Genomic DNA, 72,089 nt, shown 5'->3' on the forward strand with positions numbered 1-72,089 from the left:
CAAAATTTTCACTGAAACCATGATTTCTAGAGTCATATTAACAAGATGGGCTTAGGAGGTACCTATCAGACTCGAATGTCTATTTAGCCTTAATTATATAACTAAGCATACATCAATAGGTCATGACAAGGACCTAGCTTGGGTCAAGTGTAAGGTTTCACTTGGATACAGAACTACTAAAATACATGAGTTTACTATACAAAGAATCTCGTTATAAATTGTTTTCAGAACACCCTCAACAACCGAATTACGTTACAAATCGATATGAGATAAACTTAGTTAGAAAACTCGCGACATATAGCCATTCTAAGAACTCATTATCGTCTCACCTTTAAACAATTTGTTGAGAAGTTTCTTCTTCATAGACCTATGGGTGCACTCATACCAACACTAATGCACCGGATCCCATCAAAACTCCTCAGCCAGATGTGTTCGGACAAACATGATTCTAAGATGAGTAAAGCTTAACGCCCGTATGAAACCTACTCCTACCTACTGCCATAACTCCATCTCGGGAGCGTTAGCAGAAACACTAACAATAGTACAGTAATGTGCAAAATTTATATGCATAAATATAAATTGTAAGGATGCACTTAAGATAATCATTTTCACTAATGAAGTCGTTTTTCGTCAGGAAACAGAGCTATGTCTTCACCTAGAGACAACAGACCAACTAGCAAGGCGCCAATACTGCAGATAGACGCTGCTACCTTTCAGGCTGCAGTCACAACAGCTGTGGCAGCCGTCATGGCGCAATTCAATGCTAACAACGTCAGCAGGGGTGGAAGCGGTACTAAAAATACAAATTGTGGTAACAATCAAGAACACCAATGGGTACTTACCAACGAAAATACTATTGGATTAATGTCTAAGTCCATAACTATAATTGGTAAGACTTGACCCGACCCGGCATGGTCCATTTGGGTTGCATGGCATCATGCACTTGGATAGACTATAATGAGAGAAATAAGACACTTATGGTTGTTAATATATTATAAGTTCTAGTATATTAATAATAAGAATAATAAGATTATTTAATTAGTATTGATCAAGAATTAATCTAGGATTAATTAAGTGATCAAAAGAAGACTAATTAAATATATGGGTTGATTGTGTAAATCATCCATACTTATATAGTGGGCTAATGCTCCATGGATTATCTAGTTGGGCCAAAACCCATATGATGCTCCATGGATGCTCCATGGTGTATTTGAACCCATGGATCCAAGGAAATGGAAAGTCATGACAATTAGGGTTTACCCTAATTGTAACACTATATAAAGATATTATTCTTCCCAAAATCGGCCACTAGATTATTCTAGAGAGGGCTAGCCGATTTTATGAAGTGTAGATTTCTCTCTAAGTTATTCCAAGTGCTTATGGTGTTGTGTGAACCATTTGAGGTGTCACACTTGGGGCACTAGGCACTCAAGCTTCATGAAGACAAGCACTATCAAAGAGGTATGTATTCTATCTTGTTATATCCATTATTTTGTATGCTAGATTAGGATAATACCTTGGATGTTCATATTTGCATGTATAATAGAGAAAACATAGATCCAAGGTATTTAGGGTTGCATGTACACTTAGGAGTGTTAGAATGCTCATAACCCAACAGTGGTATCAGAGCCTAGGCTTGTTTTCTTGTTATACCTGCAATAGAAGCTGAAAAATCGAGTTTTGATGTTGTCAGCCCAGCTGACTCGCCGAGTCCATGAAGGGACTCGACGAGTCCAAGGCAAAATGCATCCAACTCGCCGAGTTGTGTTCATGCACTCGACGAGTTGGACCCCAGACAGCATATCTTCGAGGTTTTTGGCTAGAAATGGACTAGGAACATTACCCTAAGTTGTTTTGAACTTTTAAACTTGTTTTTTAATGTGGTAATGTTCATGCTAATCCATTTTCAAAGATAATTGTCAATAGATTCATGTTTTGTATTAGTTTAAAGGTTAGACTAATTACATGAAAAAGTTTGATTTGAATTATCTTGTTCTTATGAGTTGCTTAGATTAATAGAAAAGTTGAGTGAAAAAGTTGTTTTCAATCCAAATTAATCTAAGAGTTGATTCTAAAATGTGTTTTTGTAACTTGTCCTCAAGTTATATGAAAAGTCACATTTAAGTTTCATAAAAACTCATAAAAGTTGGCAATGGTTACAAAAGATGAAGAGTCTTGTCCTTAAGTTATGGAGGTTCAAGAGTCACTTCATTAATAAATAAATAAATAAAATATGTAACCTTAATTAATTCCATAAGTTATAAAATAAAGAAAAGATTAATTCTTTATTAGTTTAAAGTCTTCCATAATTTGTCCACAAGTTATGGAACTTGAAGAGTTTTTGGATTAAAACTACTTTAAATACATAAGTTATGGAATTAATTAGTTTTGAATAGTTTCAAAACTCGCCCTCAAGTTTTGGAATTTGTAAAGTTTTCTCTTATGAATACTTTAATTCCAAGTTAGCCCTTAGAATTTTAAAAGTTAAAATTCAACCCTTATACTTTATAATATTATAAGTTAATAATATATATATATATATATATATATATATATATATATATATATATATATATATATATATATATATATATATGTATAAGAGTAAAGTCGGTCTTACCGCTAGTACGCCTCATTCACGAAGCCGGTCTATAAGGTGGGTATAAGGTTGTTGCCTATAAAATGGCAACTTAATGGGTGTCCACTCTCACCCACCACTTGCTTGACTGGTGGAGGGTCGTTAGCCGAACGGGTTTGACATAACTTTAATTCTCCCTTCATTAAAAGTATTAATGATAAATACTAAGTAACTAAACTCTAAATAATACCCAATCTTAGTTACTTAGTAAAATGTGAATAAGGTGCTAATCCATGAAATTACACTTTGCACTTTGTTTAAGTCGGTTAGTGGAGCGTGTGTGGTTAACCGACACACTAACTCGTATTTAACAAGGTAGGCAAAGGGTAACTTAATGTTTATCATAGTATCGATGGAGCGTGTGTGGTTAACCGGCACATCGATTGAGGGGTAAACACTTAAGGGTACCAAGTAATTTGCATGGTTACTTCACACCTTGTTTTGTGATCCTCGGCATCCCAGTCACAAAACCTGAAGGGCACACTCGAGATTGAAACATGCCATTGAACAGTTCAATGAATCTCAAAAGATCTAGGAGTTTCAAAACCAATTAAAACCTAATAATATATTTCGTTTATCTTGGTGGAAATTGGTGAATCGTCATTCACCTACCTTCAAATTGTTTTATAGCTTGGATTACGGCATACCTCTTCTAAGTTATAAAATAATTTGTTGGGTCCTAGCCTTAATATTTCATATTGGGTGTCATATTAAGGACTTTAAGATCAACTATCTTGAATATCTCCCAAAAGATGTCTGGTTTAGACATTTATGATCTTCCCAAATCTCTTGAAACAAGCTTTCCTAAATGAAGATGATGTCCCATGGATATCATACTTCTTTCTCCTCCTCCAATTATTCTCCCTAACCCACAAGTTCTTGAAAAGTTTAAGGTCACTCAAGCCCTAATGGCAAGGCAAGGTCTAGGTGTGATCACATCTTGGAGATGTAGTCACATATTGACAAGCCGGGAGAGAAGGGTGTCAAAGTCTTGAGAAAGTTGGTGGTTCAATCACTTTCTAAGTCACATAGTGAGTTCCTTTGGGACACCTATGAAATAGACTATGACAAGACCCTTAATGATCTTATCTATTGTTAAGATCAACTTCCTGAAACTTTATGGACATTGACAATGGTGACACTGGAAATACAGAAAAAGCATTCTCTTCCCAATGGAAAGGGATCGGCCATAGTCAACTCGGTTGAACAAATGGTAAAGAGAAAAGCTAAGTCTGTGATAGTCCCGTGTACCATTATCAAAGGGTCCATCTGTTTATATTGCCAAAGGAAGGGTCATTAGTTGCGAAGCTGCCAAATTTACCTAAGGATGTTAAAGTCAATAAGTTTGACTCTACTTCAGGTAAAGTCCACTATCTAACTCTGTTAAGTTTCTATTCTGAGATTCCTGATACATGATGTGACTGGGTCACATGTTAATGTTTTAAGAATCAAAGAAAAGTGAAAGAACTTAAAGAAAGAATATGCTGAATTTGATCGCATAGATGGATTTCTATCGCGTAGTTTGAAAAAAAAAATCGGATTCTTGAGCTACTTCTTAGGAGTTATGAGATATTGCTAAGGAATAGATAACAACAAGTTTTCATATGGATTGTAAGGATAAGTTTTTCCGCATAGTTTTAAAATAAAAGAAAATTTTTGATTTTATTTATTTTAAAAATATCCTTACAATGGCATTTGAGGAAAAATTGTTGCTTATATGATTCCATTAATAGCAAGAGTGGAAATATGAAATTGATTCCTTCATTTGTGGTAATGTCTAAATTTACCAAATAAGGAAAGATTCTCATCACCCAAGTCTCAATTGGACCGGAACTTGAAATCATGCGAGTTGTATAGCATGATGAATGAGAACTTTCAAGTATTGGAAAAATTAAGACTAGTTACTTATTCACATGGATGTGTGAGTCAAGTAATGGACTAAGGGATCGAGTACATAGTCATGTGCACTGATTAAGTCCACCACAAAAAATCTAAGGCTATTCGTCATAGTTTACTAAAGCTCAGTAAATATGATTATACTTACAAGCTTAAGTGTAACTCTGAGACATTGGAAATGGTTTCAATGCATAGCAGAGCGGATAAGAAGAATCAAATTAGGCAGAAGGATAAAAGTTTCTCAAATCTGAAAAGATGGGAGAGTACTTTAGTATCAGCTTTGTGACTATCTTAATGATTAAGAAACCATATCAAAATTTGTTCTCTAAGGAAGTCTTAGTGCATTCTTATGACTAAGAAGAAGGGATCTTGAATTGTTGAAATGGTTAAATCAAGAAGATGAGTCATACTTCGTTCCAATACAAGTCTTAGAGTCATACTCCAAGATTGTAATTTGAGTGACATGTCTTAAAGAAGGTTTAAAACACTTGACAAATGTAAGAGTAAAAGTTTTCTACTCTTATTTGAAATTGGTAAGTTGTGATGTTTTGGATAAAACAAAGACCAACTTCGGCCAATTGTGTGAAGTGTTTGTCTTGATTAGAATCCACACTATCTCTTGGATGTTTTACAAGGAAGTCTTATAGGTCAAGAGGACAGTGGGAGTCTTAAAGGTCTTGAAATTCTCAAGAACTAATCAAGAATGAAACCTGAAGTTCTTCACTAGCACACGACTTGAGGTTTATAACCTATCGTGTTGACATATTCTGTGCCCATTCTAGTTAAAGTTGGCTTTGCATATAAGTTCTTAGAGTTCTCAATGTGCTGCACAACAACTTGGAAGCAATGGTAGGCCCTTGAGCTGCCAGGTGGCAAGAAATTAAGATTGAGTTCAATCCATATGGTTTTGGATTTGTCTTTATCCTTGTCTTGTGATTATGGTTTTGACAAATTCATATGGGTAGGAACTCATACACCAATAAATCTAAGTGTCATAACGTTTCTCTCTGATTCATGAAAAATGATGGTGAGGAAACACTTCCACTAAGTAGATTTTAGCTAGATAGCAATTGGGATATTTGCATTCTCAAAGTCATTAGTGGAGCGTGTGTGGTTTACCGGTACACTAACTTGGACTTGTGAGAAATGGCAAAGGTCAAAACGATCAAGACTATGATTACGGCATCCCTTTTCATAGTTCTTAAAATTGTTTTGACACACCCATGAGCTATCTAAGGGAAGGTGTATGTTTTTGATAAAGTCTTATCAAAACAATCTAGTATCAGAAATCTGAACTTTGGTAACAAAGTCAATAAAGTATTGATTTCTAGAAGTCGAGCTTTCTGAGTACATGTCAAAGCTAGTGGGAGCATAAGTGTTATGCTAATAATCATCATGTTAGTGGGAGCATGATAATTACGATAAGTATTGCAAGCTAGCAATGTTAATTATAGAAAACAAAAGGTTTCAATTGGGAAAAAGTTGTTTTGCTATAATTAAGGGAGAGGAAATTATACTTCATCTCAAATCTATAAGCTTAGATCGTGAGGTTTTAATCATTTAGTCAACGATATATATGAATTTCATGTTGGAATGGCTCAACATAAGGAAATTCTGTATATGGGTCCATTATTTGCGTTCTTAAATTCGATTAAGATTACGGCATCCCTTTTCATAATCTGAATTATGAGAACTTGGAAAATTGAAATGGAAATGTTATAGAAAAAGACTGGTTTAGTCTTTATGTGAGACATCATGAATCGTGTCCCATATGCTTCGGATATAGGATCGATTACATGTGCTATATTCATCCTTTCTAAAATTTTCCAAATGCCTAGGGCATTCAGAAGGGAAAAGGTTTAGAAATGGATATGACTAAAAGGATTAAACAATTGTCGAGGACAATCTAAGGTTTTCCAAAGATTGGTTGCTCAAGGACAGTTGGAAGTATAGTAATAATTCTGGAAGGACCATATTGACACAATCTGTAAGGAGGCAACTCTTGTTCAGAAGTGATAGTCGAAATGGAATCTGGAAATGTTTCAAATTTAGAAATTATTCTATCTGTGTAAGATTAAGGAAACTTAATGCAAGAAAGATGGTTCCAAGGACTTGATCTCCTTTGGAATGCTCTGTAATGATTGTTGTTAAGTCTTTCTGACTTTGTGCATAATCATTACAAGAGGATCGATGCATATAAGTTTAGAATCTAACAGATTTCAGTAAATGACATGAATTTGGAATTTTTGCATTTGCAGTAAGGATTTGGGAGTGTGAAAAGAGAATCATTGAAGTTATGTTCAATTGATCTAGTTCACAAAGCAAAGATCATAGACAAACATAGTATGCATACTTGGTGTATGACATGACTAGTGTTTAGAAAACATAGTGTACATGCTTGGAGCATGGGAAAACTATTGTTTTAAATTCAAGAATAATGTTGATAGCTGAAACAGTATACAATGAATAATGTGTAATCATATGGTGATAAATAAAAAGTGTTTTATTTATATTCATAAGTTCTGAGACCATATTGGATTCAATTATTATTGTGTTTCACTTTGCATGTTTTAACTTCCCGAATAAACTAGGTTATTCTTCCGGAATGACTAAGTTATTCAAACCATCCACAGTCGGTCATATGTTGGAAGTAGATATGAATTAAGACTGTCATGGGTTGGCTTGTAGAGGTCTAAGATGTTGGACAAAGGGCTACAACACTCATGAGTGCTCATAAGTTCTGAGTATTGGATTCAACCCGCGCTCATTGGAATCACTTCATGGATTTTATCACGAGTGATCATGAGACGATAATATCTTATATTCTTCAAACCTAGAGATATGAATTGTTACTATGAGTTGATAGTACATTGATTACACGAAACGCATTGGTAACTCGATGTTATAAAACGTGTCTTTGTGTATGATTCAACAAGTAGTAGAACAAGCCATATGAGTCGAAGTTTATCCATTCCTTTTACCTTTGGGATGAAAGCAATATCTGTGGGCCCCTCGATGATTTGATGATGACAAATGGAAGTGCTCGGCCGGGCCAGGACTGATTTGATTTGTTCAATTAGTCAGTCGTCATAAATCGGAAATCGGGAAACAACAAATGGACAGAGAGAATGATTATAATCCATGTCTCAGTCTATATGATATCTAGAATGGAGGAATATATGATCCCTTATCTAATGGACAAGTCATTGACAAGATCAGAGTTCATCTACAAGGTCAGAGTTCGACAAAAGCTTTTGAGAGCTACGATTGCCAGTTGGTTCCTAAAGTCATACGCAATAATAGTTTTAGACTTATCCAAGTGGGAGACTGTTGGATTAATGTCTAAGTCCATAACTATAATTGGTAAGACTTGACCCGACCCGGCATGGTCCATTTGGGTTGCATGGCATCATGCACTTGGATAGACTATAATGAGAGAAATAAGATACTTATGGTTATTAATATATTATAAGTTCTAGTATATTAATAATAAGATTATTTAATTAGTATTGATCAAGAATTAATCTAGGATTAATTAAGTGATCAAAAGAAGACTAATTAAATATATGGGTTGATTGTGTAAATCATCCATACTTATATAGTGGGCTAATGCTCCATGGATTATCTAGTTGGGCCAAAACCCATATGATGCTCCATGGATGCTCCATGGTGTATTTGAACCCATGGATCCAAGGAAATGGAAAGTCATGACAATTAGGGTTTACCCTAATTGTAACACTATATAAAGATATTATTCTTCCCAAAATCGGCCACTAGATTATTCTAGAGAGGGCTAGCCGATTTTATGAAGTGTAGATTTCTCTCTAAGTTATTCCAAGTGCTTATGGTGTTGTGTGAACCATTTGAGGTGTCACACTTGGGGCACTAGGCACTCAAGCTTCATGAAGACAAGCACTATCAAAGAGGTATGTATTCTATCTTGTTATATCCATTATTTTGTATGCTAGATTAGGATAATACCTTGGATGTTCATATTTGCATGTATAATAGAGAAAACATAGATCCAAGGTATTTAGGGTTGCATGTACACTTAGGAGTGTTAGAATGCTCATAACCCAACAAATACCTCAGGCCATGAACCTACGAACAAGAAGAGAAAGTTTTGGAACATGAAAGAGCGCCACCAATTTCAAGGATACACTAAAAGACAACAACCTATGGCCGCCCCTACCATTACAACAGCAGTCACGACACATGCCTCGATACTAGCCACGGGGTCTGCCACCCAAACGCCGGCCAGACCATATGAGGGATCACTCCTACAGTGCAACCAATGTGGCTTTCATCACTATGGGGCTTGCCGGGAGTTACACTGTAAAAAATGCAACAGGAAAGGGCATATCATCCGTTTCTGTAAGGCCCCGACCCAGCACCTCCTTCCAATCACCTGCACCAAGGTAGGCCCTGTATGCTACTTATGCTGTGAAACGGGACACTTCAAGAGAGAATGTCCAACTGAGAAGAATGATGAAGGGACAGGAGGAGTGTGATGAACGCACCAACAGGAGCAGCAAGGGAACCATGTTAGGACTTTTGTAATGTTCCCAACGACAAAACGTTTAAGTACTATATGTTTGTAACGAATTTGGTACGCTTACTAAAGTAACTTTCCTTCAAAAAAAATATAGTTAAAATATTCTCTCTCATACAAATCAAACCAAAGACATTCATATATGACCTTAGGATCATTACCTGTAAGTTGTGATGACCTTGTCCATATATCGGGGTTAATTAAAATCAAAATACTAAAGTCTTGAGACAAATAATTCCATCCTGACTCCTATTCCATGTCTAGTATTAAGGGTTGAGTGGGGTCACCCACTCGACGATTTCACCAATATCAACTTACATACGATGTTCATATACCGCTCGATCGTAAGGATACCTGTCAGGGATCATGATATCAAGTATCATTACTAGCTACCGAAAACACACCCACTACCAGTGCTAGACACTGTGGTATGAATCATCTACCATAATCATAACATCAAACAAAATGGAACACACAGAAAAGAAATACAAAACACTCTATCACTCTAGTGATCTCTTCTTATGAATATAACTTATCTCATGTTATCTAAAAAGATATTGTTGTCGTTATCCAATTTTGATTGATATAGCCCTCATATTCCTGATTTAACAACTACAAAAAGGGCCATTCCCCCCCCCCCCCCCCCCCCCCCCCCCGCGAATATCGAAACCTTCGTCTCTCATAAACATCCAGCACGGACCTTTGGGTCATGTCTCGCTATGGAACTCCAAAACACACACCAGAGGAGTGTTATACTTCCCAAAGCCTTATCACAAGTATTTACAGGAGACCTTTCGGGAATGTCATGCATACAACAGACAAGGTTCATACAAGGAAGCTTGGGATGGATACAACCAGGTGCGAATATTGCCATGAACTTCGGGCCAAGGTTGCCCAGAAGGACGAGTGAATGTCCTACCATCCAAAAAGGCCTAGTCACGTAAACCAAACCCACATGCTTCCTACCGAGCTACAAGAACTATCAGGTCAAACCTATCGAACCACTTAACAATGAAATTGAAGAACGAAGCTTCTCACCCTGGAAGGCTCTGGTCTTATTCTTCAAATAGAAAGGCAAATTGCTCATAATTCCGTCGACTTCAGAGGCCCCGACAATATCTCCAGTAGAAACCTTTACTATCTACCTCGTATAGAAGAATAGGCCGACCAACCGCAAGGAACGAGGTACCCGTCAGGAATTAGACCTGAGATCTGAATACCACCAGTCGCGAGTGTTGGAGAAGGATGTCCGAGGACAATCCTCTAAATTTGATACGGACACTGCAAGTCCGTAGTGATATCCCTCGGATAGGACTAACCCGCTCGCAGTATTCATGAACTTAATGAATAGGAAATGCCATTCTTACTAAGATCAGTTCGTCATTGTCATTGTAAATAACTTTCTTATCTACCCTCGTAGTAAGAAGGAAACCAAGGAGAGCAGCTACAACAAACCACGGAAGCAATAAGATCAGAGAAGTATTACCCAAAGTTCTCTGGACACGAGTTTTGGAATTGAGGAGTCCAATTTCTAAGACACGTCATTATCAAGGTGGAAATTCATAAGCACCCTTTCAAATGATCAAAACCATTGAGAAACAGTCCGCACCAAAGACGATAGCTAGAATACACCAAAATCCTGGGTCTCGCTGACCTACCGTCTTAGTTTGTTTGGAACTTCTCGAAAAATGCAGACCCCCTCCCAACTTTGACCCTAAAGGGGGCAATCCTTGACGGGAAGAGAAGCAAGAGAGAGAAACCATTAGGACTCCAGTATAACCGACCAAATTCCTCAAGAAACACTCACTCTGGGAAGGCTTAGTACGCTTCGAAAAGCATGGAAAGCCAATACCCCAGATAATTATGCCTTTCGAGATTCTGGTCAGAATCATCCCTGTAACTCGCTACTTCAATCTACTCCCACGAGCTTGGTAAAGTACACTCTACCCAACACGTCCCAAACTTACAAGAAGTATCTATCCGATGAGACTCTTGCAATTCCCTTCGACGAGATATAGTTCCACAAGAGCCTCACCTTCTTGGAAGAACCATAGTGACCATGGACCGAGGTCAAGCGGATGAAACAACACCGCTTCCCATTAGTGAAAGTTCACTGGAATGATAACCAAGGACCTGGAGTCACTTGGGAGCGCGAGAATTAGTCGATTAGGAAGTATCCCCACTTCTTGAATTCAAATTTCGGGACGAAATTCCCTCTAACGGGGGGATGATGTGACAACCGTCAATTTCCGATCAAGTCAAAGTCAACCGAAGTCAACAAGTCAAACTGTTCGACTCAATTTGCCCGTGGGTACTAGAATTTACATTATGAAATTTCTACACAACTCTCTATTCTAATAAGAGATCATAAATCAAAAAGTGCGAACATCTAGATCTCCTTAACCTAAAACTGTGGTACGTGGCGAGCCAAACCGATAAAACAATGTTGCATACTCATTGAGAGTGTGTAAGATCCTTAAACAATGCTTAACAGGGTTTACGAACCTTGCATTGCGAAGCCGGACACTCACAAATGCCACACGTGAAACCTCTCTCAAATATCTCTTTGTATGAGAAATCTCTCCAAGAATGTCAAATCTCTCCCTAATCTTTCCAAGTATGTGAAATCTCTCTCAAATATCTCTCTGTATGAGAAATCTCTCCAAGAATGTCAAATCTCTCCTAAATCTCTCCAAGTATGTAAAACCTCTCTCAAATATCTCTCTGTATGAGAAATCTCTCCAAGAATGTCAAATCTCTCCCAAATCTCTCCAAGTATGTGAAATCTCTCGCAAATATCTCTTTGTATGAGAAATCTCTCCAAGAATGTCAAATCTCTCCCAAATCTCTCCAAGTATGTGAAATCTCTCCCAAATCTCTCTCAAAAGTTCCTGTAACTTTATAGAATCATTCGGGTCATTCCGACCCTTAACCGGGTCAAAAACGGCTCAAAACGGAGTGAAAACGAGTAAAATAGGCTTTAGGAACCGAAAACCTTCTTAGGAATCAAAACCAAGAAGAGAGGCCTCTTGGGCCGAAACTCGCGAGGACCGAGCCTCTGCTCTCGGTCTCCCCTCTCGGTCTCTGTCTCTGCTCGCATCTCGGGTCCATGCCGCCTCTCTGTCTCTGCTCGCATCACGGTTCCATGCCGCCTCTCTGTCTCTGCTCGCATCTCGGTTCCTCCCGCCTCTCTGTCTCCTTCTCACCTCTCGGTCTCTGCTCTCTCTTCCCTTCTCGGCTCTTCTTTCCCACCTCTCGGTCTCTGCTCTCTCTCTCTTCTCTTCTCTCGGCTTCTTCTCCTCTCTCGGTTTCTGCCCTCTCTCCTCTCGGTTCTAGTATCAGAAGACCGAAACTCGGCCAGATTTCGGAATTTTGTCACTTTTAGCCCATTTTTGATATTTTTAACATTTTAAGCCCGTTTTTCGTGATTTTAATGCGGGATTTTCTCCATAAATTATATTTTCACATAATAAACCCTAAATATTCATAATTTAAACATATTTTCATGAAAATCGTTATCTAAATAATAAAAATCTAATGGGGGATTTATTTAAGGTGGAGTGTTGACCTTGCCTTATCTTATGTCACAAGCAACCACCCCACACCCACTCTATGACCAGCCACACCTCCCCACCTTACCTAGGTCACTTCAATGTCCCTTACACTCAATTTCCACCTATTCCCACGTCTTTAGAGCTGGAAACAAAACATCCTCTCTCCTCATTTCTCTCATTTGCTCTCATTTCACCAAGTATCAAACACCACTTTTCTCTCAAACTTTTTCTCTACCAAATTCCAAATTCAAGGCTGATTTTCAAGTGTTCTTCCACTCTTAGTAAGTATAATTCATCCTCCTTATGATTATTGCACTTCATTCTACTCAAATCATTGATTGCTTACCCAAACTCCATAACTATGATGTTAGATCTTCGAATCTTCAACTGATTCTTCAAGTGTTCTTGGGTTGAACACTTCTCTTCTTCAACACTTATCTACTGAAATCACTCAAGGTGAGTTTATACCCCTACGTTTTCATGTTTTCTCAAGCTTTTAGGGGGGAATACAAGTTAAAACACCAAGAACATAACTAAAATTTTCTAACAGCCTTCATCAGAAAAATTCAACTCCATTCACGGACTTTTTTGGGCAACTTAAATGTTTTTGTTTTCAAAACTGTATAAGGTGAAAATAGTTCAAGTTCTTAGCTTTAAAATGACTACTTGCACATCTCCATAAGATTTTTCTACAATTTATGGTGATTTTTACAATACTGCCTATCATTTCAAACAACAATCCGGACCAGTCTGTGATTATGGACTTTTTAACCTAAGTTTGAGGTCATTAAAAGTCGTGATAAAAATTAGGAGTAAACTAGACACATTTTGGGAACTCTCGGAATTTACGGATCTAATTTTTGACTTCGTGTGATTTTTCTATGATTTTTCCAAAACAGTGCAGAATGGCTAAAGTTAGCCAACAGCATATAAATATAATCACACTTTGTATTATGTTGAGCAAAGTGTATAATCATAAGTTCTAATTATTGAATGTGTTTCTTTGTTAGTTTATCATCATGAACTGAAACTAAGTCATTCATAGTAAATATTATACATTCATTTTAGAACACGTATAATAAACTATAAAAAGTATAGTTTAATGGATTCATAACATTAATGCATTTCCATAAAAGAGTTCTTACATATTACAAATGTTTTAGATAAACTATAATAGGTATAGTTTATGATACATCACACAACACACTCGTACAAAAAGGGTACGTTCATACAGAAAAGATTTACATTCACACATATTTCACGTAAACTTGTTAACCTAAATTGTGAGACATTCTCTTCCCGTACGTCCGAGTGCGGGATATAATTCCTGGTAGTTATAATCAGAATCTCCTGGAGGGAGAACGTGATACTTGTATATAGATCTATATTGGGTTTGAAACCCCACACCTTGCTGCTAGCTACAGTGGGACCTGCAGGTCTACGGGTGACAAATGTCATTTTAGTTTTGCGATGCTTGAGAAACGTCGTGGCAAGTTCATTTAGTCATAGTATGATTATAGCGACTCACATAGGGATACAACAATCCATAAAGTTTACGGGATTTTATTTATAAAACCTAAATGGGTTTTATGTCGATTTAAAATCACTTTTTATCTCAATGAGTATAGATATTACGGTACACTTTCGGTTTTGGTAATTTATGACTACACATCATTTGAAACCACATTTATACCTTTAAGTATGGCCAATACTTGTTATTTCTCGGTCCTCGGAATTAGGACTACATATACATAAAGTATTAACAAACGTAAGAATTGACGGGGATTTCCTTTAATTCAAGCGCGTTTATGTCGATTTAAACACATATCATTTTCTATCAGTAAGAGAGGTTACTTATACATTTTGGTCTTTGGTTATAAGACTACATTACACAGATTTTAAAGAAAATATCGGATTTTCTAGATACATATTCTAACGCTTTTACAAGGAAAACGGTTTACTTCTCTGACGAAATCTCTTATGAACTCACCAACCTTTGTGTTGACACCTTTTTTTCAAAACTACTTGTATTCTCAGGAATTCAGTGAAACAGGAAATCAACAACGTTTTGAGGATGGGACGATAATTCATCAAACAGTTCATTTTGTATCATAATGTAATTGATGTGAATCATGTAAACATATACTTTGATGTAACTTTTTCAATTATATTTGTGATGGTTGTATTTACTTTGAGCACTATTATACTCGTTGTTGTGATACTCTACATGAAGTCCTCCACCCCCAGACGTTTCCGCCATCATTGGTTTGGGGGTGTGACACACTCCTTTCGGTGTGGCTACCTTCCTGGTTTTGAGACTTGGGACCACCTCCTGAACTACCAGGGTTCGTTTGTGACATGGGTGTTGTAATTGCTGCAGTTAAAATTGTCTGAAGTGTTACCAGATCGATGTGAAGAGAAGGTGGTGGCGGAGGAGGGTTGTTGTTGTTATTCTTTGAGCTTGGTCTTTTTCTTGGAGGCATCTTGATCTAAAAAGATCGGAAAGAGAGGATGGTAAGTCCTCTAAATTGAATCAAGAGATATGAAACAAGGGATATCTCTTTACGACAGGCATAGAATTCTATTAAGCGATAAAGCAGGAAAGAGTTATCAAAGCAGATAAATTATCGCTAAAGGAATGGTTGAGGAGCAACGTTGGGATAAGGATTTCTATAACGGATTCGGCTCGAGAAATACTCCCATAGTATTTCTTGTGTCGCTGCAACATCGGCTCATTGTTTGGGTACTGGGTAAGTTTTAGGCATGCCGCACACCACAGTCACTCCCAAGCACATGTTGGCCGTGTCTCGAATGAATATAGTTGGCCAGGCTATATTGATCCTAGACACGACTACATAATTGCCCTGGTTTAACCGCAACGTACAACACCCATTTACTTATGTTATGTTCTACTTGTAGTTACGGATTTCGATGCTTGGGTATACTTTGTATGCTTTTGAAAATACTTATATTTTGGGGTATACTTTTAGTTCATAGCACTTAGGCCCTTTAGTGTTTATAGTCTTATACCATGTAAGGTTTGGTATACTAGCTCACTATAAACAAGGTCTCTGATACCAATCTGTCACAACCCGAAAACCTAAGGCGGAAACATTTCTGGGGCGGACTCCACATTGAGTATCAAATCCAATGTACATAGTAAGCAATGTAAACAACCATTACATTACATATTCGAATTTACATTTGTTCAAAAGTAAAGTGTTACAGGTGTTATACATATATCATATGAACAAAAGTTAAGACGAGTCTTATGTATGCTCCGTCTTCTCCAAAAGGATCGTTGGGTACCTGTCTAATATGGACCTGAGAATACAAGCAGTTTGAAAATTAGCATAAAGCTGGTGAGTTCATAAGATGTTAGTTTTCTGAAAATGTACAAGATCCCTTTGGTTTTCCAAAAAAGTTTGTTATCCAAGAAAATCCCATATTTTCTTATTTGTAGAGTTTGATTAACTGTTTTATTACACGAATCTGGTTATGTACAATTGCTATCCCATGAAAATCCTATATTTTCCTAAAAGTAAGTTTAGTTATTGAATCCCAATGTAATGTTCGATTATCTATCATACTTGTCATATTAGCTAGGTATTCTGATATCCTAATTGTGTTACGCTTGAATGTACCTAGATGCGTGCCTTCGTATTCGTATTCTTATTCTTAATCATATTAATACTCGTATTTTATATTTGTATTCATATTCATATTTGTGTTCCTATTCATATTCGTATTCGTATTCGCATTCGTATTCCTAGTCCTATTCTTAATCCTATCCGTATTCGTAGTCGTATTCACATTCGCATTCGCATTCGTATTCATATTCCTACTCCTAATCCTAATACTATTCATGTTCGTATTCGAATTCGCATTCATATTCGCATTCGTATTCTCAGTCGTATTCGTATTCCTACTCCTAATCCTAATACTATTCATATTCGTATTCGTATTCTCATTCGTTTTAGTATTCGCATTCGTATTCGCAGTTGTATTCGTATTCCTACTCCTAATCCTAATACTATTCGTATTCATATTCGTATTCGCATTCGTATTCGTATTCGTATTCGTATTCGCATTCGTATTCGCAGTCGTATTCGTATTCCTACTCCTAATCCTAATACTATTCGTATTCGTATTCGTATTCGCATTTGTATTCGTATCTGTATTTGCATTCGCATTCGCAGTTGTATTCATATTCCTACTCCTACTCCTACTCCTAATCCTAATACTATTCGTATTCGTATTCGTATTCGCATTCGTATTCGTATTCCTAGTTATACTTTCGTATTCGTTATGTTCCTAGTTGCACTTTCGTATTCGTTATGCTCCTAGTTGTACTTTCGTATTCGTATTCGTAGTAGTTCTAATTGATTATTAGTATGAATTATTCGTAGATTATGAAATATAGATTGTAACACTTTATCAAGTAATCTATGATTAGTTTGAATGCTAACTTCGTAATTCGAACTATTTGATTAACACAGTTTTCGACGTTAAAAACATACAGAATATAGAAATTTGAACTGAAAACAATAAGTTTGAGTACAAGATTTCCTTGTACTTTTGCTTGTATTCCCCCCTGAAAACAGTTGAAAAACATTTGAAAAAGGTTAGGGGTATGAACTCACCGGTCGAGAAGCATGTCGGATTGGCTGCTAAGTATCGGTTTGGGGCTTGATAACGCGTGAGGTTCCTATGTAATATGAAATGATATACAAATGTATCTAATTAGACTTTAAATCACTAATTAGATATGATTATACACTCCAAGACGTGAAAACACTTCGAATCAAGTGTTCGGAGTGACCCGACTAACATCTAAGGACGTGTAGGACCTAGATATGAAGTTTACTCTTCAAGAGTAAACTCCTTGAGGAGTTCACGGTCCATTGACTATATCCCCATGAGTTTACGGCCGTAAACTCATGGGTGGTGGGTTCTTGGATGCCAAATGGTCATACAATGCACACGGGAAGGTTCTAGGATAGATTCCATGGCTTAGGAAGTGATTGGGACCCTAAATGACCTTGGATAAGAGTTTACGGTCTATGAAGATGTTCTTCGGGAGTTTACTACTTTAAACACGAGTTTACTACCTTAAACACGAGTTTACTACCTTAAACACGAGTTTACTACCTTAAACACGAGTTTACTACCTTAAACATGAGTTTACTACCTTAAACACGAGTTTACTACCTTAAACACGAGTTTACTACCTTAAACACGAGTTTACTACCTTAAACACGTGTTTGTCCATGATTCATGAGTTTTAGTGGTTGAAAGCTAAGCATACTAAGTTCTAGACCCATTTCTAAGCCATACAAGGTGTTAAGTTCTACACATTTAACACCCATAGAATGAGTTTAAGGTCTAAGGAGATGAGTTTACAGTCTAAGAATGTTCTTGGACCGTAAACTCAAGCTTGTCCCATTTGAATAAGTTTTGGTGCATTTCTTGAAGGATTATAAGGTTCTATACTCTCATGAAAGCTTGTTGGAGGTGTTTAGGGGCAAACTAACACCTTAAGTTGAGTTTACTCCCTAAGAATTGGTGTTTACGGTCCAAGCATGTGCTTGGGTCGTAAACTCATGTTTATGTCCCACTTGAAGAGTTAAATGTGTTCTAAGTCCATGCAAACAAGTCCTTAGGTTATATCTAGGCTCCAAATGAGTTTTCGAAGGGTTTTATGGCTCAAAACCCCTCATTACAAGTATTCACGGCCTAAGGAGGTTCTAGGACCATAAACACATGTTTATGGTCCTATTCCTCATATTTGTCATGAATTTGAAGGCCAAAGGTGTTATACTAGAAGCTAGGATAGTTACCTTGACGATTTGGAGCTTATTTGGATGATTTTGGCTTGATTTCGATTTCTAGAGAGAGAAAGTAGAGACAGAGTGCAAAGGCTTCAAATGAGGCTCTCTCAAGTTTATATATGCTGAAATTTTGGGACACGGTGGAATTCTACCCGATATTATCGTCAAGCGAGGCTTTTGGTCGTACCCGATTTAATTATTTTTATAACTTGGCGGAATAAAACAATTATTTTTCAAATTAATAAATTGAAGCGTTTCCATGGATTTCTAACGTATTTGGACAATTATTAAGTCATTTTAACAAAATCAAATAAATGACTTAATTTTTTAAACGAACGGAAACAATTCAAGACGAATAATTTTTAACGACGGAAAGGGTTACGACAATAGAACGAACTTCGGGTTGTCACAATATGTATAAGAGTAAAGTCAGTCTTATCATTAGTAGACCCCATTCATGAAGCCGGTCTATAAGGGGGTACAAGGTTACTGCCTATAAAATGGCAGTTTAATGGGTGTCCACTCGCACCCATTGCTTCCTTGACTGGTGGAGGGTCGTCAGCCGAACGGGTTTGACAGGACATTTAAATTCTCATTAAGAGTATAATGAAATACTAAGTAAGTAAACACTTACAAATTCTCAATCTTAGTTACTTAGGAAAGTGTGAATTTGGTGCTAACCAATGAAATTGCACTTTGCATCTTATTAAGTCGTTAATGGAGCTTGTGTGGTTAACTGACACACTAATCTGGTACTGAAAGTGCGTGACAAAGGGTGGCTTGATGTTAATCATAGATCAATGGAGTGTGTGTGGTTAACCAACACATTGATTAGGTGGTTGTAACATTGGGTGTACCAAGCTAATTTGCATGGTTATTCACACCTTGTTTCTGATCCTAGGCATCCCAGTCAAAAACTTGAAGGGCACAGTCGAGATTTAAACATGCTATTGAAAAGTTCAATGAATCTCAACGGATCTAGGAATTTTAATCCATTTAAAACTTAATTATCAATTTCGTTTTTTGTAACGCTCGTAGATCAGCGCTAGTCAATTTAGAGACAATGAGCGTCAAAAATGACTTTTTTAAGGAAGATTATTTAGAAGGAGTAATCTTAACTAAGTTGTATTATATGTCACAAGGTTTCCGTGCATATAAAGAATGCCGAAATCCGAGTTATAACAAAGAAGTTATGACGTGTCAACATTTTGCGACAGAACCGACACGACACAGCGCGACGTAAATAGTGAATTTACGCTAGAGCGATATTTGGCATTAATGATCAAAATGAAAGTCGCAGAGTACGTTAAACCGAGAGCGTGCATAAAAAAAACGTCTAAATCTGACTTCGTATGAGGAAGTTATGATTTTTCGAAGTTTCAGCATTAGTAGTATGCAACCCGAAGTTCGAATATGAGATCGAGTGATTTCTAGACAAAACGACCTAAATGAAAATCGAATATCTCATCAATAGTAGTCCAACGGTAAAAAGATAGACGAAAACGGACGTCAGACGAAGAAGTTATGAGTTTATAACGGAGTTTTCCTGTTCCGGCTTCTACTAAAAATAATATAATAAAAATTAAAGTCACAATTAGCCAATGAAGTCTAAATGAAAGTTGTAGATCTTGTTTTTACCTATGTGTGGAAAAAAAAGAACGTTGAAAACGGAGTTCGTATGCGAAAGTTATGAATTTCTGAAGTTCGGGGCGCGAAACCTTAAAACTGTCAGAGTTCACGACGTGAACTCAGTATTTATGACTTCTGGAGCCTGACAGACGCAAGTTTCGATGACGCACCTGATGACTATTGAACTCACGACATCAATATTTGAGATTCACGACATGAATCAAGAAAAATGGCCCTATAAATAGAATTCAAGGGACAACCGAGTTTGGTTGCTCAATCTCTTCTCTCCCACACTCGATACCCTCTTTAAGCCCTATTTTAACCCTCCCCCCCCCCCCCCGGTAGCCCTGGTATCATCCTGAGACCCAAAGCAAGTCCTGAAGCCCAATGATCCCAAGAAGAAAAGAGATACCTAGCCGAAGCTCTGCCCACGAGAAGCCCGGTGTGCGAAGTGATCCGGGTTTCACCGAAGAAGTACTACACTTATAGCCGTAGTGTTGTCCGATCATCTTCTGATCAAGTGAGTGTATAGTCCCTTTCATAAACACGCTTTTAATACAAGTATTGTTTGAACGTATTAAGTATATGTTTGGTGTGAGTGTGTGGTTACTTTCTTCTAACACATAGATATGAAGTATTTGCTATGAAATACGTGTTATGTGTTTATATATTGTTGTTTACTTGAGATGGATATTGAATGAATGTTTTATACAGGTTTTTAAATAGTTTTACATTGTATATGTAATTTATATCTACAAATATGTTAGGTAGAACATGTGTAGATGAAATAGTTGGTGTATGATGAAATAATGTGATAAGAGATAAGTAAACATGATAGATAGGTAATGAATTACGAGTCCAGGCGATGTTGTGGCTAATCTAACCCCTATTATGAATTACGAGTCCTGGCGATGTTGTGGCTGCATATTCATGCGATGATAGTATAACCCTTATTATGAATTGCGAGTCCAGGTGATGTTGTGGTTGCGTATTCATGCGATGATACCCTAACCCTTACTAGACACATGTTGAGGGAGTGATCCCCGAATTAGTATTGTCTATGCGATGTAGGCTATGATCCTTAGGAAAAGTTCTAAGGAACAAACATATAAGGAAATAAGATTTAAGGAGATGAGAGGTAAATATGATATAGGAGATGACCATTAGGATAATATCTTTAGGGAAGATTAAACGAAGATAATGGGGATGGGTAATTGGGTTGATTGTTTGATGATTGAATATAATAAATATATTATTGTGGGTTGAAAATGTTATATCCTCACCAGGCTCCCAATCCTGACCCACTCAGTATAAGTTGGTGGACTTGACGAGAGATTTTGGATTATAGCTCATTAGTTATAAATAACTGTTGTAAGGTCTATTTTATACTGTTTATGCTTTTGGTTTGTATTGGAACATGACATCCCGAGATTTTTTTATTTAATGAATATACATATCTTTAAAGAAATGCTTTGATAAATTCTTATCATATTTTGTTTTGGGAACAAATTCCGCAACTATTTTCATTAACATATTACTCTAATTTTATAAAACAAAGCATAAACAAATCGGTCTTTTTTGGCCGTGAAATTGGGGATGTCACAGTTGGTATCAGAGCAGTAGTTTAAGCGAACTTGGAATTTGTAGAATTTCTAGATTTAAACTTAGAATGTTAAGCGATGATTGTGAGATGAGTGTCTACCATATTTTAGACATGAGCACTAGTATATTTTAGGAAAGATGCTCAAAATCCTTTTATGTGCTAAATGTTATATGTTTGCCTTATATGCTATTGTTTGTTTGGATCTATGGTCTGTTGCCGACCGGATCTAGAAATTTTATGTGCTCAGGGTCCTAACGTTTAATTACGATATTAGAACTGGCATGTAATTTTTCAGAGTAATAAGGAGGATTATGTTGGATAAGGTGTCTAAGTCCATAACTTATTTGGTATATACTTGACCCGACTGGCATGGTCCATTTAGGTTGCATCTCATCCAAACTATTATGGATAATTTTATGAGAGTTATACACATATGTTTATTAATATATTATGGGTTATAATATATTAATATGAAGTTACGTTATTTACTTAGTTTTAGTCTTAAATTAATTATGAATTAATTATGAATTAATTTAGAGATTAAAAGGAATACTAATTAGATTATGGGCTATTTGTTTTATATAGTGTGGGCTAATACTCATTTGTTAATGGGCTAGGCTTATGTGGAAGTTCATGGATGATCCATGGAGCTTTTAACCCATGGATCCTTGGAAATGAAAAGACATGGGTTATTAGGGTTTCACCCTAACCATGCACACTATATAAGCATGCTTATGGAGCATGAAATGGAGCCTAAGAGAAAACTAGTGAACTAGTGTGTGTGTGCATGTGTGTGGCCGATTTTATACAAGGTGTATACTCTCTCAAAGTTTTCCAAGAGTTTGTGGTGTTTTTGATTCCATTTGAGGCATTCACACTATTGGTGCTTGGCCCTCAAACTCCTTAGAACTAAACTCACCAAAAGGTATGTAATCTCTTCTAACTCTTTTATGTTGAAATGTTCCCCATGCCATGTTAGATAGGTTATAAACCTTGGAAAATTATTATTTTGCATGTATTTAGACAAACATAGATCCAAGGTTTATTAGGGTTGCATGCACACTTAGGAAGTGTTGGATGCTCAAAACCCAACAGATTACACATCTAAACCTTCCTCTATCTATATTCTCGTCCCGGTACACCGAACGTCTGCTTGGGTGTACAAAACGTTGTGGTGAAGACTTGAAGACAATTAAGTAAATGTAGGAAATGAAAGGCTTGTGATAGTAAATGACACTTATGTGAAGATATCTTAAGAGTGGTATCATCCTTTAGAATATGTCTGATAAAATAACAAAACGTTTAGAGGAGTACGGTACGTCTGAAGTACACCTTCGATTGGCAGGATGATGGAACGATTGGTGTAATTCTTGAAGTTGTCCCATAATCTGTAATTTCCATCACTAATTGAGTTGAAGCATGATTGATGATAGAAGATACGCATGGAAGAAATCCTAGTAGAGTCTAGGAAAAATTTTATGATTAATTGGACACATTCGTATGTGTTAAATTCTTTGGTGATTTTAGGACTTGGGAACTGTGAGACAATACTTGGGACGAGTATGAGTAGGTATGAATAGTAGTAGAGATCTATAGTACTGGAAGCACAAGACTCCTGCTTGGATCAGGGAAAGTCACTAGGTTACCAAGAAGCTTGTAATTGAGTTCGTTTTTATTGAAGTATGTCGTTACCATTGTTTCGGTAATGACTAAGGATATGATTGTTATTCCGACCCTAGTGGTCATATCAGATTGAGTCCGACTGCGATGAGTTTTTTACGTGGTTCAGAGAACCAAGTTTGATGTAACATCTAACTCAAGACAGAAGATTGAGTTCAATGCGATCAATAGTATCGTGCTCGTTGTTAAAGAAGTTAGTAGCTAGAAATACTACATGCTAAAATGTGATTATGTCACATTAGAACATGAAGGAAGATATATTCCATTCTGGAATTTGACACTAAGAGACCTGAGTCTAAGCGTTACATCATACGATGAGAGGTCATTAGAACATGACCCATCGATCTGTTACAATAGATAAAGGAAATTATTTATCCTAAGAAGAAGAAGGAGTCCTCAATAAGGATTTATTTTGTAACTCGAAGGTTATGAATGAAAGTACAACATGGTATGAATAGTAGATCCAGGATTGAGCATCAAGGTTATTACTTACGATGGAGAGATAACGTATGACGTCATTGTCCTAAGGGGGAGATAATTGTAACGTCCGTAGATCAGGGCTAGTCAATTTAGAGACAATGAGCGTTAAAAATGACTTTTTGATGGAAGATTATTTAGAAGGAGTAATCTTAACTAAGTTGTAGTATATGTCACAAGGTTTCTGTGCATATAAAGAATGCCGAAATCCGAGTTATAACGAAGAAATTATGACCTGTCAAAGTTTCGCGACAGAAGCGACACGACACAGCGCGACGTAAATAGTGAATTTACGCTAGAGCAATATTTGGACTTAGCGATCTAAATTAAAGTCGTAGAATACGTTAAACCGAGAGCGTGCATAAAAAGAACGTCTAAATCTGACTTCGTATGAGGAAGTTATGATTTTTCGAAGTTTCTGCATTAACAGTATGCAACCCGAAGTTCGAATATGAGATCGAGTGATTTCTAGCCAAAACGATCTAAACAAGAATCGCATATCTCATCAATAGTAGTCCAATGGTAAAAAGATAGACGAAAACGGACGTCAAATGAAGAAGTTATGAGTTTATAACAGAGTTTTCCTGTCCCGGTCTACTAAAATAATATAATAAAAATTAAAGTCAAAATTAGCTGATGAAGTCTAAGTGAAAGTTGTAGGTCTTGTTTTTACCTACGCGTGGAAAAAAAAGAACGTCGAAAACGGAGTTCGTATGCGAAAGTTATGAATTTCTAATGTTCGGGGCGCGAAACCCTAAAACTGTCAAAGTTCACGACGTGAACTTAGTATTTATGACTTCTGGAGCCTGACAGACGTAAGTTGCGATGATGCACCTGATGACTAATGAACTCACGACGTTAATATTTGAGTTTACGATGTGAATCCAGAAAAATGGCCCTATAAATAGAATTCAAGGGGTAGCTGAGTTTGTTTGCTCAATCTCTTCTCTCCCACTCCCGATACCTTCTTTAAGCCCTATTTTAACCCCCCGTAGGCCTGGTATCATCTCGAGACCCGAAGCAAGTCCCAAAGCCCGATGATCCCAAGAAGAAAAGAGTTTCCGAGTCGAAGCGCTGCCGGTGAGAAGCCCGGTGTGCGAAGTGATCCCGGTTTCACCGAAGAAGTACTAGTCTTAGAGCCGTAGTTTTGTCCAATCATCTTCTGATCAAGTGAGTGTATAGTCCCTTTCATAAACACGATTTTAATACAAGTATTGTTTGAATGTATTAAGTATATGTTTGGTGTGAGTGTGTGGTTACTTTCTTCTAACACGTAGATATGAAGTATTTGCTATGAAATACGTGTTATGTGTTTATATATTGTTGTTTACTTGAGATGGATGTTGAATGAATGTTTTATACAAGTTTTTAAATAGTTTTACACTGTATATGTAATTATATCTACAAATATGTTAGGTAGAACATGGGTAAATGAAATAGTTGGTGTGTGATGAAATAATGTGATAAGAGATAGGTGAAGATAATTAGGTGATGATAGATAGGTAATGAATTACAAGTACATGCGATGTTGTGGCTGCGTATTCATGCGATGATAGTCTAACCGTTATTATGATTTACGAGTCCAGGCGATGTTGTGGCTGCGTATTCATGCGATGATAGTCTAACCCTTATTATGATTTACGAGTCCAGGCGATGTTGTGGCTGCGTATTCATACGATGATAGTCTAACCCTTATTATGAATTACAAGTTCAGGCGATGTTGTGGCTGTGTATTCATGCGATGATAGTATAACCCTTATTATGAATTATGAGTCCAGGCGATGTTGTGGCTGCGTATTCATGCGATGATACCCTAACCCTTACTAGACACATATTGAGGGAGTGATCCCCGAATTAGTATTATCTATGAAATGTAGGAGATGATCCTTAGGAAAAGTTCTTAGGAACAATCATATAAGGAAATAAGATGTAAGGAGATGAGAGGTAAATATGATATAGGAGATGACCCTTAGGATAATATCTTTATGGAAGATTAAATGAAGATAATGGGGTTGGGTAATTGGGTTGATTGTTTGATGATTGAATATAATAAATATATTATTGTGGGTTGAAAACCCTATATAATCACCAGGCTCCAAAGCCTGACCCACTCAATTTTCATTGCATTACAGGCAATGGCACAAGAACATAAGTTGGTGGACTTGACGAGAGATTTTGGATTATAGATCAGTAGTTATAAATAGCTATTGTAAGGTTTATTTTATATTGTTTATGATTTTGGTCTGTATCGGAACATGACATCCTGAGATTTTGTTATTTAATGAAAATACATTTCTTTAAAGAAATTCTTTGATAAATTCTAATCATATTTTGTTTTGGGAACAAATTCCGCAACTGTTTTCTTTAAAAGATTACTCTGATTTTATAAAACAAAACATAAACAAATCGGTCTTTTCTGGCCGTGAAATTAGGGATGTCACATTTTTCATGGTGGAAATTGGTAAATCGTCATTTACCTACTTTCAAATATTTTGCAATAGGATTACAACATCCCTCTTATGAACTGTAAATTATTATGTTGGGTCCTAGCCTTAATATTTCATTTGGGTGTTATATTAAGGACTTACATCAACTAACTTGAATTTCTCCCATTGTAGATGTCTAGTTCAGATAACTATGGTCTTCCTAAATTTTTGGAACAAGCTTTCCTCTCGAAGATGATATCCCACATGGCGATCAAGGTGAAATATTAATCCCTTTATCGTGCATTAGTGGAAATGGATATCATAATTCACTTCCTCCACCTCCTCCAACTATTCTCCCTAACCCACAAGTTCAAAGACTTGAAAAGTTCAACATCATTCAAGCCCTATTGGATGGCAAACATAAGGATGGAAAGTTTGTGTGTGCACATGTCTTGGATATGAAGTCACACATTGACAGGCTGAGAATTTGGGTGTCATGTTCCCAAGGAAGTTGGCTATTGACTTGGTTCTTCAGTCACTTCCCGAGTCATATATTGAGTTTGTTAAAGACTACTATGTGACAAATCACGACATGACCCTTATTGATCTTACTTATTTGTTTATTGATGCTGAATCAACAATGATTTGGCGTAATGGTCAAACAAATTTGACTGGAAGATCTACCTCTCAAGTTGACATTGGAATCGAAGTTGCCCTGACTACCTAAGAACTTTAGTCAGATTGTATGGTTCTGCTTTAAGTAAGTCCACTATCTAACTCTATTAAGTTCCTAATTATCGATTCTTAATACATGATGTGACAAGGTTGCATTTTGATGTTTTCTAGGATCATGCAAAAGGAAGGAAGCTTAAAGGAAGAGTATGTTGAATATGGTCGCGAAGATGGATTTCAATCACATGGTTCTATGATCGGATTTTTGAGTTGTTGCTTAAGATTATGATAGATTGCTTAATAATTTGTAATAACCTAGTTTTCATTTGTAATTGCATTATAAGGAAAAGGTTTTCTGCAGTTTATAAATAAATAAAATTTTGTTTATTTTATTATATCTCCTTGCAATGACATTTGTGAAAATTGATGTTTGTATGTTTCTATGTTATCAATATGAATTTGATTCTTTCGTTTGTGGTAGTGTCATAATTTACCAAATAAGGAAAGATTCTCACTACCCAAGTTTCAGTTGGATAGAAACTTAGAAACATGCAACTTGTATTGTGTGATGAATGAGAATTTTCATCTTTGGGAAATTAAGACTGATTCCTTGTTCACATGTATATGTGAGTCAAGTGAAGGACTAAGGGATCAGGTACACTAGGTGTGCGCTGGTCAGGTCCACCACAGATAATGATTAGACTATTCGTTATGATTTACTAAATTTTAGTAAATATGGTTATGCTTACAAGTTTAAGTATAATTCTAAATCATTGAAAAAGTTTCAATGTATGGCAAAACGAATGAGAATAATCAAATTAGGCAGAAAGATAGAAGTTTCTCAAATCTGAAAAGATTGGAGAGTACTTGAGTATTGTGTTTTATGATAATCTTAATGACTATGAAAATCATATCACAATTGATCCTCTAAGGACATCTTTGTGCATTTGTATGGCTAAGAAGAGGAATCGTGAATTGTTGAAATGGTTAATCTAGAAGATGAGTCATACTTCGTTCCAAAAACAAGTCTTAGATTCATACTCTAAGATTGTGCTTTGAGTGACACTAAATTAAGAAGGTTTATAATACTCATTAAATGTAGAGTAAAATGTTTCTTACTCTTGTACATTTGAAATTGGTAAGTTGTGATGTTTTGGATAAAACAAAGACTAGCTAAGACCAATTGTGTGAAGTGTTTGTCTTTATAAGACTCCGCACTAACTCTTGAATATTTGTTTGTCAAGGAATGGTTCATGATAAGAGAATCTTATATGTAAAGAGGTCAGTGGGAGTCTTAAAGATCTTTACGAGTTTCAAGAACTAATCAAGAATAAACCTATTGTTAATCACTAGCACATGACTTGAGGTTGTAACCTATCGTGTTGACATATTCTTATTTTGGTGCCCATTCCAGTTGAAGTTGACTATGCATGTGAGTTTTATGAATTCTCATTTGTTTGCATAACAACCTGGAAGCAATGGTAGGCCCTTGTGCTACCAAGTGGCAAGAAATTAAGATTAAACAAGTTCATTCCATATGGGTTTGGATTTGTCACTAACCTTGTCTTGTGATAATGGTTATGACAAATTCACATGGATAGGAACACATACACCAAAAAATATAAGTGTCATAAGGTTTCTCTCCAATTCATGAAAATGAATGTGAGGAAACGCTTTCACTAAGTAGATTTTAAGGAGATAGAATTATGATATTTGCATTCTCCAATTCAATTATGATTATGGCATCCCTCTTCATAATTTGAAATTGTGAGAAATGGAAAAGGGTCTAAACATTTGAGACTTATTGTTGTAAGTTCTAAAATTGTTAAGACACACATGTGAGCTATCTAAGGAAATGTGTATGAATTTGAGTAGCCTAGATAAACTCTTATCGAAGCATCTCGTGTCAGAAATCTGAACTTTGGTAAGAAAGTAAATAAGTATTGATTTCTAGAAGTCAAGCTGATTTTTAGCACATGTCAAAGCTAGTGGGATCATAAGTGTTATGCTAATAAAGATAATAATTATTATGCTAGTGGGGGCATAATTATTATGGTAAGTATTGCAAGTTAGCTATGTTAATTATAGAAAAAAAAAGGTTTCAAATCGCAAAGTTGCAAAGTTTGAAAAGTTGTTTTGCTATAATTAAGGGAGAGGAAATTATACACCATTTCAAAATATAAAAGCTTAGATTGAGATTTTAATCAAATATAGTCAAATATATATGAATGTTATGTTGGAATGGTTCAACATAAGGAAATTCTATATATATATATATATATATATATATATATATATATATATATATATATATATATATATATATATATATATATATATATATATATATGGAAATGTTAATTGCTTCTCAAAATTCATTTATGATTACAGCATCCCTCTTCATAGTTCGAATTATAAGAACACGGTAAATAGAAATATTATAGAACAAGACTGATCAAGTATCATGTCTTTATGTTAGACATTACGAATCACATTCCATATGCTTCAGCTATAGGATCGATTGCATATGCTTTAATATTCTCCTGTTCTAAATTTTCCAAATGCCTAGGGCATTAAGAGGGAAAAAGGAATAGAACTGGGTATAACTAAAGTGGTTAAACAACTGTTAAGGACAATCTAAGGTTCACCAGGGATTGGTCGCTTAAGGAAAGTTGGAAGTATAATAATGGATGGAACGTATTGACACTATTATGAATAGACATGATTCTATTAATAATGAGTTGCCATATGGCAAGATATGGAATGTTTATATATTGGGAGTTGGAGATTAAGAATATGTGAAAAAGTTAGAAACTTTTATGCAAGAAGGATGTTCAAAGGAATGTACCTTGAGTTTCAAACTTCGCTTCCTTGGAGTTGTTTTGTTATCAATCTCAAGTGGAAAGTTTTGTAATATCGTTGGTCAAGTCTCTATGACTTTTGGTACCATGACATTACAAAGGCTGCATTGCATGATATTTTAGTAGTGACAAGAATTTGGAATTCTTACACTTGCAATAATGTGTTGTATATTGATTCTTCAAATAGCTTGAATGTTGTAGACAATCTAGGGAATGATGTGTTGTATATTGATTTTTCAAATAGCTTGGATAAAGCATCTTTGTGGCATTGTCGTCTTGGGCATGTCAGCAAGAAGCGTATAGACCAACTACAACAGGTTGGAGTCTTGGAAACATTTGACCTAAAGTCAGATGAGAGTTGCAAGTCTTGTTTACTTGGAAAAGTGACAAAGTCACCCTTCACTGGCACTTGTGAGAGGGGTGAAGATTTGTTGGACCTCATACACATAGATGTGTGTGGACCCTTCAAAACTGCCACAAGGGATGCTAATCACTATTATGTGACTTTTACTGATGATTACAACAGATATGGATATATCTACTTAATCAAGAATAAGTCAGAAACCTTTGAAATGTTCAAAGAGTTCTAGCAGGAAGTTGAGAATCAATTGGGCAGGATCATCAAGATGCTCCCATCCGATTGGGGAGGAGAGTATCTTAGCATTGAGTTCCTTTACTATCATAAGGAATGTGGTATTGCCTCACAATTGACACCTCCTAGAACACCACAGCTGAATGGTGTGGCTGAGAGGCGCAATCGAAACTTATTGGATGTGGTTCGTTCCATGATGAGTCGAGCTTCGTTACTAATCTCATTATGGGGGTATTCCTTAGAGACTGCCGCCCATATCCTTAATCTAGTCCCTACTAAAAAGGTTGCCAAAACACCTCATGAGATGTGGACCGGGAAAGTTCCCAATTTGAACCACATCAAGATTTGGAGTTGCAAAGCTTTCGTGAGGCGTGAGACTCATGACATGCTTGAACCTTGAAGTGAGAGGTGTATTTTCATCGGCTACCCACAGAGATCCTTTGGTTACCTCTTCTACAAACCTAGTGATAATGTGGTCTTTGTAGCAAGAAGAGGAGTCTTTCGTGAGAGAGAATTTATAAGCCAAGGGGGCAGTGGGAGGCAAATTGACCTTAAAGAGCTTTAAGAGTCAAGTGGTGAAGGAACCTCAAATTCTATCGGAAACCCTGAGGAGGAAACTCCTGTTGAGCCGATAGATAAGTCTGAACCTCCAAGGCGTTCCACTAGAGTGAGGAATACACCTGAATTTAATTATGGTTATCATATCACTACTGAAGGTGATACATTTATCAGTGATAATACACTGATAGATTTGCATGAACCTAATAATTATAAGGAAGCCATGGTAGGCCCTGAGTCTGCAAAATGGAAGGAGGCTATGGACAGCGAGATTCAATCCATGTATGACAATCAAGTTTGGAACTTGGTTGACAATGTACCAGGTCGTAAGACAGCTGGGTGCAAGTGGATCTTCGAGAAGAAGACCAACATGGATGGGAAAGTACACACTTACAAAGCACAGCTAGTAATGAAGGGCTTTACTCAAACTCCGGGGGTTGACTATGATGAGACCTTCTCACCAGTAGCAAAGATTAAGTCTATTAGGGTGTTGTTGGTCATAACTGCATTTCATGATGATGAAATATTGCAAATAGATGTCAAAACCGCTTTCCTTAATGGAAAGTTGGTTGAGGATGTTTACATGCCTCAACCAGAGGGTTTTGTCGATGCAAAATATCCTAATAAAGTATGTAAGCTTGAGAAATATATTTATGGATTAAAGCAAGCATCTCGCAGAAGGAATCTTTGCTTTGATGAGAAAGTTAAAGAGCCTGGCTTTTCGAGGAGCGAGGATGACTCATGTGTATATGTTAGGGTTAGTGAGAGCATAGTTAGCTTTTTGGTGTTGTATGTGGATGACTTACTACTCATAGGAAATTACATCCCAACCTTGCAGGAGGTTAAGTCCTTGCTTAGGAAGTGTTTCGCTATGAAGGACCTCGGAGAAGCTGCCTATATTCTAGGAATAAGGATATTGAGAGACAGGAGTAAGAGACTAATTGCACTTAGTCAAAGTACCTACTTGGATAAGGTGCTGAAGAGGTTCAACATGCAAGAATCCAAGAAAGGGGAATTACCTATCCAGAGTAATGCCAAGTTGAGTAAGACTCAGAGTCCTGGTAAAGTGGTTGAGATAGCAGAGATGAGTCATAGACCATATGCTTCCATTGTGGGCTCCATCATGTATGCTATGACTTATACTCACCCTGATGTGGCCTTTTCTCTGAGCATGGTCAGTAGATATCAAGGGAACCCTGGCAAGGCTCACTGGACTATGGTAAAGAACATTCTCAAGTATCTATGGAGGACTAAGGACTGGGTCCTTACCCTTGGTGGCAATGATGACTTGAGAGTGGAAGGATATAGCGATGCTATCTTTCAGACTGATAGGGATAATTTCTGCTCTCAGTCAGAATGGGTCTTTATCCTAAATGGAGGGGCAATTACTTGGAAAAGTTCCAAGTAGGAGACAGTAGCTGATTCTACTTGTGAATCATAGTACATAGTAGCAAGTGAAGCAGCAAAGGAGGCGATATGGCTAAAGAACTTCATTGGAGACCTTGGAGTTGTACCAGCTATAAAGGAGCCGATGGAAATTTTCTGTGATAGCAAAAGTACGGTTGCTTTAGCTAAGGAACCAAGAGATCACGGACGATCTAGGCACATCGACAGAAAATACCATTTAATCAGACATCGAATAGCATAAGGACTCCTCGTGGAAAAGAGGGTATCATCGGATGAGAACCCAGCAGATCCCCTCACGAAGGGACTAAGTAGGGTTAAGCGTCTACAACATGTAAGGTGCATAGAGCTAAAAGATGATATTAGCGTTTAATAATTAGATAGTTTTCTGAAACTTGTAAATTGTAATTGATATTTGATGATTAAATAAAAGTTGTTATTTATTTATGAGTAAAGTGTTATTATCCTATGTTAATCATTTACTATGGTTTCAATTTTGCATGTTTTGGCTTCCTGAATAAATATGTTATTATTCGAACTCTCCATAGTCAGACATACTTTGGAAGTAGGTATTGATTTAAGAGTGTCATGAATTTGGCTTGTATGATTTGTCTAATGTGCATTAGACATAGCAATGGTTGCTACAACATTCATGAGTACTCATAAAGTCTGAGTATTGGATTCAACCCACACTCACTTGCATCACTTCATGGAATTTATCTCGAGTGATCGTGAGACGGTAATATCATATATATTAATCTTCAAACCTAGAGATATGAGTTGTTGACTATGAGTTGGTTATCCATTCATTGTACAAAAATGCATTGGTAACTCGATGTTATAAAACGTGCTTTTGTGCATAATTCAACAAGTAGTCAATACAAGCATATGAGTCGAAGTTTATCTGTTCCTTCTAGAAATAGAAGTGATATCTGGGCCGCTCGATGATTTGGTTTTGACTTATGTATTGGGCCCGGTCAGAACCTAATTGATGTGTTCAATTTAGTTCTATGTCGAAACAAATCAGAGATTGAGAAACAAATGCTAGACAATAAGTAAGACCATGTTCCATGTGTTTGTCCGGCTGATGTCTTGAGAGTAGAGGATTATATGATCACTTATCTTAAACAGCGTATCATTGTCATCTTAGTTCCGAGAGACTTTGAAAGAGCTAAGATTGCTAGTCAGATTCTGAAGTCATATCTGCAATATAGTTATTAGACTTATCCAAGTGGGAGACTGTTGGATATAGTGTCTAAGTCCATAACTGTAATTGGTATGTACTTGACCCGACTTGGCATGGTCCATTTGGGTTACATGGCATTGCAATAATTGGATAAAAAAAATGAGAGAAAGGACACTTATGGTTATTAATATATTATAAGTTCTAATATATATTAATAATAGTATTATTTAAGTAGTGTTGATCAAGAATTAACTTAGAGTTAATTTGGTTGTCAATATGAGACTAATTAAATATATAGGGTTGATTATGTCAATCATCTATTCCTTTATAGTGGGCTAATGATCCATGGTTTATGAAGTTGGGTTATAACCCATTAGGAGCTCCATGGATAGTCCATGGGAGTTACAAACCCATGGATCATTAGAAATGAAGAGTCATGACAATTAAGGGCATTCATGTGTAAACCCTAATTGTGACAACACTATAAAATGGACCCTATGGCTAGCATAATCGGACACTAGTTGATTCTAAGAGGGCATAACCAATTTTGAGAGATAGTGACATTCTCTCAAGTTATTCCAAGTCTTGTGGTGTTGTGTGAAGGATTTGAGGCACAACATTTGGGGTGCTAGGCTCACAAAGTCATCAAGGAATCCAAGCAACAAGAAAGGTATGTACTTCTACTAGTTTTTATATTACATGTTCCCCATGCCATGCTAGTTTGGAAATAAACCTTGGAAAATCAAATTTGCATGTATTTTAGAGAAAACATAGATCCAAGGTTTATAGGGTTGCATGTACACCATAGGAGTGTTAGAATGCTTAAAACCCATCAAAAAAACTGCCTTGGTCTTTTGTATCTAATGGGATAGACCAACATCTGCTTCAGTTCCGTAGAAAGATTGAGGTTTGCAACCCATAAATTCCTTGTAGGAGCAGTGTCTTGGGTTGTTTTGGTGAGTTGTTGGAGTGCCACTTCCACTATTCCCAGTGTTTCCATTTTGGGCTGCCTCGTATGCTACCAAGGTTGTAGCAATTCCTTGTGCAAGCATGTTTTGCATCATGGTGGGGTCTATTTAGAATGTTGGCTTTACATTTGTTGCATCAGTAGTTTCTTCATTGTTTGGAGTTTCAACTGAGGTTTGTGGGACTTTCCTCTGGTTGCCTCGCAGAGTTGACGGTGGACGAACTCGTGGTTCCTTCCATAGAGGCATTTTCCTAAATGTTTAGCAAAGACACACTTAAGTTGTTTATACTACTTTATCATAAACAAGCATGTAGGAATTGTATTGCATGATAGTGTATTAGTATAATTTGTTCATATAATCGGTAGATTTACAAATCATAGAGTGTGATTGATTCCTGAAATCCTATCGATTTCCAAATGACAGGGGAAATGTGATTGATTTGGAAATCCTCAAGATTTCCAACTGATAGGGAACATGTCGGGTTGTGCGACTAAGTTCATGGATCACATATAAACTGAATATGTAGCACAATTACAATGATAAACAAAACAACATTTGTATTCCATCATTAAGTTTGAATACAGGTTTCTTGTAGATAATAATAGTACAATAGTTCCCTTAAACAGGTAAGCACATAACAAAAAACTGGATAGCTTGGTCGTCTATAATCCATGACCAATCTTCTGTCTGAAAGATTGTCTAATGATCTCCTGAGAATGCATGTTGGGCCTTTATGGATTTGGCCCATATTTGGCTTGGAGTGTCTTTGGGATTTTGGGGTAGTTTGGATGTGGGCCTTGGTATGTTAGGCCCATTAAGGGAAAGGTAAAGAAGCCTTTTTAATGTTGAAGTCGGGACTTAGGATTTTGACTCTTGGGTTAGGTTAATGACTTAATTGCTAATCAGGGTTCTGTTATTTGTGATTTAGCGAGAGGATTTTACAATTCAACAGCCCGAGTGTGGTTTGTTTATCTTCATACGGAGGTGAGTTTCCTAGACTGTACTCGTGGGTCGAAGGCACCAATGTCGACCTACTGAATTTATGTTTAGAGGTTGATGGTTGTCGTTGTGACAATTTCCTGCTATGTTTGTATATGATATGAGTATTTTTATATGTATTTATAAATACCATATCTTAATATTTTAGCCTTTATTATTATTATTTAGAACTAAAATGTACTATTAACATTTAAATTTATATTTTATAGGAATAATGTTGCTAGAGCGGAAAAGAAGTAATAGAAGACGGAAGTTGCGATTAAAAGGAAAAAAGGAAGAAGATAGCTGAAGGCAGCCCACTACACCCAGCATAGTGGGACTTACGCACCGCGTAATGACGAGATGCAGACTATGCCCAACATAGATACCCATATACCTAGCGTACTAGGCTTGGTGTCCGGAGTCCTGATCACGATGCGTTTCTGAGTATGCCCTGCATACACCAACTTACGCCCAGCGTACGTGATTCGGTTCCAACTCTTATAAAAAGGGATTTTTGGCCAACCAGAACAGAGAACTAATATCATTGATCCTTAGTCAACAAGTAACTTAAATTTGGCCATTTGAGGGTCTAGAAGACGGTCGGAAGGTCGTTAAGTTGACAAGAGCGAAGATCTAAGGGATTGGAGAGTGTATTCATGTTGGTAATCATGTGTATGTTATTGTGATCATGTTTAGCATTCCGTTGTGATGCCACTATGTGTTTACTTTCTGATTTAGGTGTAAAAAACCTTTTACTTTGCGTTTATGATTGAATGAACCTTTGAATTTATGGTTTAATTGCTATTTGGATTATTTAGTCTTATTTAATTTATTTTGTCAAGTTTGATTGAAGATCCATATGTGTTAAATGTTTTTGTTTTTTTTCATGTTGCTGAATGAATAGAGTTTAGATAGCCATCTAGTTGTGTTAATTTGAATCACAGTTGTCCAACGACCATTGGTGATTATGACTGGAGTTTTAACTAAAACCTAGAGTTAGGAAATAAAGTAATGAACTTTAATGTGTGTGTAGAAGAATTGTAATGAGTAATCAAATGTAAATCAGAATAATTCAAGTAATGATCTAGAATGAACACACGATGCAAATATGATCTGGTTTCAGCTTCAATTACTTTCAAAGAACTTGAGTACAACACAGATAACAGAATTGGGAAAACTCTCTTACCTACACTCAAGTTCAGACCCTATTTATAGGATACTGAAAGTACAAAAAATACTAAGGACTAAACATTACGTTTCGACTAAACAAGTACCTTAGTAAATACATACGAAATTATAAAACAAACACTTCGACTCTTTTACAATATTTCGACCTTAACAATCTCCCCCTTTGTAAACGAGTCGAACTACTCAACTTGTGAGAATATGAGTAGCGAAGTGCATCATCCTTCGAATCTCTGAGTACCAAGTTAAAACTTTCTTTAACTCATCCTTATTTCCTTCATTATTCTTCGAATAATTATTCTTACGAATAATAAAGTTCGTATACTAAGTTGTATTATACCGTTCCACTCTGCTTACTTGAAACAAAAACCTTTTAGCTTTACCATTCTTATCTTTTCCTATAAAGACTAACCCAAAAGGTTTTAAGCAAATTTCTCCATCAATGTATTTCTTCAGCTCAGCTTGAGTTTTCGACAATTCCATCGCAACCTTCACTTCTCTTCCCATTCCTGAAGCTAAATCTTCATCATTTAACGCTAGACAATCATAATAATTTTCTATGAAAATCTTATTATGTGCTAGACCAAGTTTGAAAACATATTTATCATTTCCTTTGAGTTGAGAAGCCTCCATATCCTTAAGGATCAAAGCTACTTCAATCAAGTCGTTCAGGTTCATCAAAGGAAAATCAGCACTAGAAAAATCACATCTTTGATTATTTACACAAATAACATGATATCTAAAGTTTTGAATCATGCCTTCGAACAAAACGTCCTTCGTTATGCCCATAAGTTTCTTGATCTTTATAAATGACCAAACCTCATCTGGCTCATTCCTAAGAACTATATGAAATCTGATCTTCATGTAAATGAAGTCATCTTCGTTGTCAAACTTTTCAACCATATTGTATTGAGCCATGATGACCATCATCTCATTTATAGGAAAATCCAGTTGGCTCATGTCAGTGTTAGCAATCGAATAGCTTTCCTTTGGCTTATTCTAAAAATCATACATTGGATTGAATGCTACATTGGATTCAAATGCTTTCATAGTTATAGAGCTTTTCTGGATCTCCCTTATCCATACCAGGAGGATCACTTGCTCTTAGCCTCATTATGCTTTGTATTTGTCTCTGCTTTTCTATTTCTGCTTCTATCTCAGACTTCTTCTCTTCCTTGGACTTTTCAACATCAATACTTTTCCCTTTATCATCATTTGAAGGATTTGGTTTAGATGAGCTTGAACTCCCTCCTTCTGTAGAATAACCAATAACAATTCCCTTAATAGGTCTTGTTGTTGTTTTGATTGCTTCTGTTATGACCTTCGTAACAATAGGAGTTGAGACTTGAGTTGAAACAATTTTAGATGGAATTCCCGAAGTTACAACTTTCACTTTATCAACAGCCTTTGTGACATTCGAAACTTTGCTTTTGCCTTCATTGATTTTCTTTTATCCCCCTTGCACCCCTGTGATAGCATGTGGGGCATTCAAAGACAGCATTTGAGCAAATTTCGTTATATGAGCTACAACCTTCTGAATGACTTTATCAAGAACATTCAATTTATGAGTAAGAAACTCGAGAGTTAAAAACGACTGTTGGGCTGGCTTCAAAACAATACTTTTGAGCTCACCAAGCAACTCCTTCAGCTTAGCAAATTGTTCTTTATTTTACGAGGCCTTAGCTTCGACAGTTGGTACTGTGGCTTAAAAAGTTTGAATGAAATTCGTCACTACCCCAGCAATAATATCCACCTTCTCTTGAAGGGAATTATAACAATCATTAACTTCATGAATTTCCTAAGAAACTTCCTTCTTCAGTTCTTCAAACTTGAGGTTAACATCTTCATCAACCTTTTTAACGTCTTGCACAAACATCACATGATGTTCTTTTGCGACGTTGCGAAGTTCTTTGATTTCTGGATCAATCAAATATCCTTGAGCTTTCATCAGTCACTCATTGTTCTCATCATTCGTATATAACTTCATTTGCAACCGAAGCTCAATAGCTTTTAACATGACGTCTACCTCGATCCCAGAAACCGAAATCTTGGCTCCTGAATCAACTTGTGATTGCAAAATCCAATTAAGTTTTAGATTTAGGATCTTGAATTCTTTTCCTGACATCAACATGTGATCAGGAACATCCTCCTCCCCATAATCCAAATGAATATCATCAAACGTTCCTCTGAAACCTCCTCCATCTGTTTCATCATCAGAATTTGGCTCAGGTGGATCAGTGGATTGTGACTGAAAAAGAGTTGTCATAGTTTGTTTAAGTATGTTGTCAAATGTGGGTGATGTAGTGATAGTTTGAGTTTGAGTGAAGAATGGACGTAAGGAAGTATCTATAGTCGAAGAAACTATAGAGGAAGTGATAAGAGAAATAGCTTCAGAAACAAGATTCGTATTATCGAAATTCACAATGACTTCGACACCCGTATCAGATACGTTTGTACAAAAGTCTGAAATGGGTACTGCCTCAGAAACTGACTAGGTAACACCAATTTCGAGTGGAATAGAAATAGTGGAGAAAATGGTGGTGGTTGGTGAAGCTAATGAATAAATGATGGGAGTAGATACCTTTGGAGATGATGATCCCAAAGGAGTATCGGGTACAATCTCGCTTTTTGATGACTCGTCACAAATCACCAGTTTTTGTTTCTTGCTCTTCTTATAAATGTGCTTTACTACATCCTCAACTCTTCTGTTTTTCGACTCTGGAGAGGCAGGAACTGGTATTTCACGAATCTTTAACCCCTTTCGGTTTAACTGAGCCTTTCGTACGAATGAATATGAATCATTAAATGACTCCCTCAATCTTTTCAAAATACCGGATTTTGAATGTACTAATTCCTTTGATGATTTAGTAATAATTACCTGCTTCTCTATCACATCTTTCTTCGAACCCTTTACTTTATTAATATCATTTTTCTTTGGAAAGTTAGGCTTTTTAGGGCTTTCAGAAACAAGAGCAGCACCATCATGTTGGGTTTTGAGCGTTCTAACACTCCTATGGTGTACATGCAACCTTATAAACCTTGGATCTATGTTTTCTCTATTATACATGCAAATAAGAACTTTCCAAGGCTTTAATCCTAACTAGCATAATATGAGGCAACTATACTACAAAGAGTAGTTAGATGACATACCTTTTGGTGTAGCTTGATGTCTTCAAGCTTTAAGAGATTAGCCCCAATAGTGTGGAAGCCTCAAGTGGAATCACAAATCACCAAAACACCTTGGAAGACTTTTGAGAATAAGAATACTTTGGTTCTCTCTAGTGAAATCGGCTAGCCCTCTTAGTGTACCCACACTAGTACCCATTTCACCAACCAATGACATCTTTATATAGTATCGAGACTAGGGTTAAACCCATGACCTTTCATTTCATATGATCCATGGGTTAAACACTCCATGAACTATCCATGAAAGCTTAGCCCAACCTAAATGAACTTGGACCATTCCATATATATATAAGAGTCCAAATTTAATTAGTTCATTTTGATCACTTAATTAATTATAAATTAATTCTTGATCAATACTAATTAAATAATATGATTATATATTAATATATTAGAACTTATAATATATTAATATAAATCATAAATATACTATTCTCAAAAGACTATCCATATAAATTGTGTCGGTGAAGTGCAACCCAAATGGACCATGCTGGGTCAGGTCAAGTACATACCAAATATTGTTATGGACTTAGACATTAATCCAACAGTCTCCCACTTGAATAAGTCTAAAACTATTATTGAGTATGTCTTGAAAACCTAACTGGCAATCATAGCTCTTAAAGTCGTTGTCGAACTCTGGTCATTGTCAATGACTTGTCCATTAGATAAGGGATAATATATTCCTTCATTCTAGATATCATATGGACTGAGACATGGATTATAATCATTCTCTCAGTCCATTTGTTGTTTCCCGATTTCCGATTCATGACGACTGACTGATTGAACAAATCAAATCAGTTCTGGCTTGGCCAAGCACTCACATGTGTCATCATTAAATCATTGAGGGGCCCACAGATATCGTTTTTATCCCGAAGTTAAAAGGAATGGATAAAATTCGACTCATATGGCTTGTTCTGCTACTTGTTGAATCATACATGAAGGCACGTTTTATAACATCGAGTTACCAATGCATTTTCGTGCAATCAATGTACTATCAACTCATAGTAACAACTCATATCTCTAGGTTTGAAGAATATAAGATATTATCGTCTCATGATCAATCGTGATAAAATCCAAGAAGTGATTCAAACGAGCGCGAGTTGAATCCAATACTCATAACTTATGAGCACTCATGAGTGTTGTAGCACAACTTTGTCCACCAACTTAGACCTTTACAAGCCAACCCATGACAGTCTTGATTCATATCTACTTCCAACATATAACCGACTGTGGATGGTTTGAATAACTTAGTCATTCCGGAAGAATAACCTAGTTATTATGGAAGTCAAAACATGCAAAGTGAGACACAAGATTAAATTAATCTAATATGGTATCAAAACCGATGAATATAAATAAAACACTTTCTATTTATCACCATACGGATTACTCATTATTCATTGTTTCGGTTTTGTCAACTTTATACTTGAATTAAAACACTAGTTATCCCATGCTCCAAGCATGTACACTATGTTTATTCTAAACAATAGTTTTGCCATATACCAAGTATGAACTCTATGTTTGTCTATGATCCTTAGTTTTGTGAAATAAACCAATTGACCAAACTTTCAATGATTCTAATTTCACACTCCCAAATCGAAATATGTTAGATTTTTAAACTTAAATGCACTACCCTCTTCTAATGAATGTGTACAAAGTCACAAAGACTTGTCAACAACCATTATAGGGTATTCCAATGAAGACCTTCTCCATGGACACAAAGCCTTATGTTCAAAGTATGAATTGGTTTGAACATGCTTCTTGCACTAAGTTTTTTCTAATCTTACACAAATTGCTTCCATCTATGGAGACAACTCTATATTCCCATTTTGACTACCACTTCTGAACAAGAGTTGCCTCTTTTCAGACTATGTCAATATGGTCCTTCCAATATTAACAGTATACTTCCAACTATCCTTAAGAAACCAATCTTTGGTAAACCTTAGATTGTCCTCGACAATTGCTTAATCACTTTAGTCATATCCAATTCTAGACATTTTCCTCCTTAATTCCCCAAGGCATTTGGAAAATACAGAAAGGATAAATATTATAGCACATGTAATCGATCTTGTACCCAAAGTAAATGGGACACGATTCATGATGTTTCACATAAAGACATGGTTCTAGACCAGTCTCTTGTCATAATAATTTTTTGTTTGCCATAATCTCAAATTTAGACTATGAAAACGGATGTCGTAATCATAATCGAATTTTAAGAACGCAATATATAGAATTTTTCTTAAGTTTAACCAATCCAACATGAAATTCATATACATATATATATATATATATATATATATATATATATATATATATATTCTTGACTAAAGGTGATTAAAACCTCAATATAAGCTCTTTAGAATGATTATAAACTCAATCTAAGATTTTTAGAATTGAAATGAAGTATAATTTCATTTTCTATAATTAACATTGCTAACTTGCAATTCTTATTATCATGCTCCCACTAACATGATGATTATCAGCATAACACTTATGCTCCCACTAGCTTTGACATGTACCTAGAAATCAACTACGCTTCTAGAAATCAATACTTTATTGACTTTCTTACCAAAGTTCAGATTTATGATACTAGATTGCCTTGATAAGACTTTATCAAAATCATACACCTCTCTTAGATAGCTCACAAGTGTGTCTAAACAATTTCAGAATTATGAAAACGGATTTCATAATCATAGTCTCAATTGTTTAGACTTTTTTCCATTTCTCATAAGTCAATGTTAGTGTGTCAGTTAACCATGCACGCTCCACTAAAGACTTTGAGAACTGCAAATATCCCAATTGCTATCTACTTAAAATATATTTAGTGAAAGAATTTCCTCACCATCATTTTCATGAATCGGAGAAAAACCTTATGACACTTAGATATTTATGGTGTATGATTTCCTACCCATATGAATTTGTCAAAACCATAATCACAAGACGAGGTTAGTGACAAATCCAAACTCATATGCATTGAACTTGTGCAATCTTAAGTTCTTGCCACATGGCAGCACAAGGGCCTGCCATAGTTTCCAAGTAGCTGTGCAACCAATTGAGAACTCTCATAACTACTATACAAAGTTAACTTGAATAGGCACAGAAATGTCAACACGATAGGTTATACACCTCAAGTCGTGTGCTAGTGAAGAATTTCAAGTTTTATTCTTGATTAGGTCTTGAAACTTTCAAGAGCTTTAGGACTCCCACTGTCCTCTTGACATATAAGACTCACTTGCCAAATATACAAGAGATAGTGCAGATTCTTTATCAAGACAAACACTTCACACAATTAGTCTAAGTTGATCTCTGTTTTATCCAAAACATCACAACTTACCAATTTCAAATGTACAAGAGTAGATAACCTTTTACTCTTACATTTGACTAGTGCTAATAAACCTTCTTTAAGATATGTCACTCAAGTTACAATCTTGGAGTATGACTCTAAGAATTGTTTTGGAACGAAGTATGACTCATCTTTTTGATTTAACCATTTCAATAATTCATGACTCCTCTTCTTAGTCATAAAAATGTACTAAGATGACCTTAGAGGATCAATTGTGGTATGGTATCTTAATCATTAAGATGATCATAAACACGATACTAAAGTAGTCTCCCATCTTTTCAGATTTGAGAAACTTTTATCTTTCTGCCAAATTTAATTCTTTGCATTCGTTCTGCCATACATTGAAGTATTTTTCAATGTTTCAGAATTATACTTAAACTTGTAAGTATAACCATATTTACTAAGCTTTAGTAAATCATGACGAATATTCTTTGTGGTGGACCTGAACAGAACACACCCAAGTGTACCCGATCCATTTGTCCTTCCCTTGAATAATATATACATGTGAACAAGCAATTAGCCTTAATTTTCCAAAGATGAAAATTCTCATTCATCATACTATATAACTTGCATGATTCCAAGTTTCGGTCTAATTTAAACTTGGGTGATGAGAATCTTTCCTTATTTGGTAAAATTAGACACTACCACAAACGAAAGAATCAAATCAATTTCCAATATTTCTATCAATGGAATCTTATAAGAAACAATTTTTCCGCAAATGTCATTGTAAGGATACTTAAAATAAAATAAAAAATTTTCCTTTTATTTTAAAACTTTGCGGAAAACCTTATCCTTACAATCCATATGAAAACCTTGTTGTTATCTATACCTAAGCAATATATCATAACTCTTAAGCAACAGCTCAAAAATTCTGATCACCGAACCATGCGATCAAAATCCATCTTTGCAAGCAGAATCAACATATACTTCCTGTAAGTTTCTTTACTTTTCGTTGATTCTTAAAACATCAACATGTGACCCAGTCACATCATGTAATAAGAATATCCAAGTAGGAACTTAATAGAGTTAGACAATGGACTTTACCTGAAATAAAGTCAAACTTATTGACATTACCATCCTTAGGTAAGTTTGGCAGCTTTGTAACCGAAGCCCCTTCCTTTGGCAATAGAAACATATGGATCCTTAGGTAATAGTACATGGGACTATCTCAGACTTAGCCTTTCTCTTTACCATTTGGTTAACCAAGTTGACTATGGCCAATCCCTTTCCATTGGGAAGAGAATGCTTTTCTGGATTTCATGTGTTACTATTATCCCTGTCAATAAAGTTTTGGGAAGTTGATCTCCTAATCAAATTTGCTTTACTAGTACACCAAATCATTTTTGATTTAGCAGCACCAAGCAAATATATAAGATCATTAAGGGTCTTGTCATAGTCTATTTCATAGGAGTCCCAAAGGAATTCACTATATGACTTAGAAAGTGATTGAACGTCGACTTCCTCTAGACTTTGACACCCAACTCTCTCGGCTTGGCAATACGTGAATTCATCTCCAAGATGTGATCACACATAGACCTTGTTTGCCAATAGGGATAGAGTGATCTTAAACTTTTCAAGAACTTGTGGGTTAGGGAGAATAATTGGAGGAGGTGAAAGAAGTAAAGCTCCAAAAGACTTGGGAATATCATAGATGTCTGAACTTAGACATCTTTTGGGAGATATTCAAGACAGTTGATTTAAAGTCCTTAATATAACACCCCAATATGAAATATTAAGGCTAGGACCCAACACACTATTTTATAACTTGGAAGAGGGATGTTGTAATCCAAGCTATATAATATTTGAAGGTAGGTGAATGAAGATTCACCAATTTCCACCATGAAAACGAAATAATTTAATTAGGTTTTACTTTGATTTGAAACTCCTAGATCTTTTGAGATTCATTGAACTATTCAATGGCATGTTTCAATCTCGAGTGTGCCCTTCAGGTTTTGTAACTGGGATGCCGAGGATCACAAAACAAGGTGTGAAGTAACCATGCAAATTACTTGGTACCCTTAAGTGTTTACCCCTCAATTGATGTGTCGGTTAACCACACACGCTCCATCGATACTATGATAAACATTAAGTTACCCTTAGCCTACCTTGTTAAATACGAGTTAGTGTGCCGATTAACCACACATGCTCCACTAACCGACTTAAACAAAGTGCAAAGTGTAACTTCATGGATTAGCACCTTATTCACATTTTCCTAAGTAACTAAGATTGGGAATTTATAGTGTTTAGTTACTTAGTATTTATCATTAATACTTTTAATGAAAGGAGAATTATAGTCTTTGTCCTACCTGTTCGGCTAACGACCCTCCATCAGTCAAGGAAGCGGTGGGTGAGAGTGGATACCCATTAAACTGCCATTTTATAGGTAGTAACCTTATACCCCCCCCCCCCCTTTATAGACCGGCTTCGTGAATAAGGCCTACTAACGGTAAGGCTGACTTTACTCTTATACATACATACATACATATATATATATATATATATATATATATATATATATATATATATATATTATTAATTTATAATATTATAAAGTATAAGGGTTGAATTGTAACTTTTAAAATTCTAAGGCTAACTTGGAATTAAAGTATTCATAAGTGAAAACTTTTCAAATTCCAAAACTTGAGGGCAAGTTTTGAAACTATTCAAAACTTTTTTATTCCATAACTTATGTGTTTAAAGTAGTTTTAATTAAGAAACTCTTCAAGTTCCATAACTTGAGGACAAGTTATGGAAGACCTTAAACTAATTAAGAAAGTGACTCTTCATAATTCATAACTTATGGAAACTTTATGAGTTTATCTAAGGTTACACATATTTTATTTAATGAAGAGACTGTTGAACCTCCACAACTTGAGGATAAGTGATGAAGTCATAAAACCATTTAATGAGAACAAGACTCTTCATTTTGTAACCCATGAAAATTTTTATGAGTTTTAAGAAACTTAAATGTGACTTTTCATGTAACTTGAGGACAAGTTACACAAACACATTATAGAATCAACTTTTAGATTAAAATGGATTGAAAACAACTATTCAATTAATTTTTCTATTAATCTAAGCAACTCATATGAACAAAGATAATTCACGTAAAACTTTTCCATGTAATTAGCAATACTCTTTAAACTAATACAAAACATGAATCTATTGATTACAGCATCAAAAATAGGTTTATAAGTTCAAAAACAACTTACAGTAATGTTCTTAGTCCATTTCCAGCCAAAAAAGTCGAATATATGTTGTCTGGGGTTCCAACTTGTCGAGTGCACGAACCAACTCGGTGAGTTGGATGCTTTTTGCCTTGGACTCGGCGAGTCATCAGTGGACTCCGCGAGTCTGCTGTGCAGACAGCACCAAAATTGGATTTTTAAGCAGTTTAAGCAAGTATAACAACAAGCCTAGGCTCTGATACCACTGTTGGGTTTTGAGCATTCTAACACTCCTATGGTGTACATGCAACCCTATAAACCTTGGATCTATGTTTTCTCTATTGTACATGCAAATAAGATCTTTCCAAGGCTTTAACCCTAACTAGCATAATATGAGGCAACTATACTACAAAGACTAGTTAGATGATACCTTTTGGTGTAGCTTGATGTCTTCAAGCTTTAAGAGCTTAGCCCCAATAGTGTGGAAGCCTCAAGTGGAATCACAAATCACCAAAACACCTTGGAAGACTTTTGAGAATAAGAATACTTTGGTTCTTTCTAGTGAAATCGACTAGCCCTCTTAGTGTACCCAGACTAGTACCCATTTGTAACAACCTGTCATTTCAGGTCATCAAAGATCGAGTCTTGTAACCTCTTTGAAAAAGGGTATAGAATATCATCGAAAAATGAAGTATTCAAAAGCTCTGTTTGGAGTACGTTGTGTAGTAAATATCGTGTTAAGGTTTCCAAACATATAAATAACACAAAAATCTGAGTTATAACGAAGAAGTTATGACCATTCTAAGTTTTTTCGACAAAAAAACCGGCAATACGAAGTTACGTAAAAACGCAAAGTTTCAATAAAACACTTTTTGACCTTAGGTGTCTAAATGAAAGTCATAGATATCGTGAAACTACAATCGTGCATATAAAGAACGCTCAAATCGGACATCGTATGAAAACGTTATGAATTATAAAAGAAATTCCTTAATCACGTCATTTTAATAAATAAATAATAAAAATAATTTCGGAATTTGCCGACGGAATCTAAACAAAAGTTGTAGATCTTAGTCTCACCTACGCGTGGATATAAAGAACATCGAAAACGGAGTTCGTATGAAGGAGATATGAATTTTTGAAGTTTGATAAATAATTAATATATATTTTTATTCAAAACTTCGGTATTATCCGAAGTCTGAGTCACACAAGTACGCCCCGCGTACACGAGTACGCCCAGCATACTCAAGGCCTTGGCCTCAGATCGTCCACGTCGCCCCTATGCGAGTCTACCTACCCCCCCCCCCCCGTCCCATCCGAAGTCCGAGGCAGTCGAGGACTCGGTCATGCGTGACGTACGCGTACGCCCCGCGTACCGAGGTGGTTCCAGCCTCCTATAAAAGGGATGCGAGGATTCCCGGAAAAATTGCTCATTCTCTCTCACTTTTCTTGCATTTTGCCTCGTTTTCCGTGCTCGCACTACCCCGAAGCCCTGGTCATTTTGTGCAAGTCTCGAAGGTCGATTTTGCTCCCGAGAAGTCCCGAGAAAATCCACCTTTTCAAGCGAAAGTTCTGCCAGATTTTCGTCACACCTTCTTCAATCAATCAAGTGAGTTCATACCCCTTTCAAACACACTTTCAATACATTTTAAATGCTTTTATACTCTATTAGGGGGGGAATACAAGTAAACATACGGTTATTATCGTGTATTTTATAAAGTTTCACTTCACTTGTTTTTATCGAATAAATCACTAGTAATTCCTTACTACGATGGAAAACTCGTGTCATACTTTGCGTGCATTAGAATTATACAAAGTATATAGTGATTTCAAAGTACCTTTCTTTGCTAAGTCGTTTTATACATTCTGAACACTTATGATTTATGCTTTGTCAAACATTGTGAGAAAGGATAAACTTTGCATACAAAACTATCACTTTAATACAGACTTAGTTGAGAATCCATGAGACGTGTATATCTTCAAACACTACTTTCTTATTAGAAAGTAATGCGGCAAGTCCTGTCTATAACCAGAGTCTCCCGTTAGGAGAACGTGTCAAATGTGTATAGATCTATATGGGAAGTCATGATCCCGCACCCTAACTGTTAGCTACAGTCCGTCCTTTGGGGTGACAGTTGGCATAACGCTGCGACGCCTGAAGAACGTCGTTATAGGCATATTATGTTTAGTATGGTTATAAAACTCATCGGATATACAATTATTATAGTATTATGCTTTTATGAACGTGTAGCTATTAAAACTATTCTTCATCTAACAAATGCAATCTTCGTATAGCTTTATTATATAAAACTATGACACAACTTTTAAGAACGTCGGTTGCTTGCGATTTTCGGTCTTAGAGACTGCCAGTTATGTTAGGAAAATAAGGGTTTTTCCTGTATACAAACCAAACAACTAATAGGAAAATAAGGGATTTTCCTAGTGCAATTATTTACAACTTATAACACGAACATTCATATGCATTTCATACTTTTATAAGAAAATAAGGGATTTTCTTGGAAAACACAACAATTCATATCTCAACCATTAGGGAAAATATGAGATTTTCTAGATCTAATACATTCATTTACAACACAACAAATCATAACTCTTTACATTTGAAATACTGCATTTTCTGGAAAACGTGCACGAACTTTCGAATGGCGTACATTTTCTCTTTGAAATAACTTGTATTCTCAGGGAACCGCTAAGTAGGTTTGGAAATCAACTTTTGGGATTGACGCGTTGGCGTTAATTACTTCTTTTGAAAGATGTTTATGTATTTACCTTTTGAACATGTAATGAATACAATTATGTAAACATTTTTAAAAACCTTTATATATGTATGGTGGTGTGTACTTTCCTTTCTATGAACTGTTATGATACTGAATATGACGTCCTCCGCCCCCGAATGTTTCCGCCGTTCTGGTTTGGGGGTGTGACAGAGTGGTATCAGAGCTTTGTTTATAGGGAATTAAGTATATCAAAACCATTTCTTTTTGGTATACAACTATAAACTCAACTGGGCAAAAACACTCTGAGAAAAGTCGTACTTTTGAAATTAATTTTATTTAGTTTTAAGGTAAGCATGCACTCATTTCATTATAATAACAGTTTCATATTGAATAACTCTATAAGTATTATAAATAAGTTGTGCAATACAGGTACGCCTTGGGACATGTCATCGGAACTGGGAAGAATATAGCCTGATCAACTATATTTCTCCGAGAGACGACTAACGTATGCCAAAGAGTGTCTGCAGTGGACAATGATTTTAAAACTTACGAAAAGCACATCATTACATAATACTAAGGGAGTTTTTTTTTGTGTTTTCATCAACCATTAAACTTAAGGGTAAGTTTCGTGTGCTCTAGCTTATAGTAAATTCTTAACCCTATTCTCGTACAGACTAAATGGCAGGATTCCATTAGCCCAATGACCCCTACTACCCCAACCAAGGTAATGGAGGATGGATCGAAGAAGATCCTGAAGAAGACGAACAGCCTATAGAGTTGGAAGAAGGAGATGACTCTGACACAGATTCGGAGCCAGAAATTATCCACCAATCCCACAACCTCCCGTCCACGTGAGGAACTTCCAAGGACCCACTCCTGTGTGGGGAAGTCACCTCCATCATTGGAGCCAACAACAAAGCTTACGCCCTCCCTACGGCATGTGCCGAGACTTCTATGATGTCAGAGGTGGGGGATCAGCAGACCGAGCACTCCCGGTCATGGTTGGCAAACTCGCCAACCAGTGCTATCAATCCGGATTGCAAGCCAACCAAATCCGAGAGGTCAACGTGGAAGTACAAATCCACACGGCCGACATCAACCGCCTAGAGATGTTGCAGAACGACATCCACCTTCGCGCCGAAGCATTCCAAGCACAAGCAAATGCAGCCTTCGCAGAATTGAGGAAACAACAAGCTGCGTTTGATAGGCGCCTCATGGAGTCAAAGCAGTCCGACACGGAGTCGAGCTCCAAGCGCAAACCGCGCCGCAAGTAGTGCTTGCCCGACTCTCAATTTTTTTTATAAATTAGGACTTCGGATAAAAGTATTATTTTCTTTAAACTTTTCTGTAATCGGAGACCTATAGAAAGGTCAAGAACTTTTGTCTAGACTCAGATGTAACACAACTATATGTTGAATATATACATATACATATATATATATATATATATATATATATATATATATATATATAAGGGCATATCCCTTTCTTGTTGTTAATTATGTGTAGTTCGTTCAATTCATAAGTACATCTATTGAAACTTTATTTTCAAGCTCAAAACCCTGTGTTGGTCAAACCCAATTTCTTAGAACTGTTAAAAGTTAACTCAATATCATTCAACTTTGAACTACCAAAACTTATAAATCTTTCATTTTCTTTTGGCAGCGCGATGCCTCCTCATCCAAACCTCAGGCCTAGACCGGGCACGGCACCACCTCCACCATCAACGTATGATCCGGCCATGCTCCAGGCTGCTATCACAGCAGCCATAACTGCAGCCCTCTCGCAAATAAACTCCAACGGAAATGGAGGGGCAGGTAGCAGCATGAATCATTCAAATCATGGCACTGATCGTGGTCAAGTAAGAGAATGTACTTACAAGGAGTTCTCTAACGCTAAGCCAAAAACTTTTAATGGAATTGGAGGAGTCATTGTGCTAATGCAATGGTTCGAAAAGACCGAAACAATTTTTGAGATCTGCTCATGCCAAGAAGCAAGCAAGGTTAAATTCGCTGCTTGCACCTTCATAGATCGAGCCCTCACTTGGTGGAAAAGCCATGTGAATTCGGTGACGCTCACTGTCGCCAACGCCATGAGTTGGGAGGATCTGAAGGTTCTACTACTGGAAGAATACTGCCCAAGAGGCGAAGTGCAAAAGCTTGAGTAGGAGCTCTGGAATCTGAAAATGACTGGGTCTGACCTAGTCGCCTACACAGCTAGGTTCAACGACCTCGCTGCATTGTGCCCTACCATGGTTAACCCGGAATCAAAGAAGGTTGAAAGGTACATTTGGGGGTTGTCACCCTAGATTCAAGGGCATGTCCTAGCTTCCAACCCTATTACCTACAACAGCGCTAAACGCCTGGCTCAACGACTCATCGACCACGAAGTAAAACAAGGTACCATTGCAGCAACCGCAAATCCATCTAAGGAGGCTCAGGGCCAGCGTAGGCCTTGGAACAAGAGGAGGGGACAAACCCTCCAGGAGAACCCCAAGAAACAACAAGTAGTAGCGACCCACGCTTTGACTGTACCTGCCAACCCTGCCCCCACAAGCTCATATAATGGGAAACTTCCTAAGTGCAACCAATGCAATTTCCACCACCACGGTCCTTGCCATGATCTTCAATGCACCAAGTGCAATAAGAAGGGACATACAGCCCGCTATTGCAAAGAGCCAACCCAACCATCCGCCCCCACTGCTAATATCGGAGTAAGTCGTGCCTGCTTTGAGTGCGGAGACACGAGGCACTACCGCAGGGATTGCCCAAAGGCAAACAACCGGAATACCGGCGGAAGGGGCCAAGTTTTCGCAATGGGACAAGATGAAGCCATTGCGGACCTACTCTTGTTACGGGTACGTTTCTTCTCGATAACTCGTATGCATGCATTTTGTTTGATAGTGGAGCGAAAAAGAGTTTTGTGAGTCACGACTTTAAAGGCCTGCTAAAATCAATACCACAATCATTAAGTGAACCATTCATAGTAGAAATGGCCAACGGGAAAACCGAAGGCACTAAGGAGATATACTTAAACTGCACCCTAACTTTAAACGATAATCCCTTTTCAATCAGCCTCATGCCAGTCTCGATTAAGAGTTTCGATGTCATCGTTGGCATGGATTGGCTGAGTTCTCATCATGCGGACATTTTATGTTACGATAAGGTCGTTCGCCTTAATCTGCCAACCGGCGAAACTTTCATTATCTTGGGCGACAAACCCAGTACCACTCTTCGTATCATCTCAAGTATCCAAGCTCAGAAATGCCTACGCAAGGAGTGTCACGCGTTTTTGGCACATGTTGTAGATGTGAAACGCGAAGTCCAGGACGTTAAGAATGTGCCCGACATATGCGATTTTCCCGATGTTTTTCCTGAGGACCATCCGGGAATACCTCCCGCGAGACTAGTCGAGTTTAGAATCGATCTGGTTCCCGGAGCTACCCCAGTAGCCAAAGCACTCTATCGATTAGCCCTGGCATAGATGCAAGAGCTATCCAGCCAACTGAATGAACTACTTGGAAAAGGATTCATCATGCCGAGCTTCTCGCCATGGGGAGCACCCGTGTTGTTTGTGAAAACGAAGGATGGATCATTCAGAATGTGCATCGACTACCGAGAACTCAACAAACTTACCATCAAGAACCGATACCCCCTACCCCGAATCGATGACTTATTCGACCAACTCCAAGGAGCCAACTACTTCTCCAAGATCGATCTGAGATCGAGATATCACCAGCTGCGAGTCCTGGAGAGTGATGTTCCCAAGACGGCCTTCCGAACGAGATACGGACATTACGAGTTCGTAGTGATGCCGTTCGGACTAACCAATGCCCCGGCCATATTCATGGGTCTAATGAATCGGGTATGTCATCCATTCTTGGATAAGTTTGTGATAGTATTCATAGACGACATACTCATTTATTCAAAGAATAAAGAAGAGCATATTCAACATCTGAGGCAAGTCTTAGAGACGTTACGGACTGAGAGACTGTATGCAAAATTCTCAAAATGTGAGTTTTGGATTAGAAAGGTGGACTTCCTCGGTCACGTGGTAAGCAAGTAAGGAATCCACGTGGATCCATCAAAAATCAAGGCTATCAAAAACTGGTCTGCACTAACTACACCAACAGAAATTTGCCAATTTCTAGGTCTTGCTGGTTATTATCGAAGGTTCATTCAGAATTTCTCCAGCATCGCAAAGCCTCTTACCGCTTTAACCCAGAAAGGTGTGACCTACCACTGGGGAGAAAAGCAAGATGCTACATTTCAGACCTTGAAACAGGCCCTTTGCAGTGCACCCATCCTTTCTCTTCCAGAGGGGACCGAAGATATTGTGGTGTATTGTGACGCTTTGAAGCAAGGGTTGGGTTGTGTGCTAATGCAGAGGGGAAAAGTTATTGCATATGCCTCACGACAACTGAAAACGCATGAGGTCAACTACACCACTCATGACTTAGAACTTGGGGCGGTGGTCTTCGCTCTTAAAATCTGGAGACACTACCTATATGGTACTAAGTGCACTATCTTTACAGACCACAAGATCCTCCAACACATCTTCGACCAGAAGGAGTTAAACATGAGACAGCGACGTTGGGTCGAATTGCTCAACGACTATGACTGTAAGATTCGCTATCATCCGGGAAAGGCAAACGTCGTGGCGGATGCCCTTAGTCGTAAGGAGTACCCTGGCCGAAGAGTGAAGTCATTAGCCATGTCGATCCATTCGCACTTGTCAGCACAAATCAAGGAAGCTCAAATAGAGACCTTGAAACCCGAAAACGTGACGGGTGAGACCCTTAGGGGAATGGACAAGAACTTAGAAATCAAGAGTGACGGAGCACGCTACCTCATGAACCGAATATGGACGCCCAAGTTTGGTGGATTCAGAGAGGTAGTTATGGGCGAGGCACACAAGACTCCATACTCTGTACACCCCAGGTCAGACAAGATGTATCAAGATCTCAAGCAACTTTACTGGTGGCCAAACATGAAAGCGGAGATCGCTACATATGTGAGCAAGTGTTTGACTTGCGCCAAAATAAAAATAGAACACCAGAAACCCTCAGGGCTACTCCAACAACCTGAAATACCTGAGTGGAAATGAGAGCAGATTTCCATGGACTTCATAACGAAACTACCCAAAACTCAGGGCGGCCAAGATACTATTTGGGTAGTCATCGATGGATTAACCAAGTCCGCTCATTTCTTACCGATCAAGGAAACAGCTAAAATGGAAAAGCTATTGAGAATCTACATCCGAGAGATCGTACGACTCCATGGAGTGCCAATGTCTATCATCTCGGACAGAGACAGCAGATTCACCTCCAGATTCTGGCAATCATTGCAAAAATCCATGGGAACAAGATTGGACATGAGTACAGCCTATCACCCCCAAACTGATGGACAGAGTGAGAGGACGATCCAAACCTTGGAAGACATGCTGCGAGCATGTGTAATCGACTTTGGTAAGGCATGGGATGTTCACTTACCTTTGGTCGAGTTCTCCTATAACAATAGTTATCATACTAGTATCAAGGCTGCTCCATCTGAAGCCCTTTACGGCCGTAACTGCAGATCACCTCTATGCTGCACGGAAGTGGGCGACACACAATTAGCAAAAGGTCTAGTCCCTGATAGCACCCTCACTGGTCCGGAGATCATGAAAGAAACTACTGAAAAGATCGTGCAAATACGAGAATGACTGAAATCCTCAAGGGATAGGCAAAAGAGCTATGCCGACAAAAGACGTAAACCCTTGGAATTTCATATTGGCGATCGTGTACTACTGAAGGTCTCACCCTGAAAGGGCATGATACGCTTTGGAAAACGTGGGAAGCTAAATCCTAGGTACATTGGACCCTTCGAAATCATTTCAAGAGTTGGTCCAGTGGCCTACAAACTCCGACTTCCAATCGAGCTTAACAAAGTACATCCTGTATTCCACATATCGAACCTGAAGAAGTGTTTGTCCGACGAAACACTTGTAATTCCACTTGATGAAATCGAACTAAATGAAAATCTTAACTTTGTGGAAGAACCCATCGAGATCATGGATAGGGAAGTTAAACGAACTAAACAGAGCCGCATTCCAATAGTAAAGGTCCGATGGAATGCTAAGAGGGGACCTGAGTTCACATGGGAACGAGAAGATCAAATGCAACAGAAGTATCCACACCTCTTCCTCAGCCCCTAAAACTTTCCTTTTGTATTAAAATTTCGGGACGAAATTCCCTCTAATGGGGGGTTTATGATGTAACAACCCGTCATTTCAGGTCATCAAAGATCGAGTCTTGTAACTTCTTTGAAAAAGGGATTAGAATATCATCGAAAAATGAGGTATTCAAAAGCTCTGTTTGGAGTACGCTATGTAGTAAATATCATCTTAAGGTTTCCAAACATATAAATAACACAAAAATCCGAGTTATAACGAAGAAGTTATGACCATTCTAAGCTTTTTCGACAAAAAACCGGCGATACGAAGTTACGTAAAAATGCAAAGTTTCAATAAAACACTTTTTGACCTTAGGTGTCTAAATAAAAGTCATAGATATCGTGAAACTACAAACGTGCATAAAAAGAACGCTGAAATCGGACATCGTATGAAAAAGTTATGAATTATTAAAGAAATTCCTTAATCACGTCATTTTAATAAATAAATAATAAAAATAACTGCGGAATTTTCCGACGAAATCTAAACGAAAATTGTAGATCTTAGTCTCACCTACGCGTGGATATAAAGAACGTCGAAAACGGAGTTCGTATGAAGGAGATATGAATTTTTGAAGTTTGATAAATAATTAATATATATTTTTATACAAAACTTCGGTATTATCCGAAGTCTGAGTCACACAAGTACGCCCTGCGTACACGAGTACGCCCAGCGTACTCAAGGCCTTGGCCACGGATCGTCCACGTCACCCCTATGCGAGCCTACCCCCCCCCCCCCCGTCCCATCCGAAGTCCGAGGCAGTCGAGGACTCGGTCATGCGTGACGTACGCGTACGCCCCGCGTACCGAGGTGGTTCCAGCCTCCTATAAAAGGGATGCGAGGATTCCCGGAAAAATTGCTCATTCTCTCTCACTTTTCTTGCATTTTGCCTCGTTTTCCGTGCTCGCACTACCCCGAAGCCCTGGTCATTTTGTGCAAGTCCCGAAGGTCGATTTTGCTCCCGAGAAGTCCCGAGAAAATCCACCTTTTCAAGCGAAAGTTCTGCTAGATTTTCGTCACACCTTCTTCAATCAATCAAGTGAGTTCATACCCCTTTCAAACACACTTTCAATACATTTTAAATGCTTTTATACTCTATTAGGGGGGGGGGGGGGGAATACAAGTAAACATACGGTTATTATCGTGTATTTTATAAAGTTTCACTTCACTTGTTTTTATCGAATAAATCACTAGTAATTCCTTACTACGATGGAAAACTCTTGTCATACTTTGCGTGCATTAGAATTATACAAAGTATATAGTGATTTCAAAGTACCTTTCTTTGCTAAGTCGTTTTATACATTCTGAACACTTATGATTTATGCTTTGTCAAACATTGTGAGAAAGGATAAACTTTGCATACAAAACTATCACTTTAATACAGACTTAGTTGAGAATCCATGAGATGTGTATATCTTCAAACACTACTTTCTTATTAGAAAGTAATGTTGCAAGTCCTGTCTATAACCAGAGTCTCCCGTTAGGAGAACATGTCAAATGTGTATAGATCTATACGGGAAGTCATGATCCCGCACCCTAACTGTTAGCTACAGTCCGTCCTTTGGGGTGACAGTTGGCATAACGCTGCGACGCCTGAAGAACGTCGTTACAGGCATATTATGTTTAGTATGGTTATAAAACTCATCGGATATACAATTATTATAGTATTATGCTTTTATGAACGTGTAGCTATTAAAACTATTCTTCATCTAACAAATGCAATCTTCGTATAGCTTTATTATATAAAACTATGACACAACTTTTAAGAACGGCGGTTGCTTGCGATTTTTGGTCTTAGAGACTGCCAGTTATGTTAGGAAAATAAGGGTTTTTCCTATATACAAACCAAACAACTAATAGGAAAATAAGGGATTTTCCTGGTGCAATTATTTACAACTTATAACACGAACATTCATATGCATTTCATACTTTTATAAGAAAATAAGGTATTTTCTTGGACAACACAACAATTCATATCTCAACCATTAGGGAAAATATGAGATTTTCTGGATCTAATACATTCATTTACAACACAACAAATCATAACTCTTTACATTTGAAATACTGCGTTTTCTGGAAAACATGCACGAACTTTCGAATGGCGTACATTTTCTCAAAACGCTACTCATGAACTCACCAACTTAATTGTTGACACTTTCTCTTTGAAATAACTTGTATTCTCAGGGAACCGCTAAGTAGGTTTGGAAATCAACTTTTGGGATTGACGCGCTGGCGTTAATTACTTCTTTTGAAAGATGTTTATGTATTTACCTTTTGAACATGTAATGAATACAATTATGTAAACATTTTTAAAAACCTTTATATATGTATGGTGGTGTGTACTTTCCTTTCTATGAACTGTTATGATACTGAATATGACGTCCTCCGCCCCCGAACGTTTCCGTCGTTCTGGTTTGGGGGTGTGACACCATTTCACTAACCAATTACATCTTTATATAGTATGGAGACTAGGGTTAAACCCATGACCTTTCATTTCATATGATCCATGGGTTAAACACTCCATGGACTATCCATGAAAGCTTAGCCCAACCTAAATGAACTTGGCCCATTCCATATATATAAGAGTCCATATTTAATTAGTTCATTTTGATCACTTAATTAATTATAAATTAATTCTTGATCAATACTAATTAAATAATATGATTATATATTAATATATTAGAACTTATAATATATTAATATAAATCATAAATATACTATTCTCAAAAGACTATCCATATAAATTGTGCCGGTGAAGTGCAACCCAAATGGACCATGCCGGGTCGGGTCAAGTACATACCAAATATAATTATGAACTTAGACATTAATCCAACACATCTGTAACAACCTGTCATTTCAGGTCATTGAAGATCGAGTCTTCTAACCTCTTTGAAAAAGGGATTAAAATATCACCGAAAAATGAAGTATTCAAAAGCTCTGTTTGGAGTACACTATGTAGTAAATATCTTCTTAAGGTTTCCAAGCATATAAAGAACACTAAAATCCGAGTTATAAGGAAGAAGTTATGACCATTCTAAGTTTTCCGACAAAAACCAGCAATACGAAGTTTTGTAAAAACGCAAAGTTTCAATAAAATACTTTTTGACCTTAGGTGTCTAAATGAAAGTCATAGATATCGTTAAACTACAAACGTACATAAAAAGAATGCCCAAAACGAACATCGTATAAAAAAGTTATGAATTTTTAACGAATTTTCTTACCCCGACCTTTTAAAAAATAAATAATAAAAATAATTTCGGAATTTGCCGACGGAATCTAAACGAAAGTTGTAGATCTTAGTCTCACCTACGCGTGGATATAAAGAACGTCGAAAATAGAGTTCGTATGAAGGAGATATGAATTTTTGAAGTTTGATAAATAATTAATATATATATTTTTTTATTGAAAACTTCGGTATTATCCGAAGTCTGAGTCACGCGAGTACTCCCTGCGTACACGAGTACGCCCAGCGTACTCAAGGCCTTGGCCCCGGTTCGTCCACGTCGCCCCCTATGGGAGCTACACCCCGTCCCATCCGAACTCCGGGGCAGTCGAGAACTCGGTCATGCATGACGCAGGGTACGCCCCGCGTACCGAGGCCTCTCAGCCCCTATAAAAGGGATCTGAGGGTTCCATGAAAACTTGCTCATTTCCTCTCGTTCTTCTTGCATTTTGACTCGTTTTCCGTGCCCGTGCAAACCCAAAGCCCTGGTCGCTTAGATCAAGTTCCGAAGGTCGTTTATAATCCCGAGATTCCTGAGAATCCCGAGAAAATCCGTTTTTTTCAAGCCAAAGTTCTGCTCGGTTTTCGTCACACCTTCTTCAAACTATCAAGTGAGTTCATACCCCCTTCAAACACACTTTGAATACATTTTAAATGCTTTTATACTCTTTTAGGGGGGGATACAAGAAAACATACGGTTATTATCGTGTGTTTTATAAAGTTTCACTTCACTTGTTTTTATCGAATAAATCACTTGGAATTCATTACTACTATGGAAAACTCTTGTCATACTTTGCGTACATTAGACTTATACAAAGTATATAGTGATTTCAAAGTACCTTTCGTTGCTAAGCCGTTTTATACATTCTAAAAACTTATGATTTATGCTTTGTCAAACATTGTGGAAAAGGATAAACTTTGCATACAAAACTATTACTTTAATACAGACTTAGTTGAGAATCCATGAGATGTGTATATCTTCAAATACTACCTTCTTGTTAGAAAGTAATACTACAAGTCCTGTCTATAACCAGAGTCTCCCGTTAGGAGAACGTGTCAAATGTGTATAGATCTATACAGGAAGTCATGATCCCGCGCCCTGACTGTTAGCTACAGTCCGTACTTTGGGGTGACAGTTTGTCATAACGCTACGACGCCTGAAAAACATCACTACAGACATATTATGTTTAGTATGGTTATAAAACTCATCGGATACACAATTATTATAGTACTTCTGATTGATGAACGAGTAGCTATTAAAACTATTCTTTATCTACCAAACGGAAATCTTCTGATAGGTTTATTATATAAAGCTATGTTTAAAATCTTCAAAAGCATGTGGCTTGCTTCCAATTTTTAGTCTTGGACATTAAACAAACTATTACTTTAGGAAAATATGGGAATTTCTTGTATACAAACCAAACAACTATTAGGAAAATAAGGGGTTTTCTTGGTTCAACTATCTACATTTTTCAACACAAATACTCTCATGAGTAACAAGTGAATACACCATGGTTATATATGACAACGATCTAACAACCAATGGAATGTGTGTTATCCGCCTTACTTACTGTACCCCGTTGGGTTGTGAGTTGAGGGCAGATGCGCACAATCGATTGTTTGTTTACTCCAAGTATATATATAACTTGTACCCACTTATTACACATAGAAAGGCTTGTAGTGTCATTTTACTCAACTCCCATTAAAGTAGGAAATATATGATTTTCTAGAGGAACAGGCAAACTTTACAAAACAGAACTTACAGCTTACATCACTTTACATATACATTTTCAACAACACTTTACAGCTTACTCACATCACTAAAATCTTATGAACTCACCAGCTTAATTGCTGATTAACTCTTTCAAATAACTTGTATTCTCAGGAGACTATTAGACAGGTGCTTGTGCTGGGACTTCAGAAGATGGAGCATTATAGCTTCAAGTCTTGTTTTGTTATTTGTTTATGACTTCTATGTTTTGTGAACACATACATGGTAAACACTTTCTTTCTAAATGAAATGGTTTTTCATTACTTGCTTACCATATACATATCTCGTGATACTTGACATGATGTCCTCCACCCCCGAATGTTTCTGCCGTTCCGGTTTTGGCGTGTGACACAATTACATATAGAAAACATGATATTAGGTCTACTTGATGTAAGATAAAGCAATGAACCTATCATACTTCTGTATAAAGTAAGATCAACAGTAGGTATGTATAACGAAGGTGTTAGCCTTGTTCCAACTGCCATTGGTACTCTTAACTTCGTGCTATTCATCATCCTAAATTTTTCGAGAAAATTCCTTGTATATTATTCTTGATTGATGAAAATCCCTTCTCTGCTTTGATGAATGTTTAAACCATGAAAATTATTGATTTTACCCATCATGCTCATTTCGAATTGGTTTTTCATCAAGCTTTCGAATTCACTAGACAAAGCAGGGTCAGTAGAGCCAAAAATAATATCATCGACATAAATTTGAACAAGCATTAGATGATTCCCAACTTTCTTTCGAAATAATGTGGGTTCAAGTGATCCATGTTTAAATTTCGACTGTTTTAAGAAACTGGTAAGAGTTGCATACCATGCTCTTGGTGCTTGATTTAACCCGTATACAACTTTATCTAAAATATAAACATGATTACGATGTTTTTTGTTAACAAAACCTGGACGTTGTTCTACATACACCGTTTCTTCAAGTTCACCATTAAGAAATGCACATTTTACATCCATTTGATAAACATCAAAATATTTATGAGCTGCATAAGCCAAACATATTCGAACAGCCTCGAGTCTTGCAACAGGGGAAAAGGTTTCTTCATAATTGATACATTCTTGTTATGAATAACCTTTAACAACTAATCGTGCTTTGTTTCATATAACATTCCCATCTTTGTCGGTTTTGTTTTTGAAAATCCATTTTAATCTGACAATAGAAACATCATTAGCTTTAGGAATTAATCTCCAAACCTTGTTTCGTTCAAATTCATCCAATTCAGATTGCATTGCAACAACCCAATCAAATTGTTCCATTGCAACCTAAACTGACTTTAGTTCTATTTTGGAGATGAAAACATTAAACATGCAAAATTCTTGATGAGTATTCAGTACCTCATTCTTTGCATGAATTTGAGCTCTAGTCAAAACTCCATCATGTGGATTCTCGATCACTTGTTCTTTCGGATGATTCCTTGTCCACTTTTCCAACGATGGATATGCTGGATCAAAGTCCAAAGGTGCATCTTTGTACATCTCTTCATTTCCGGATCCTACAACAGAAATACTATCATTTAGGTCATCATTTTGATCAAGATTTATGGTTTCATTATCATCATGCTCCCCTTCAGCAAGAATACGATTCACTACTAGAAAAACAGCCTTTTACAATGCGCAATGTGTGTCGTAAAACGCTCAGACGACACGCAAATGCTCGTCAAGGAAGGCCCTGTGATAATGAGAGACGACACGCTTTCGCGCATCGTCTATAGACGACGCACATTTACGACACGCAATGTGTATCATTAAAACCCCTGTCAAGAAAGGCCATGTCATAAATGAAGATGACACACATTTTTGCATATCGTAAATTTAAATGTTTAAAAATATATATTTATATATTTATTAATTTTTAAATTAATTTTGCATTTAATGTCTCATAATATAAATAAAATACCATATACAAAAAATACAATCCATTGCATAATATAAAATAAAATTTCATACTCAAAAAATAAAATAAATTACACAAATTATAATATGTCATACAAAGAATCATTCAAATGTTAAAAAAAATAATACATTGCTAACATGGGTTATACATTCCTATAAAACTAACAAATAATCATCTAACTCTGTTTCTTACTGGAATATGTGTGTAATTGTCTCCTTCATCAGCCTCTATGTCCACAGTCGGATCTACCTTCCTAATCTATATGTATAACAAAGACACATGTATTAAACTTGTTACCATTAACATCTGCTAGTATGGACTCGAGTGTTAAACTTGTTACCATTAACATCTGATTCATATGGTCCACAGAAAGCCATGTCTTCTTCACCTCTAATTCAACAAGATTGTTACCTGTATAAATGAAAACAAACAAGAACATTAACAGCCCAATTATGAACAATTTCGCAGGATGCCAAACATGATGATCATTAATAAGTCCTTTCAAGGATAATTTGGTCTGGATAGAAGATTAAACTAAATACAAATCATAAAGAATCTAAAAAACAGTCGACTGCATTGGAATTGATGGCTTATTAGAAGAATAAGATAGAAATGAAATAATAAGAATTATAAATAACCATTGTGTATGAGGTACAGAGGGAATCTTTATCTGTACAACCTATTTCTTGAAAGATCATAAGTAGTTCAGCCAAAAATTCACAATAATTAAGTAGCAATCGAATACAATTTGCCAACTTAGTGAGGCCAAAAATTCAAAAATAACTAGCAAGCAGCTATAGTTTAACAAGTAACAGCAGATGATATTAAGAACCATAGAAAGGTACAGAATTTCCTCTATTGATATCAGATCTATAACGGATCTTATCACCTCACATCACTTAAAGAACTATTGTAAATAATAATATACAACAATGTAATGCATAAGATCAAAGAAATATCCTTTAACATAAGTGATTAACTAATAGCCATATGCCAAAAATACGCTTTAAGAAGACAATTGAAGTCATAATACCTGACCATTTCTGCACAAAAGATTTTGACTGAAGTTGATTTTGATTTTGTCAAGATAAGCACAGTCTGAGGAGGAGTTTCCCACTTCAAAGAAATCTGAATTATAAAATGTAAACAATATAATGCACCTCATCATATTCTTCATGAAAATACAAATGATTTTGTGAATATTTGTGGGTAAATTATAAAAAAAAATGGTCCCAGAGCTTTCTGATTTTCCCATTTTTAGATCAAAATTGAAACATTTGTCAACTTTGGTTATTATTTTTGTTCCAATTGCATATTCTTTTCTCTTTTTAATTCATATTTGTGTTTCCATTTTGTAGCCTCAGCTTGAGAAGCAACTGTAGCTTCTGCTGCTTCTCTTAAAACCTTGCCAACAGCTTATGAATGACATAAACCACAAGGATCAAACACGATTACAATTTTCTAGTGCAAGATTATCATTTATTTCCACCCCACAGAACATACGATTACAATTTTCTATACTAATAAACTCTTCTATTTATTTTTTCCATTCCAAATATCTTTGTACTAGTCACAAAAAGGAAGGCTATACATACGATTACAACAACTAAGCACAACAATATATTGTTCGATATAGTATTCATTCAAAATTTATGGGTTAAGCGACTAATGCCAATAGCTTAATCCAAAATCAAACTTTTGCCACAGGTGCTCACAGGTCACAACATATATAGCATAATTGGTCTTATCTAACCCTGCCCTTCAATTTCTTCAATACGCTTTGTGGAGAATAGCACATAATCCAACGGTTAATATCATGTCTTATGTATTGAACACAATTAAATCGTAGAGAAATTATAATTACATCCATAGACAGACATAAAGGAAATTATGTAGCAAACCGACCTAGGTCTACAATATGTAGCCAGCGATGAAACCCTCAAATTACTTCTTGGAAGTGCCCCTTCTGATTCAAGCTCACTTATGATGCTCTGTATGACCTAATAACAAACAAAGTGTTATTCGGATTTCTCAATCAACTCAAATTTTTTAAAGCAGTCAAAGTATGAGTTTCAATCCCATTATGGAAAAATTTCATGATCTTACCAGCATCAGGAAGGCCATCTTCCAGCATCTCCAATCCTTCTACACAGATTTCACTGAAACAAGAGAATCAAATCTTTTGTGAAAACACAGCTACACCATTCTATTGGGAACAACTAAGATGATGCAATAATAAAAAAAAACATGATATTAAGTCCATTTGATAGGAACTAATATAGACCAAATTCTAACATGATTATATGTAATATATACATGGAAAAGAATGAAAAAACTTAATACCTGATACCTGAAACAGAAAAATAGGTTTTATATGCAACAGTGAAAGAAAATGGTTTTCCATCTGTGTTTATATTTCTTACACGAGATGTTAACAACAAGTCTCCAACAGGTCTAAGACTAACCCCCCATCGTTATTCAAAGCTACAAAATAACAAAATGTAGTTTGAATTGAAGCAATTGAAAGACTTGTAAATAGCATAAGAATGTCTAGTAGACAAAAAGGTGTGAAATTAAGGTCACCTGTGAGGACATGTTTTCAAATCATCTTCAGTGGACTTGAAGATCAACTCAATGAAAACTTTATTTATGGGATTGGTGGTGAAGGGAGGGGGGTCATTGTCAACACTCCATAATCTGTTTCTAGCAAATCCATGAAGTTCAAGAGAGCCTACATTTGAGAACTGCATTCATCAAGCAAGTCTGATCATGTCTATGATGTATCCAAAAAACTTAATTTTTTATTGAAATCACCAAAAAATGATAAGGAGGCACACTTACGTGAGGGAAGCATATAGGAATTCCCATGTCAACTTCAATCAGTCAAAGGTGGGTCAACAGAAACAGGATACCATATGATGGCTTTTAGTTCAGAAAAAAACTCGTCTCCTGCCATTTCATCGAACAACTTGCCTACATAATCTTCATGAAATACATCAAGAGTGTTTCTTGAGTAGTTATCTACTTCATCATCTGGCCCAAACTCATTAAAATTGAATTATATATATAATGGAAATGTCTTTAGAATATACATTTGTGGTTCTTGCAAAGATCCAGTATTAGTAAGGACAAAGGGAGTCATCATAAGTTCTTTCTTGAAGGAGCTATCTTCCTTAATTAAAACACTAATTTCATCAAAAATAGACAAGAGAATCCCAAACTCAGAGACAAGTTCTGGAAAGCGATTGAACACATAGCTTTTATAAAATTGGACTCGAGAAGGTTCTTTGATGTCTAATGAAAGTACATCGTTGGAGTCTGGTGAGATCAGTATCTAGAGTAGGATTGCGAGAACTAGAAGCTGCAACATACATACATATATTATATAGATATATCACATCTTTCTTCGATTTCCTGCTTCTAATCATAGAACTTGAACAATAGCTCTTCTTCCTCCTCCTTGACCTCGAATCATCTAAACCATTGATGAGAATAACTTGAAGATGAAAGATGGAAACAGAGGTGGAGGAGAATAAGGGAAACTATTTACAATAAAAATGAAGGCCAAAGACCGCCTAAGAAATGATCAATGCCAAAAAATATGGGGGAAACAAAAATCGCTAAAATCACATGAGAGAATCCATGAATTTTAGGGAAAATACCGCTGGTTGTTTGGGGTTTTCCTTAGTAGCAGGATTTTTATAATTCTTTTGGGATTTCATTCTATAATTTTTGGGTGTGCAATTAGATCATCGATGGTAGAAGGGTTTTTACAGAGAATGAAGACTAAGGCCTAGGGCTTTTTCTTGCTAATTGGAAGAGGCAGGGGGTTTAATTTTTAAGATTCAATAGGCGGGTGAAATCCCGCCTTAAAAACGTGTGTTTCATTAAAAAGTTATAAAGCGACACATTTAGACGACGCACATTTTATGAAAGGCGCCCTCCGCATTTTCTTTTTTTTTCTTTTCTGACACTAACTTTAGGGCACGAACAAATGCGTGTCCTCTATCCTTCAAATTTGTCAAAATTGACATTATTTTTAGGGCACACACAAATGCACGTCTTCTATCAGCGAGTCTCATTGTTTGCGCGTCATTAAAGGGATGTTTTCTAGTAGTGATTCTGATGCTCCCCCTCAAAGAGTTCATTAATACTGTTATTTTCCCCTTCGAAAGAATGCTCCCCTTAATAGTTAAATATGTAGTCAAGTGCTCCCCATCCACTCAAGCGTCTAGCATGCTTTCACCATTAACAGTTGAATCTGAGGTGATTATCGAATCATTTGTATGTTTCGAAGATTCAGGAGTTTGATTATCAACAACATGTACCTCAGCATCAACAACCCTATCTGGAACACCAAAAATTAAATCATAATCAAAGTCAGATGAATTAGATTCTTCAGTTTCATCAGGTGATTCATTCAGAACTGGTTTTTGTTCAAATTGTTTTTCAACTTGTTTCACGAAGTAATCATCAAAAGTGAGATTAAAGGTTTCTTCTTTTCGAGTTCGTTTATTTAACACTCTGTATGCAACCGAATTGTTCGAATGTCCCAAAAATATTTGTTCATCAGCCTTAGCTTTAAATTTCGAAAGATTATCTTTGAGATTCATTATAAAACACCTACAACCAAAAACATGAAAGAATTTGACATTAGGTTTTTGATTATTGAATATTTCATGCGGAGTTATATTGAAACTACTATGAATGAAAGATCTATTCTGAGTAAAACATGTTGTCGAAATTGCTTCTTCCCATAAGTATTGAAGAAGATTCTCATATGTCAACATTGTCCTCGCCGCTTCCCAAAGAGATCTATTTCTCCTTTTGACCACTCCATTTTGTTGAGGAGTATAGGGCGAAGAAAAGATATGCGAAATTCCTTTTTCCGTTAAGTACGAATCCAACACTTTGCTCTTAAACTCAGAACCATTATCACTTTTGATTTTTCGAACTTTCTTCTTCAGACTTATCTCAATTTTCTTGATAAATTCGATCATTGTTTGAGCGACTTCATATTTTAACCTGAGAAAATACACCCACGTAAATCATGAAAAATCATCAACAATAACCAAAATATATCGTTTCTTGTTGAGAGTTTCAACAGTTGATGGTCCACAAAGGTCAATATGAAGAAGTTCCAACAGTTCAACAATTTTCGAATCAATGACAATTGGATGCCCTTTACGATATTGTTTTCCTTGTTCGCGAGCTGCACATAAAGTATCATTATCAAACTTTAACACAAATAAACCTCGAACAAGATCTTCTGTAACCAATTTATTTAAATTTTGAAAGTTTAAATGAGATAAACATCGATGCGATAACCAGCTAATATCTATGGGAGCTTTAAAAAGTAGACAAACTAAGGGTTTTCCAACTATGGGTTTGATGTTGAGGGTAAACATATCTCCATATCTTTTTGATTTCAACAATACTTCGTTCGTCTCAACTTTTGAAATGATGCTTTCTTCTTTGTTAAACACAAATTGATTGCCAATGCCCATAACAAGTTGTGAAACACTTATCAAATTATGTTGAAGACCTTCCACATAAGCAATATGATACACTGTAAATTGACCATTCGTTACTTTTCCATAACCTTTAACTTGACATTTATGATTATTTCCAAACTTCACTACACCAACATTTTGTAAACTTCGAAAATCACGCAAATTCTCCTTCCTTACAGTGATGTGATGTGAGCAACCACTATCAATCATTGAAAGAATTTAGGTACCCAATGTTGTTTGGGTCCTTGGTTATTAGTTTGAAAGAGAAAATGAATTTTAGAATTTAAAGCCCAGCTTCGAACTTTAGTTTTGAAATAATCAATTAAGTCGACATCATCAGTTAAAGATATCGAAATATGATTTTTCAATAGTTTTGGACATTCACCAACTTTCTTCTTATGTTTCGTAGATTGTCTTTCTTTTGAGATTGGTTGCCATCTCTGAACTGGAGTATTTGACTCTTTCGAAGATGAACTTCCAAATTGAGAATCATTTAAATACTGTTCATAGGCCTTTTTGATTTGATGTTGTGAAAACTTCCCAGATTAATACTTTTTCCCATTGTTTTCAAGCCAATGATTCATGGTTTCCTCTTCAGATGTGCCTTTTGTGTATGAAACTTTGGTCGCTTTTTGTGTAGATGGATTTGGAAAATTTGGTTTTTGTGGAATAAACTTTGAAGTTGTTTTCAAATTCCTTTAACAAATGTTTGATTGATTTCATATTTTCAAACATTTTCAACTTCTCAAAAAATCTCAAACTTTTGATTTGTTCTTTTTGAAGAAAATCAATTGTTCACATTTGTAGATTTTGTGAAAGATGAATATGAATTTGAAAATTTTTGATGACTGTTTAAATAAGAATGCTTTTGAAAATTATTTGATGATGATGATTTTGAAAACTTCGTTGGAAAATCCTTTGAATTTGTCTTTTGATATTCATGGGAATTTCATAGAGCGGGATTTTTCTTTGTTAGTTCATTTGATTGCTTTTCATTTGTCACAATATGCCAAAACATTCTTTTTCTTGTCTGTCTTTTCGAAATTCCTTTTTCTTTCGAAAATTTGTCAACAAGATCTTTAAATTCTTGTGAATTAAGTTTCACATTCTCATTTTTTTTACTTGATTTTTGTTTCAAAATTTCTTTTGCAACTTCTCGTTTTTCAAGCCATTTTCGTTGTGGTTTTTGTCTTTGAAAAACATATGAATATTTGTTATATTATTTTCGATAGTGCTTTGATTTGAAAAGAATCCTTCGTCTGATGTTTGCTTGTTATCTTCTTCAACCATTTTGTTGAACTCTGGTTTTATGTTTTCAACATTCCCAGTAGTGACAAACACTTGATTCAGAAATACAACATCATCTGTGCACTTGAAATTCGGATAAACCACTATGTTGGTAACCAAATAGTGAGCACCTTTGTCTAACAACACTTTATCGAAATTTTCAGTGTCTCCAAACACTTGTTCAACAACAATTCGTGGAATTTTTGTTTCGTTAGGAACATTCTTTTCTTTTTCAAAATTATTCGACACATCATTTTCATTCTCATCTTCACTATCATCAGTTTGACTGCCTCGTACCTCCACATCATCAAAATCACAAACTTTTAAAATAGAGGGTCTATCAGTGTCATCATCAACCATCAAATCATTATAAATTTCTTTACCTTTTGACTTAGATGTGACATTAATGATTGATAACTGAGAACATCGACACTTTCCTCCTCCTCAATTTCACTTATTTTGCTAAAACAATCAGAATTGTCTTCGATATCAACAAAATTAGATTGAGAATCAAGTTTCAAATTATCAGTTCTTTTCAAAATTTTGAGTTGTTCACTTTTTGTCAAATTTCCATTCACAATCTCAACAAGTTCATCAGCATTCAGAAATTCATCTATCTTAGCAATACCATAAGCAAATCTATCATCAGACACTTTGTTAAAGTCTGCCATGGTTTGTTCACAATCATAGGACAAAATATCAACCTTCTCTCTCTCAAAAGTAAGAAAAAGGTAATAATTTCCTATATTTTTCTTTACTAATATCACACGAATGATGCAATGCAGTCAATTTAGCATAGAGACGTTTAGCCGAATTACAATATACGTTTCTTTGTGCAAGCAACATCCTTACATCTCTATCCAAATTATCACTATCATTATTGACATTTTTTATTTGAAATTCTAAATACTCTACCCTGCTACATTTCGAATCTAGAAGTTTTTGGGTCTCTAGCAGTTGAGTACTTAATTTATTAGCTTCGTTACTAGCTGACACAACAGTAGTATCAAAATAAGCAACAATATCATAAAATGCAACTATTTCAGAATCATAAGCTTGTAGAGGAATATTAAAAGATTAAAGAATAGAACGTACATTTGTATTCATTGGTGATTTGTCTCCAGATTTCATCATGAACCAATGACTAGTCACCTTTTCATTCCCGTCCCCTTCAAACTATGCAAACATAGCTCCATGAGTTGGATTTTACATTTCTTCATCATCAAAACCCGAGGACTAGATTTGATATGCCCCATCCTCTTCAGCCTCTCCTCATGCAACCAAAGATATCCCTTTAGCTTTTGCACAAACTTCCTCCAGCATTTCCACATAATAATCTTTGTCCTTGACTTTATTCTTCCTTTCATCCTTTTTACGAAGCGTATAATCATTTGTTAAATGATTTGCTCCGTTACAGTAATGACAATCAACACCTAAGTCTCCCTTAAGCTTCTTTTCATTATTTGACTCTTTTTCCTTCTCATCATTTTTCTCAAACTTTTTCTTTTCCTCAGCACCAGACTTGCTCACAAAGTTTCCTTTTACTTCACTCTGCTTCACCTTCGGATTAAATGGCTTCTTGAAAAACTTTTTCACATGATTGTTTGATTAAAAAGCAACTGCCTCATCATTAGAGTTCATGATAAAACCTTCTTCATCCGAATCCTCTTCCTCAACAGTCTCAACCTTAGATACTTTCGAAACAAGAGCCAATGGACCTCCCAAGCTTTGTTTTGACTCTTCCGCCATTTTATTAACTTCACTTTCGTGAGTTTTTTCAAGGATAAAGTATCAAAGCTTTTGTTGATTCTTCACCATCATGCTTAAACTTCTCCACTCCTTACGAAGTCCAATCACAAAAGTGACATTTAACTCCATGGATGACCTTGTGATGCCATAACGATTGCATCGATAGATTAATTAATTAAAACGGACATAGTAAAATCTCAATCGTTTCATTCTCTTTTTGTCTGAACTCCTTCAGCTCAACCAAGCACTGTTTAATAGAGTTTATCTTCGTTTTCTCCCTCCCCTGATATTTCTCTTTGAGAGTATTCCAGATCTCTTTTGCAGTTTTACAACCACGGACGTAGTTGTAAACAACATGCGATAAAGCACCTCTTAGCTCTCTCATACAACACTTCTCATTGTTTTTCAGCCTTGTTGCTTGTTTTTCTACTGCAGAAGTTAATCTAGATGATCCTATACTTTGAGCATTTGGTGGTGGTTGAACACTTCCTTTGATGCAATTCCATAACTCTTCATCCAATCCATTAAGATAGTCTTCCATACGATCCGCCCATTGATCATAGTAATCTGCAATCAGCGTTGGAATTTTTGTTGATGATCCAAGCAGATGAGAATATGAAGTCATCGTGTTCATGTTGAAGTTCGCCATTGTTGTACAGAAGAGAATTTTCAGAAAACTTGAGAAACTCGAAGATTAAAAAAAATGAATTGATCAGAAACTTGAAATCGATCACTCGATTATACAATTCGAACACGGAATCTAAACAAAACTGTAGATCTAAGACGATTTTCAGAATCGAAATGTGCATAATCTCTTGAGACAAACTTTTGACTAAAAAACGAACGATTCAAATGAAAAACATATCATTGCAGTTTGAATCCTGCTCTGATACCAATTATAGAAGAATTTTAATGAGTAATCGAATGTAAATCATAGTAATTCAAGTAATGATCTAGAATGAACACATGATGTAAAGTTTGGTGTTATCATATTATGGTCCCTTGAGTCATCCATGTGAGTATGAGTTACTCTAGGAGCTTAGAATGTTACATCTCATCATTTATGATGGTGCTAGTGCACAAAAATGTCATCCTGACGGATTATGATGAACCATGCAAAGTTTCGTGTCCATTCTTTGGGATAAAGTGTTTAAGTTTGGTTTCGGAACCTTTTAAGGCATGCAAAAGCATAAAGTTTGTAGCATTATGGCTAAATATGTTTTAATGAGCTTAGATCTAAAATTGGACGTTAGCTCTTAGCAGATTAAGACATTAAAAGGAGACTTTGGCCAACTGCGGCATACACAGGTGTACAT

Source organism: Lactuca saligna, chromosome 5 (genome assembly GCF_052625555.1).
Source record: "Lactuca saligna cultivar CGN05327 chromosome 5, ASM5262555v1, whole genome shotgun sequence".
Lineage (NCBI taxonomy): Eukaryota > Viridiplantae > Streptophyta > Magnoliopsida > Asterales > Asteraceae > Lactuca > Lactuca saligna.